The 51,747-nt window shown below is 38.9% G+C and overlaps 4 protein-coding genes across 4 annotated transcripts; all 4 read left to right on the top strand.

The window, feature by feature from the left end:
* The first annotated feature begins 6,753 nt into the window (after window positions 1–6,753).
* On the top strand, window positions 6,754–10,593 carry LOC145776200 (uncharacterized). The gene is made up of 2 exons (XM_082587603.1): window positions 6,754–8,121; window positions 10,576–10,593. Exons 1-2 carry the CDS (start codon window positions 6,754–6,756, stop codon window positions 10,591–10,593), a joined length of 1,386 nt encoding a protein of 461 aa, XP_082443729.1.
* A 286-nt stretch (window positions 10,594–10,879) lies between these two features.
* On the top strand, window positions 10,880–11,863 carry LOC145776199 (uncharacterized). The gene has a single exon (XM_082587602.1). The coding sequence runs from the start codon at window positions 10,880–10,882 to the stop codon at window positions 11,750–11,752; it is 873 nt and encodes a 290-aa protein (XP_082443728.1). The 3' UTR covers window positions 11,753–11,863.
* A 1,394-nt stretch (window positions 11,864–13,257) lies between these two features.
* LOC145775752 (uncharacterized) lies at window positions 13,258–16,667 on the top strand. Its single transcript, XM_082587113.1, has 4 exons — window positions 13,258–13,963; window positions 15,294–15,410; window positions 15,962–16,091; window positions 16,473–16,667. Exons 1-3 carry the CDS (start codon window positions 13,422–13,424, stop codon window positions 16,074–16,076), a joined length of 774 nt encoding a protein of 257 aa, XP_082443239.1. The 5' UTR covers window positions 13,258–13,421; the 3' UTR covers window positions 16,077–16,091; window positions 16,473–16,667.
* Window positions 16,668–49,051: 32,384 nt separating this feature from the next.
* Window positions 49,052–50,401, top strand: LOC145776198 (uncharacterized). Its single transcript, XM_082587601.1, has 3 exons — window positions 49,052–49,223; window positions 49,390–49,604; window positions 49,679–50,401. The coding sequence occupies exons 1-3, from the start codon at window positions 49,052–49,054 to the stop codon at window positions 50,399–50,401; spliced, it is 1,110 nt and encodes a 369-aa protein (XP_082443727.1).
* The last annotated feature ends 1,346 nt before the right edge of the window (window positions 50,402–51,747 follow it).

The following is a 51,747-nucleotide window of genomic DNA, read 5'->3' as shown; positions in this document are numbered from 1 at the left end:
AACAAAACAAACTTCATATTGTCAACATTAAAAAAACGAAATAAATAATCAGGCTACAAACAATTTTCACATTAACATAACACATCTATAGGGGCGCCGGAAGCGGGGGCAGAGAGGAGGCGGATGCCCTTTTAAGGCCATGTAGGCTAAGTTACTGCACATTTTGCAATATAACAATTTCTGCTATTCGCTTTTAACCTAAATTCTCTACGAATACGATATGCGAGATTCTAAACCAGGGATCCGCAAGTAGTGGGTTGCGACCCAAATTTGGATCGCGAGACCATCCATGGTGGGTCGCAAAAGGGTTTAAACTTAACTATAAATATAGCTTGTATGTCAAAAATAAATACAATCATATACCGTAGGCTACTCTTTGACGTACTGAACTACTGAGTTTCGTCTCTCCACCTAAAACATCGGGAAGCTGATCGTGAGCTACATGTTCGAACAATGGAAAACCTCTGTCCTTCTGCCCCGAACCAAAATATCTTAGGGTGACACTAGGCAGATCGCTCGCATACCACCACCATTTGGTGTCACTGCGCATGAAACTGACATCCCGCGCTGGGTTACTCAAGCACCTGGCAGGCTCTAGCTGTGTGGCGAGGGCTGACACTTTGCGTATAGCAGCCTTAGCCCTTGTCTACTCTTCACCAGAGTTCTGTGCACCTGTTTTGGTGCTGCAGTGCTCAGTGCTCACTGCCACAACATCGACACTGCCATAAACAATGCCCTGCGCACAGTGACCGGAGGCCTGCGTCCCACACCATTGAACAATCTCCGCATTCTAACTGGCATCCAACCCGCTAAGCTTTGTCGCGAAGAACCCAATCCGTCTCTCAGTCGACGGGCACTGGAGCCTAACCATCTTCTCCACCACAAGATCTCTGCTCCCCCAAACGAGAACCCAAGTCGATTAAAATGAAGACAACCATTTGTACCAGCTGCTCAACTTCTGATCAACGAAGCTGATGAACAAAACAGCTCTGCGGCTACTTGGGCAGACCATCTAAGAATTCTGAACGGAAGTCAAGTAGCCAGTTACCAGAATCCATTCGTTCATTTCCTACACCGACACATGCTCCATAGGCCTGACATTACAAAGACAGGCATGGGTGGGCCTCTACAGTCTTCGTGCGGGCGTCGGGCTTTTCCGCTCAACCATGCACCAATGGTAAATGGCCTCTTCCTCCTCCTGTGAATGTGGTGCCGAGGAACAGGCAGACCACATCATCAATGACTGTAGAACGGAGTGGAAGGTATGCGCGTCTTGGATGATGAAACCAAACACTGTCTGCTCTCTAGTAGCCTTCCAGTGTTGTCCTGGAACATCGTGAATTTTGGGGTGGTAAAAGGGTAGGTCCTCAGCCCCAGAGGCTTACACGACGACGACCTCAGTTAGGAGGTCCACTCGCTTATTATGGCCTATTCGGTCCACTCCTGAATTACAAAAAGTATAGGAGTGGTAGACAATTCCCCCCGCTCAATAAACCCAAAATTGTCCGGTCTCGATGTGGGCTTAATAAGGGGGACGACTGTATTGAAATCGATTTTAAATTGCAAAAGATTATGTGCAAAATTATATACTTCTGAAACGTTTGGACCGCGACGATTTCGAACGATTGTCTTTTGGGTCGTGCCAACAAGTATTTGCGGACCCCTGTTCTAAATAAGCAACAATATATTAACATGTTTATTCGGAACTATCTGGAAGGTTTCAGCTGATCATAGGCAGCTGATCCTGTGATCGTATGTACACTACACCTTCTCCAAAATGTGGACCTTTTCGAATCAAGGGGGGGGTTCCCGGGAACCCTGAGAACCCCCCCTGGCTACGGGCCTGCAATAGAATAGGTCGTAGTCTATTAAAAGCGTCTTTAGCTGGGCCTATTCTTCTTCGTATCTCTTTCTTACATCATGCGTCCGCTGTCAAGAGAGAACTAAGATAGTTAAAAGAAGACACTTGTTCAATTGTGCTGCCTCCCTGGTGAAGTGCAAAGTGGGGTTCAGGACTTTGTTTTGAGATAGTGATGCATTTTGTGTTTTGTCATTAATTTGGATTCCATGTTTTACGCTGATGTCTGAAGTTTTGTTAATTAGTGTTTGTAGACCGTCCGGGGATGTCGCTATGAGCACAGTGTCATCAGCATAGCGAATATTGTTTAATAAGATGCCGTTCACTAAAATTCCCTTATCAATGCATTCTATTTCTCTGAAAATCATTTTACTATACAAGTTAAACAGATCTGGTGACATTACACAGCCTTGTCTGACCCCACGTTGAATTCAAAATATCTAAACAGACCTTCCGGTAGGCGAACTGCAGCTTGTTGTTGGTAATATACATTTTTAATTATGCGCAGGTCCTTGTCATCAACGTTAATGTCGTTCAGCATCTCAAAAAGCTGTTCATGACGATATATGCATACACAACAGTAACACAATTACGATTTCAGAAAGGACGAGTCGCCGGAACACAAAGGTATAGGCAAAACAATAAATGTCATTAATACTATAAAAAGGGCTCAGTGCCAAGCGAAAAGCTAAGTAGAACGAATTACATCAAAATAAGTTACTAGTTCACTAAAACCTCAACAGTCTGTTTCACCTAGGATCATCAGAAAAAAGCTTATTCAAATAGAATCTGAGTATTTTATGTAGTGTGATATTATAAAGGTAAAGGTGAGTCCCATGCTGGAATCCAAGCATCGGGGGATGAGAAGATAAGGTTCTCATTATACTAAGCCTTCGGCACTAACCAGTATAGGGTGGCCAGTTCCTTTCTCTTGGCCGCCTTTCCTTCAGTAACTACGCCTACCCAATTTATTAGACATTCTGGGTAGAGGTGAGCGGTGGTTTTCAACAACCAGCATAAGCCGGTAGTCGAACCAGGATTGCATGATTGCCATCCCACCGCCTAAAGGTGATATTATAAGGATAACAGTAATAATCTGTGCCTCTGCTTTTCATTGCGCTTGGCATTTATCACTCTTTTGTGGAATTATGCCATTTATGAATAATAAATTCTATTTGAATAAGTTTCTTCTGATAATCCTAATAAGATGAAACAGGCTGTTCAAGGTTTTTAGTTAACTTTTTTGTTTATTATCTTTATCCTGCATTGCGGGAAAGCGGACTTGAGCGCTAGGCATCGGTGTACGCCTTCCGACGTACACCTGACCCACGCTGCAGCCGACGGCAATATCTGTTTCCGATTGTCTACTCAACTGATGACTTAAATTTGGTACTATCCATTACTCGAAATCGATTGAGGCAATTATCGTAAAGTTTCTTGCCCAGAGAAACAACAGCAAGTGCGGGTAGCTGGAGTCGAACATGCAGGCTCTCGACTGCGAGCCAACGCGCTAACCACTCGGCCACTGCTGCACTAGTAACTTATTTACTAGTATAGGCCACTGCCAGCACTAGTATACTGGCTATGTCAGTTTTTTATGGTGCGACAAATTGTCCTCCACGTGTGATCAATCACTCATGCCCAAACAATTTTAAGCTGCGGCAAGCTAAACAACAACCAAACACTTAGGAACTGTTACCTGGTTTTGGGTTTTTGAATCTTTATCCTCGGACTGACAAAGCCTTGATAGGTTATTCCTGGTAGCTTCGCATACTTGTAGAGGCTCTTGGCGTATGGCCGAGATTGGCACAGTGAAGTTTTCAGCTTGTTGAAGTGTTGTTGCCGGGAAATTATTGCATTCACTAGGTGCCGCTGAATGGAGAGCTCAGTCCTGAAATGCGTTGCATAAGCGCACACCCCGAGAGTCGAACCAGCGCAGCGTGATCTTGAGCCAGGCGCGTAACCACTGAGATATCGGGGCGAACTACTTGAAGTTTATAAATATATTTTCTTGCTTTACCAAATCCTTTTTTGTTTTTTATGCATCAAATGTATGTCGTTTATTTTTAGATAACAATCTTGATTATTTAACCAAAAAACAAACAAAAGTTTAATTTTTGAAAAACTTTGCAAAAAATCCTCAAATTTTTCAACAAAAATTTTTTAAGCACATTTGCCCAAATTCTCGACAAGTTTTTCTCTCGTATTTTTGCTATGTATCTGGACATCCATCGGTTAGCCACTGCCTGGTGTCATCGTCAATAGAGAGTAAACCTTTCATACCATGTGGTGGTGTGTAGCCTACAGCTAGGAATCCTCTGCTATGCGGGCAGCCGTCTGCATTTCACCACACTCACAGGCAGTACTTCCTGCCAAACCACAACGCAACATGTCTGCACCATAACATCCAACACAAGTGGCTAAACGGTTACGCCTTGATGAGGCAAGTCTAGAGAGGCCATGACTCAACTGGTTTTCAAACGGAGACCTAAATACTTGACGGATATACTTGACATGTTAAAAAAGTCATTCCTCAAATCTTACAACCTAAAACATAAACATTCACAGTTGAGCATCTCAAGCTTGTGATAAACATTCAATGCACTTATTTATATTTAACCACAATCTTGACTACTAACGTGATAGACCAAGCAGAAGTTCAGTTTTAATACAATGAGTTATAATTCTCAACACTACAGAAGATGTTCAAATTTGCAGCAAATGTGCTCGAATTTTCAACATAATATTCTCAACTTGTTCTCATTGTTTAACGTAATAGAGAGTAGAATTGATATCAATTTTTTAAATCACAGCTGTAATTCGACTTGGAATCGAACCTAGGACTTCCATATTATGTAAAATCAAAGACATTGACATCCGCTCTAGAGCTGGCTCGCGATCGTCAAGCATGACAAAGCAACGACCTACGTCAGTAAAACGTGACGTGATGACGTCACGACCAGCCGATTGTGTTTGCTTTTAGCCACCATCAGCTCGCGTTGTTTAGTCTGCTGCCTGCAATCAGTTCAATTGCCTGCAAAGCGTTTAACCTTGAGCAGAATAACTTGAGCTTAATATTTTAAAATTAAAACTTCACAGCAGGTTTTTGCAACGGATATTGTGATTAGTGACAATAAGGCTGTGCAGAGAAAGTGGAAAAAACAGAACGAGTAGATGTAGAACTGAAAATCCTGAAAGCTCTGTTTAATTGCAGCAAAGACATCTTGCCTGCCATTGCAAGTTATCATGAAGGTGAAAAAGCACTACTGTGCTTGCAACACCATTATTATTGTAAGTAATTATAAATCAAATAGGCTACTTGTACAGTATCGTTGAATACTGTGAGTGCCATGCTCAGTAGCGTGTCCAAATTTTTTTTGTTTAAAAAAAAACGTTGAGTTCTGATAATGGCCTGGCCAGCGAGGGATTGATTTACTCACCCTCGATATCAATTTACAAATTTGTAACAGCTAGGGCTATTTCGGATAGGTCGTGCATTAAAGCATGTGATATGAAAGCAAACTACGTAGAAAAACTGGGCTATTGCTTGGCCGAACAACTTTTACCTGATTTAGCACCTAAACAATGTGTTGAGAACTACAGTATTGTGTTCCTCAGCAGTCGAGTGAGTAGTCAGGTGGTGCTGATGCCAGGAAGATCGCTCCTTGCATATTCCTGCATTGCTTAAAAGTTCAAGTATAAATTCAAACAGCTAAATTTGTCACCTAATTTGAAAAGAGCCGTATTAGGCGGTAATGGTGCATTATCTACTGTAGTGTCGTGCTAAGAATGACAGTGAAGATAGCCCAGCAGTCAGCACGTGTCACATTTTCTCTGAAAATGTGTGAAATATTATAAATTTTATGTGCATGAGGATGCATAAAATGCAGCTGCGTACCGCCATGTCTGCAGTCTGTTTAGAGAAATAATATTGTTGAATATTAAGTATTTTTGAACGAGAATTTCGAAATAGCATGGATTGAATTTTGAAACCTTCATCCATGTGTTTTTTTTCTGTACGTTTTTTTGTAAGCTCAATCATCATACATTTTATCTACAATAAAGTTTTTTAAAGCGTTTAAACTTTAAACAAACTTACCGAAGGCTTAGTAAAATGAGAACCTTATCTTCTCATACCCCGATGCTTGGATCAAGTATGGGACTCGCCTGTTTACTTCGAACAGTAGGCTACATTCGATTGTACTTCGACTTCGTTTACTTCGATTGTGTCTTCAAAGTAATTGTTGGTCAAAATTATAGCACGATTCAATATTACAACGTCGTTTTACCGACATTTATTAAAACCTGCCAAGATGATCCCTTCAAATATCTTTAAATTTTGTGATAATCACCTTAACCAAGCTAACAATGTTTATTTTGTGTAGATGATTATTGTGTTGCTTTTCATTAGTTACAGGAGAGCTTGCAAACCCATTGACTAAAAGAAACATCTCGTCACACAGCACTTAATTATGTCAGAGATACCTCTGATTGATTTTTCTAAGTGCGGCCTTGATGCCGATGAAGTTTCACAAGAAGAATTGGAAAAAACAGGGAAACAGATTGTTGATGTTCTTTCTGGAATAGGGTGTGGTATTTACGTCTTGACAACATCTGCAATTTGTGTTTGGTAGTTATGCCATCTGCTGCTTGATTAAGAAGCGCGATGCCTCTGGCACCACAAGCATTCTTTCCTTTCAACTGCTTTGCCAGAGCGTCGCAGTCTTGTGTTTGAAACTATATGTTACAGTAGAAGTTTGTGTTGTATGCCTACTACGTTACCTAATGCTATCAGTTTGTCTTTAGTTCTTATTGTTTTGTATTTCTATATTTCAGTGAATAAAAGCCTCAATTGGTTATTAAATGTCTCATCACAATTTTATTCACTTGTATTAATGGATAAGTTGCTGCGACCCAACAGACTGGAACTCCTTCCAGAGGAGCCCGAAGCAAAGAAAATATGCGATCACTGGAAAAAAACTTTTGAAGCTTTTCTAACTGCGGTTGAAAGAAACGAAGGAAATCAAGAAAACATCGACAAGCTGGGGTTACTAGCAAACTCACTCTCACACAGAACCTACGCCTTCATCGCAGATGCAGGGACCTACGCCGCAGCAAGGACAGCACTCGACAATGCTTATCATAAAAAGAAAAATGTTGTGTTTGCTAGACATTTATTAATGACCAGAGTTCAAAATCCTGAAGAGACCATCGATGAATACATTCACGCATTACGTCAACTAGCAAGAGAATGCGAATTCGAAAACGTAGACGCCGAGACCTACAAAGACGAAATTACAAGAGACGCTTTTATTAATGGCATCAACTCCAATACAATTCGACAGAGATTACTTGAAGAGCAAAAATTGGATTTACCAACTGCCATTAGAAAAGCTCAAATGCTGGACCAAGCCAAAAAACACTCAAATTCTTACTTAACTAATTCACCCCAGCGTGCTTCATCCATTTCTAAGCAATCCAGCAGCGATGTGAAAACGGCAACAATGAAACCTACAGTTTCTAACCGATGCACAAAGCGCAAGTGTTTTTTTTGTGGAGGTAATCTCCATACCGGTGGCAGATACTTCTGTCCAGCGAAAGACAAGCTTTGCAATGCTTGTGGCAAGATCGGTCATTTTCAACGTGTTTGCCAAAACAACCTTCGGAAAGCAGCTGCAATACCATTTGCAGGCCAGAAGTCCCCACTTGACGATGACAACACAGCCCATGATGATGCTGAAAAATCTCACTTGTATTCTGTTCTTGGTACAGTCCCAGAATGCTTAAACAAAACCACACTACGTACACAAATTAAAGGGGTGGATTTCGATTGCTTGCTGGACACAGGTGCATCCGACAACTTCATGAGTGCCAAAGCTGCAAAATTTATTAAACTGCAACCTCAAGGCAAGCCATCTAAAGTTTCAATGGCTTCGGACCAACTCACTGCACAAGTGCTGGGGAAAGTGTGTACTGACGTCAAACTTCAAGAGAGAAAGTATGCCAACGTCGTCTTTGGAGTAGTACCAAAACTTTGTGCCGACATCATACTAGGCCAAGGTTTTCTAAACCAGCATGAAGAAGTTGTGTTCAAGCTTGATGGATCACAAAGAAAGTTAGTGATCGGAGACTCTTACTGCGGAGTATCTGCCTCAACCATGGAATCTCCTCGTTTATTTCAAAGTTTGGAACCTAACTCCAAGCCCATCGCTACTAAGTCTCGGAATTTCAATCAAGAAGATCGTAAATTCATCCGGGAGGAGGTAAGCAAACTTTTGTCCGAGAAAATTATCGAACCTTCTTATTCACCTTGGCGAGCGCAAGTGCTGGTTGCAAGAGATGGACGACATAAACCAAGAATGGTTGTTGACTATTCGCAAACTATAAATAGATTTACGTTACTTGATGCTTATCCGCTTCCTAAAATAAGTGATCAAATTGCGAAAATCGCAGAAGGATCTGTGTTTAGCACTTTAGATTTAAAATCCGCTTATTATCAAATTTCGCTTTGTCCTGCTGACCGCCCATTTACGGCTTTTGAAGCCGAAGGAAAATTATTTCAATTCACGCGTTTACCATTTGGTGTTACTAACGGTGTGTCGTTTTTTCAACGAATTGTTGACAAACTGATCGAAAAGCATAATTTGACTGACACCTATGCTTATCTTGATAATATAACTGTGTGTGGCAATGATCGAGCAGATCATGACGCGAAATTAAACGCCTTGTTTGCTGCAGCTAAAGCCGAGGGCTTAACTTTTAATGAATCGAAATGTGTTTTTGCTCGTAATGAGATTGACTTACTGGGTTATAGACTTTCACACCGTAAAATCAAACCGGACCCCGAACGCCTTAAACCCTTGCTCGAACTTACCTTGCCGAAATCTAAACCAGAATTACAACGGGTTTTGGGAATGTTTTCTTACTATGCCAAATGGGTACCTGATTTCTCTGAAAAGGTTAGACCTTTAGTACAATCCAATCTATCATCTTCTTTTCCTCTACCCTCTGACGCTATTAAAAGCTTCGAAACTTTACGTGAGGGTCTTGCATCTGCTTGCCTCACCAGTGTCAAAGAAGGAATTCCATTTGTAGTGGAGTGCGACGCTTCGGAGCATACCTTAGCTGCCACTTTAAATCAGGGAGGGCAACCTGTTGCCTTTCACTCTAGAACATTTTCTCGTTGCGAAGTAAACTATTCAACTGTAGAAAAAGAAGCTTCGGCTATCATGGATGCGGTTAGAAAGTGGAGCCATTTATTACATGGCCGCAAGTTTACACTTCTGACAGATCAAAGGGCCGTTTCCTTCATGTTTGACCCAAAACGACTAGGTAAAATTAAAAACAACAAAATCCAGCTCTGGCGTGCCGAATTGGGAAATTTCGATTACGACATCTTGCATCGACCCGGTAAAAGCAATCTAGTTCCAGATGCGTTATCCAGAGCGTGTACCCTATCTTCTAACTCGCCCGATCTTACCAAAATCCATGAAAAACTTGGGCACCCTGGCATTACACGTTTGTCCCATTTCATTCGCACTAAAAATCTGCCTTTTTCTATGGAAGATGTCAAATATGTTTGTTTGCACTGCAAAGTCTGCGCTGAATTAAAACCTCGATTTTATCGTAAACCAGCCGAATTGTTGATTAAATCGATGAGACCATGGGAAAGACTTAGCATTGACTTTAAAGGACCCCTCGATGGCAGGAATAAGTATATGTTGATTGTTGTTGATGAATATAGTCGCTATCCTTTCGCATTTGCATGTAAAGACATGACTTCGCCCACTGTTATTCGATGCCTTGGTCAACTCTTTTCTTTATTTGGTCATCCATTGTATATCCACAGCGACCGAGGCTCTTCATTCATGTCTCAAGATCTCAAGCAATATCTTTCAGACAGAGGAATTGCGAGTAGTCGGAGTACACCATACCACCCTACCGGCAACTCTCAATGTGAAAGAATTAACCAAACTGTTTGGAGAACTGTCAAACTCTTGTTAAGAACGTATGACCAGCCTGAGAGCTGCTGGGAGGCAGTTCTACCCGAAGCTCTGCACGCAGTACGATCTCTCCTATGCACTGCAACCAACACCACTCCCCACGAACGATTTCTGGGGTTTAGTCGTCGAAGTATGTTCGGTCAATCTCTTCCTAGCTGGCTTATCCAGCCAGGACCAGTCCTACTCCGACGTTTTGTCCGAAATAAAAGCGATCCGCTTGTGGAAGAGGTCGAGCTATTGGACGCAAACCCGAGTTTCGCCCATGTGCGATTTCCCAATGGTCGGGAATCTTCCGTCTCAACCAACGATCTTGCCCCAACACCTAGAAAAGGATCAAACAATGATAACATGATTTCTACTCCTTCTGAATCTCCCTCTCAAACTTCACTCACACAACAAAATCGTACATCAGAACCTCCATGTACACAACAAAACCCTTCACCAGAAACCGCAGGTACACAGCAAAATCTTACACCAGATATTGATGCAGATGCTCATACTTCTTCGGAATCTAATCATGAAATGACTAAATCTCCCTTAACCATTTCTACGCACCCGAGACGTTCTTCTAGAGTAACTAGACCACCTGAAAGATATGGTCACAATATATACGATGTTTGAGGTGCCTGTAGGTAATGCATTTATTTATCATGTATGAAATGTATCTGTTTGTTATTATATCGTTTTGTCAATTTGTTATTGTATTATTCGAAGATGGTGTTCCGAAGATGAAGGAGAGAAGAATGTGGTATTTACGTCTTGACAACATCTGCAATTTGTGTTTGGTAGTTATGCCATCTGCTGCTTGATTAAGAAGCGCGATGCCTCTGGCACCACAAGCATTCTTTCCTTTCAACTGCTTTGCCAGAGCGTCGCAGTCTTGTGTTTGAAACTATATGTTACAGTAGAAGTTTGTGTTGTATGCCTACTACGTTACCTAATGCTATCAGTTTGTCTTTAGTTCTTATTGTTTTGTATTTCTATATTTCAGTGAATAAAAGCCTCAATTGGTTATTAAATGTCTCATCACATAGGGTTTGCTTATTTGAAAAACGTTGGTGTAAAGAAAAAGTTAATTGATGAAGCCAACAAAGTTTTTGAAACTTTTTTTGAGTCACCATTAGAAAAGAAAAATAAGTATTTGCTCAATGCAAAATGCGGATACCACGGTTACATTGGCTGTGGAGATGAAAATTTGAATCCAAATCGCATTGACTACAAAGAGGCATTCAATGTCCATGGTGGAGCATGCACGGATGACGACTCTTTTCCTTGGCCGGATAATTTGTCTCCCAGATTTTCTCTTGTTCTCAAGGAGTTCATGGGCAAGTGCAAGACCATTGCTCATCGTGTGTTGCAAGCTATAGCAATTGGATTAGACTTGGAAGACAAGCAATATTTCGTAAACAGTCATTCCTTCATAAATGACAAAAGGAATGGTACCACATTGCGAGGTAATTATTACTCTCCGTTGGAAAACATTTCTCCTGGGGATGTCCGACTTGGTGAACACACTGATTATGAAACTTTCACACTTTTATTTCAAGATGATATCGGTGGTTTGGAGATCGAAAATCTTCAAGGGGAATATATTGAAGCAAAGCCGATTGATGACACGGTACTTTTGAATATAGCTGACACATTGCAGTTTTGGACCAAGTATAAGCTGAAGTCACGAAAGCACAGAGTGGTTGCTTCACAAGACTTAGCAAAACGAGCACAAACTCGACAATCTCTTGCTTATTTTGTTGCTGCAAATAATGGGACAGTAATTGACGACCTTCCTATTGTATGCGAGAGTAAAGAATATGAAGAATTTTTCGCACAAATGAAGGGTGAAATGACGACAGACAAATTCATTGACGTTCGAATGTCAAAAGCAGTGCAATGATAACCGAAATAACATCTGTTTGAATCGTTAAATCGCATTGACAAATGCGTAAAATATCCTAAATTAAATATTCCACTCCACAATTTTGTAATGCAAAAATCACCTCTTCATAAAAAGTAATTTCTAATTTAAACACAAGATTTTAAACAAATTTAATTGTGTTATACTTGTGTTAAACACAAGTATCACTACTGTGATAAGTTTCACAAATAATTCTTTGGATTGTCCTTGTTTGCGAAGAAAACATTGTATATTGTAAAGAAAATATTTTTTGAAGAAATAGAACTTATAAATGGATCGAAATGTGACATGTTACATTGTTATATTGATGAGAGTGATAATAATCATAAAAGTTGAAACTTGTTTCTTTAAGAGCCCATACAAACGAAACTAAGGTACAGTGATTGATTACAGTGGGCCTGATGTGAAAAGTTTAAATTTCAATTTGTCATGTTCGTGTGAAACCTACGTCCACAATAGCCCAAGACGAATCTACATTGTGCTGGATTAACTATATAAACAAGCTCTCGAAGGACACAATTAGTGTATGTAGACTACATTTTAAAATCCTTTTCCCAGCTTTTTAAACAAGACTACAAAAAATATGAACCAACATAACAACATAGCTGTGGTTTAATAATAAAACAAGAGTTTCTTTCGCTTAATATGTTGTCTTCTCCACTTACGGTTGCTTTATTCGAGATATGTTTACTATACAAACAAACTACTGCTTGTAGTGTACACAGCGATCCTTTGTAAAACTTTGTTCTATTCCATTTAAAACGTAGCCTCGTTAAAAGTGTGATTTCATTTCTCGAGGTCATGTCAAAGACGGGTTGCAAAAAGAAATTAAAATCATATTCTGAACGAAAGTAATAGGACGGGAAAACCATAATAATATATCGCCCAAAGCACAATTGTATATCATTTACTGTATAGTTTAGCTGGATAGGCTACAAAGCAGTAGGCTTGGATCAGACTGTAGTAGTAGTGAGATACTCGTATTAGATCTCATCAGCATCTTGTTTTAGCATTTAAAAATGTATTTTTGCCTTCGGTCATTCTATTTTAGGCAGTTATTAACAACTTATTTAATGTCAAACAATATCGTTTTGTGCCTTTAGCACAGGTCTAGTTCAAGTGGGATTGTTTTGTATCGCACAGAATACAGCAAAGTTTTTTCCTTTAATTAGCATGTCATCAAATCACACATACTAATCGTTTACGTCATATTAGGGCTAATCATTGTCGTCAGCTGCATAGCCGAGTGGTGAAAGCTCTAGTACCACACACGAAAGGGCGTCGGTTCGACACCGCTCAAGAGCATGCGGCTGTGTCTTTGGCAGAACACTTAAGACATGTCTGAAGGTGGACATGAAGATTGGTTTCCATGCTTCCCGCCCACGCAATCTAAATCTTCAACCAGCCTGGATGCAACAAAAAAACAATTGATACTGAAAAGTAGCCGAAGTCATCAGGGTGAAAAAAACTCCGCCTTTAGCAGTGCTCAGATACTTACAAACAACTTTAAAATGCTCTTTGCACACGAACCATAGTCAAACTGCTTTTGTGTGGTTCAATGTTTAGGCCAAATTTTCTGTAGGCCGTTTGACTTGCTAGATGATTAGTTCTTTGTAAAGATTTGACTCAACGTTCAGGATTTGCTGTAATGGCTGAGCATGATATTTCACTCATGACTGGCAAAGAGTTAGGAGATAAATTAAATCGCTTGGCAGACAGATGCCAAGAAGAAGATGACAAGACTCAAAAGTTTTATGTCAAGAAACGTGGTGGAAAGTTTGAAGTTTTTCGTGTCAAATTTCGTCCAAAGAAAAATCGACTTCGTCAAGGCTTTGTAAGATTTGGTGACGGCCACCGGCCAACTTGGAACGGATTAAAATCCACTTTACGAGACCTTGTTGGGCAGTATAAAATGTTTGCATCCACAGTGATGGAAAGCTACACAAAATACGACTTTTCCACTTTAAAATTTAAAGCAAGCCTTTTACTTCTGCTCGAAATAGCCCAGAGCGGCATCGATGCAGCAACTTATGAAGCAAGATTTGAAACAGAACAAGCGATACGAGCTGCACTAAAAAAGAACAGCTGTAACGCGGACACAGAAGACTTGACCACCATGTTTGCTGTCCGTCGAGGAAGCACCGCAAAAGACACAAAAAGATACAGAAGATCTTTTGAAAGAATTATGATGTAAATAAAAGTGAACATTTTCTTATACCAAGCATAGTTTTACTTACCCATTCCTAAACCATATTTAAATACAAAAGCAAAACGTAGTTGTTTTTAAACTGGGCCTAAATATTTTAGTTTTCAATAGTTTTTACCTTGTATATAGTTAAACCTTAAACTTTCCTTTACATATTATCGAATTATTAGCAATTTATTTTAAAATTGGTATAAGAGTATCAGTTAGACATTCTATCACATGTGCAAAGAGAAGCCGTGTTCATAGAAACTATCTTGTACTGTTAGTTGGAGCCTACAAGGAGACGTCTGTCAAACATTGCGATAATTACTGAGCTATTTTCATGAATTTACGTAGCTAGTTAACAAAAATACCGCATTGTAAATTTTTATAGTTCATTTTCAACCTTGTGACACTTCTTGTCGCTCAAACTACAGCAACAATAGCAAAACAAGTTTTCATCATACTGTAGACATTAGAAAAGCATCTTTTCTCATAGCCTTGCCAGTCAATGTTTGCCTTCTTCTTCTTTCGTGTGAGACAGGATTGTTCAGATTTCAGGGCAGGTAATGCAAAGCCAGGTGAGTGTGGCTTCGTCCAGTTTTGTTATGCGACTATACATTCCATTTGGCGCCTTGCAACTGGGCCATTCAAGAAGGACATGGTCAGCTGTTTGCTCCTCCGCGCTGCAGTCGGTGGGAGCCAAATCCCACTAGTTCATATTGCCCAACCCAATTCCATTCCAATATGCACAATTTTCGTGTTGCATATGTAGTCCAAAACAAGCAGGCTACAATATAGAGGTAGCCTCCGCTAGATTTTCGCTGAATGTATACAGTTTTATAGCTTGCGTCATGAATATACCTATGTGAATTATTAACTAAAACCAAATAGTTTAAACCAGGTTAACTACTTTATCATCCACATCAAGGACAGCTCTTCGTTTATACACGTCCAGTAGATGGAATAATAGATAGACAACACTGCAACAAACGGACACTTCACTTTGTCAGTAGCTGTGACCAGGCTTGCTTCATTGGTTCATACCCAGACAGCAGAACTCATTTTTACATTGATTTAGCGTCTGCATACGTTGAAGTAATGTAAAAATAACGGATTTTGTTGTTTGGGTAGCCTCTGCAAATGGGCAATATGAAACTTCATGATTAAACTTCTAAAGAGGCTATATCAGTCCGAAAATATAGATGTCCATAATCCACCAAAGAAGCGAGAACATGGGCTTATGAGCAGTTTTTAGAAATACCTTTTACTGGAGAAAAAACATTTCAATCCGCTGTTTCAATATAAACAAAGGGAATAAAACTTATTTTGCAGACGTGCTACATCTCGTCGTATGAGAGCGATGTTGAGACAAGGATACTTCACACAGAACACAAAAAAGCGCTTGCGGAAAAACGTATCTTTGTTTCGGCAAACAGAAGATGCAATAATGTAGGCTTATGTGCACAAACTTTTACAATGTTTTGTACTTTTTTGTTTTGTTTGGTAATTAGGCTATGTGAGAACGTGATGCGTAAAACTTAATTTACCCAATGAAAATGAGTAGCAATATGTCAATAAATTGTAAATTACCAAGTCATCTGGGAGCATACACTCTCAAAGGATGCTCGGAAGGGTATTAATGTGACACCTGTCGAGAGAGATTTTGTCTTTATCAAAGTAGTCTACTTAATAGCCTAATATCCTTGAATTTTCAAAACTATCATCTCGAAGACCTTTCAAGTACATTTATCCTAGAGTTTAAAATCTAAATTACAGCAGTCCCCAGACATCAAAAGGAAAAGTAACAGTTGCCATAATGTAGCTGGATTCGAGAAAAATGTTGAAATGAGAAAACATTCCAGACAGAATTGATTTATTAAACACACAGGGATTTGGCACAGTAGCTTCATGTTGTTCTTTGGATAATCCTTCTTTCAAAGAATTGCCATTAGCCTACCTTGTATTGTCACACCAAGTAACTTATTTTTGCATCATTGCAGATACGACGCCACACAAACATTGTTGAAAATCTTGAAAGATGATGAATACTTTGACCTCAGAAATAAAGAAGCTTATAAGATTATTGTATCAGTCTTCGATTCACGAACTGCATGAACCCAGCATCTTCAGGTGTGATTTATTCAGTTTAGCCTTAACCTTCTTCTATTTTGGACTTCAATTTGATGTGATGCTACGTGCTAGATTTTTGGTTTTCATTGTAGGCTACTTGTAGCCTACCGTAAACTTACTGTTCTCACAACAGACGAATTAAAAGTTTTTTACATTCTCTCATAAACTCTGAAGGAGGTACTGTTACTTTCAATGAAACTTTTTTCTTTTCCTTTTATTTTTTTGTCACACCGGTAACAATAATTTACTACGGAGCTCATTGAATCAAAAATTAACAAACCAATTGATCTGCACTGTGATTCCATGCGTTCTACTGAAGCTTCTTCAATATTTGTTTCTGTGTAAGCTACGCATGCTGACTATACTTCTGTTTATTTGCAGATTCAAGACGAGAAGACGCGCATCAATGGGGAATGATGTTTAAGTTATAAAATGTATACCTCACTGTCAATTAAGTACAATAAAATTTTCGTATCCATATCTACTTTCTTACTGACCCCTAAAGTCTTTGTTCGTTTTTATCATCATGTAGAAATTTATTTTTTCTTCAGGATTAAAAACAAATAAAAACTTCACTCTTACGGTATCGACAAGTGGTTTTCCGTCAGTTAGTAGGTTCCATAAGCTAATTATGCAGGTTTTCCATCAGTTAGTGGGTGCAAAACTGCCAAATGTAATCTTCAAAAAGGGCTTTCTCAGTTCATGGAAAGAGATGATCAAAATCAATTAGCAAAGGTTCTGGTAGTGGTAGCAATTAGAAAACTGGTCACAAAAAAGCTGCTGTCGTAAAAAAACAAAATTGACAGAAAAAAATTAGGCTAATAATTACTTAAGCCATGCTTAAGCTTTTCAAATGTAATTAGTATTACATTTGAAAAGCTTTAAACTGACTTTTCATTACTTATCAAACGTGGATCTTCCCGCTTATGATTCTAGGGTATTTTCCGGTAGCCTATCAACAAAATATCATATCGAAATTTGTGAGGTCTACTTGTGAGCTGACACCGAAACAAAACTGAGACAAACTAAGTGTTGAAAAGAATTTTTGTTTCGAAATATAGTTATTTCGCAACTGATAGCAATGTTATATGTAAGTGCAAGACCATTTATGACGTAGGTCGCCAACGTATAGGCTACGATGCAAGAGAAATGCCATCTCCAAAAGGCAACATATAATATTTTGAATATTCGACCATATTCATCAGTGGTTTAAGTATTACCGCAGTCGCAAGTAGTCTATATGCGATATTTTCTGGTATGTTACCTGGTAAATCAATGACCGAAAATGTTGCTAGGTATGTTACCTGGTAAGCATTGATTTTCGGCTCGTTTTCTTTCCTTTGCTTATCTCACGGGCATTCAGGGCAACATTTTCGGTCGAAAACTATATAAATTACAAGTTTGCTTCTGCATGAACAACTGAATCTTGCACTGGTGTTGGAATTTCTTCTGATCGTGCAAAAAACTGTTCAACGTGTTTATAGGCGTAGCCAGGGGGGGTGAAAGGGACCATGCCTCCTCCAAATTTTTAAAGTTTGGATTCCGAAATTGAGCCTTTTGTTGAAAATATAATAAAATTTGTAGAAAATTATATTGTTTTCCAAGACATCTGGAAATTAGCACCCCCCCCCCCCCCCCAGAACTTGTTTTAGGCACACAAAAAAACACCAATAAATTTTGTAAAAACAAATAAACGAAGTATTTTTAAGTCACATTCCGGCTTTGCGTGAAGAGCCAGATTACTTCTCTACAGAGCGTTCTCGACTATGGCCTCAACGACCTGAACGCTTTGCTGAACATATTATACAAGGAAGCATGTGAAGTAGGCCTACTCAGAGTAGAAGAACTGACAATGCCCAGAATAGTGGAGGTACAAGTTTACCGTGCTAACGTCTGTGCTGAATCGGTTTCTCAGTATTTCCAACGTTCGGTATATGCAGTGATGTACGCGCATACAAAAAATATTGACGCCGTCAGCGTAAACGCAAACGTTCGAAAAACCTTATGCCGTATGCGTCAACGTAACTTGTAAAAAAAGTTGGCGGCGTCAGCGCATACACTAGCGTAAACTAATTTTGTTTGCTAGGTGCCAAACATTCACACGGTATAAACCACTCAAAACAAACAAGTTTTATTTTGAATTTTCACGAAGAAACACAAGCATCTGAAAGTGTTCATCTGACATTTTGCTGTGTTTTGGTTCCAATATGTCTTTGCTCATTGAAAACATTCTTTCAACTGCAGCGCTGGAAGGTATTGGCGTGTTGTAGCGAAAAAAATACATTAAAAAGTATGCGTTGACGCTATGCGCTAAAAAACCGCGAAAACTTTACAGCGTAGCCTCAAGCGCAAACTATCCAAAAACAGGTGGCCGCAAGCGTTAGCGTAAACAAAAAGTCTACGCCGCAAGTTTGCGGAGTAGAATTTGCGGCGTATACGTACACCTCTGGGTATATGTCTCTTGCATCGACGGATTGAGTAACTCTCTTTGGGAACGATTCAGTCACAACCCTTAATTTTTTGCGTTGCTATCCATCCTTCCACCAAATAAACCAACCAAGATAGATGAGATTGAGCATTTTTATTCTTTGGATAACCTTGACAGCGAAGTAATTCTCTGGAGGTCTTCTCTGACTTCTCAAGTCAACCAGGAAGGTTTACAAAAACTTCTTCTGACTGCTAAATATTATCCAAGCGTGCACAGTGCAATCCAAGTCATCCTGGCCTTACCAGCAACAACAGTTGAGGCTGAAAGGTTTTTTTCAGGGATGAAGAGGATTAAGACCTGGCTACTCTCAACAACGACTTCCGATCGCCTCTCAGATTTGTGTGTGCTTCATTGCCATCAAGAAAGGATCAGTGAGGAGAAGATCAATCGAGTTGTTACGAATATGGCTGGTGGGAGGCGACGAATAGGCTAGACTTTCGCGATGTTGTCATTTTCTGATCATGCAATAAATTGACTTTGCTGATTACTTTTTGAATCTCTCAGAAAGTCGATTTTATATTAACAAGGCCAGGGAATCATTTTAAACCATCTTTCTTTTGCTGTATATTTGGATGGTTTTTATGAAAAATGTTGATGGGTTTCATCAGTCGATTTTTTTTCTGCGCTTTCAAGGTAATATGTAGGCTACTAGTGTTTGTGCTGGCCGTTCTGAAATGTGGTAGCGGTACCTAATTTGGTTTGCATTTTTTTCGATAATTCTTTTTATATGGACTGTGCATTTGAATTGAACAACCAATTAATTTGCAAAAGCAAGCAGCTTACTTTGCCTACTAATCAACCCTTATAAGTTTTTGTGTCTATAGGATTCTACATGGTGGCGGTGTCTTAAAACAAACACTTTGTATTTCTCTTGAACTCATCAAACATTTCCCCCCTCCCGAATTTTTTTTTCTGGCTACGTCACTGAACGTGTCATTGTCAGCTTCATTAACACAATGAAAACCGCAGCAACCAAAACAGCCTATCCCACAATCACATGATGATTATGTTGGTAGCTACTTGGCCAGAGTAGATAACATCAATGCAGCAATGTGACTTTGAGCGTAGCCATGCATTTATTATTATTGGTTTCCTTTTATACTTGGTGATGTGGGTCATTTTTATGTGATCGTTTTTTTCAACAAACAATTTTTAATAAAAAACATGCCTTTAAAAAACGTGTTTTTGTACGAAAATAAATAACGCTGGCAAAATAGAAGAAGAAACATTGAAAAATTTAAAAAAAAATGTTCAGTCTGTAAAAAAGTTAAATTCTGAAGCAAATTTTGTACTTTGCTTTTCTTGTACTATGCGCACCGACAATGTTTGGGACAGTGGCTGAGGCTGGCGCAAAGCCACTTTCAATGCTTTGTTTCTCTAAATGAGCACCCCCATGGGTTGTCGGCTGATCAAGACACCAACTTCTGTCATCCACTCATCTTTTCTCAACTAAGCTGACAAACAAAACATAAAGTATTATGTGTGCAACTGAAAAGACCACATGTAGAAAGCGGAATGGTAAATACAACCATGTTACGTTCTTTTAAATTTTATTGTTAACACCAATACTATATAGTACCTCCGTAGGCTACTGCAATAAGATTATGCTTACGTCGATTTCCAAACCAAACATCCATAATACAACGCAGAACTCATGCCGTTGAAAGTAGAGCAAGGCGGGGAAAAACGGATATTAGCACTTTTTAAAAAAAAAACTACAGATAAAAATAACACTTTTTTCTCTATCTTCTAATATTACTTGAATAAATATTCCACACAAAAATTTTTGAAACCTTCTTGCGACACTCGGTGGCAAAGAAGTCAAAATAGCTTTTTCAGTACTTTGTTATAAAAACTTGTCTGCAAAAATGTAATGATATTTAGGTGTTTTGTGAAAATCTCTTTAGTTTTGAACATTGGTGGAAAAGGGATCACTATCCTCTAAAAAATGAGCATTCTACTCATTTTAGCTTTGCTTATAGGCTATATAGATATATTGGGACAAAACGGACTTATCGATATCACTTGCAACACAACCTAAAAGAAACAGTAGTTTTTTTAGCATGAAAATTGTTAACGAGACTTTTTTGTTTATGGATATGCATTTTAAAAAGTTCACAAAAATCGCTTGATTTTGACAAATAATTAACAAAATAAACTTCGAAGCAAAGCGGTCATAGCCTATACTATAGGGCTTAGGCCTATGTCCGTTTTTACCCACAACCAGGGTAAAACGGATACCAGAATAAAAATGATTTTTCGTAGATAAAAATAAAAAATTAAAACACTTTAAGTATCCTACTCTGGGCAATTGTTCTTGACATGTTATTTCAAAAAACGCAATAGGTCCATGGTTATTTGTTTGCTCAAGTGGAGCACTTTGAAGTTAGCATGTCCGCTTTCTCTACCTTCCCCTACGTATGATTCTCAACGCATGCAAAGACACATGCAAAATCCAAATCCTTCGCAAAACTACAACTCAAATTTGTGCTTTGTTGAGGTTTCAAATCATTTCCACAAACAGGTTGTGTACGGTACCAGAAAATAGTGAAATGTCAATCAATTGAAAATTCCGACCAAGAAGCGACCAACTAAGAGAATGTTTTGGTTCAATACCTTACAGCTGTAGCATGATCACAGCAATAAAACTTTAAAAATAGCTATTCAGCTGTTCACAATGCATACAACTGCATCATCAATTGTTGGTCTATTCAATGCAACAAAAAAATAAAAGTATCTGTAAATCCCATCAGAGCAAGAGCGGACGGACGTCTTGGGAATACCATGGACAAATGTCACAAATCACAGTCCAGCCAAAAGCAGGTATAGGCCATTGGCTTTGGCGACGTGTGCCGCATGTTTCTGAATGTCACGATTTCTTTCTATCTCTTACCAGGATTTACGTCGATTTCTTTCTATCTCTTACCAGGAAAAAGACTTGGAAAGATTCAATGACGTAGTTTGATGGGTCAACCGAAAAGCAGTCAATTAAATTCACGGATAGTTCTACTGGTGAAATGATATATAAAAACGCTTGAAGGACTCCAACGAATGGTTCACCACTTCCAACAATTAATCAAAGTAATAGTAAACAGCAATAGATTCCAATGCTTGCGACTATTGATCGAGTTTAACGTGATCCACTCACAGCTTCTCATACGATTCTAATTTCAATCAGAAATTATATTAGCATCAACTTTGCTTTACAGTACTCGTATTTAATACTTCCACTCTCGATCAACAATAATCTTTGCGTCTATTAACAACTGCTACTACTACAATAATGAACTCTCATCACCAACTCTTCATAATACAACTCCCATAATCAACTCATAATAATCTTAGAATCTCAGAATAAACATTACACAAACTACACCACTATTTATAGTTGGCTGTTCAGTCCAATAACTTCGAGAAGGTTACATCATAAAGAACCATCGTTCGGTCACGTAGCATTTAAATGTAAACAACCGAAGTCTATAGAAGGTCACGTAGGGAAAATAATTCCAGAAAACACGTTACATAATACAGATTTCGTCATCAGAGGTTACTTCAGGTCATAACCGACAATAACACAACGCACCAGAATTCCATAATAAAAACAACACGCTTGTTGAAGATACAAAGCAAGCCATCGCGAGGCATTTGCACCTTGATTGTGACACTGATTCTGTGCTAATGGCAATAGGCTATGTAATTGTATTAGGTATTTCACAAATGAAGGCTCATGAAATGCAACTACAACATTTATAAAAAAAAAACAAGCAATGATGACGAATAGGCTATACTGCTTTTGTAGGATTTATTATTAATAGCCTACGCTAATTTTTGACGAATGTGAAATTGTACGATCTTGTTCATGAAAGACGAAATAAGCCGGTAGCCTTATATATGCAAAGTTTCAATGGTGAAATGAACCCTAGAACGGCAATCGAAAGGGCGTCAGTTCGACACCGCTCAAGAGCATGCGGCTGTGTCTCAGGCAGGACACTTAAAGGCATCCCTGAAGGTGGACACGAAGATTGGCTTCCTTGCCTACTCGTCCACTTAATCTAAATCTTCAACCACCGGGTGTAAGCCTGGATACGACAAATCAAAACGGTAAAATCTGGAATATTGGTAAGCAATTGGCAGATTAGGTCACTTTTAAACAATTTAGGCTAGTTTTTTACATTACTTGTACTCAATCATTTGATAAATCCAACCAACCACACGGCATTTAACATAATATATTAAACTGAACATAAACTATAACGAACTACGAACGTTTTCGGCCATACACATACTGGTTGAAGAAAGTCACCTCTTTACCAAAATTGAAGAAATCATAAAGATATTTGCACACAAATTGAACTTTGATTTACGTCGAAATGGAACACGAAATTGAATGCTTCAATATCCATCTCACTTCTCGTGTTAAAATGTTGGGTATGATCAGTGTTGCCACATGATTTCTCATTATGGATGCTCAACCCCACTTACAAGAAAGAAACAAGGTTATTCTAAAACAAGGTTAAATAAACCAATATAAATTATAATCTTTTAACAAAAACTATAACAACTAGTTAGTTATTTGTAGAAAGTTCTAAGAAAAATCCTAAAACGTAAACATGAAAAAAAAACTAGTGTATAAATAACCAGATTTGGCCGCACCACAACTTTGCAGCTGTTTATGAACAGAAACGAGTGAAAAATGCGCTGGCCCTCATGCCTGAATAAAGCGATTGAATTCGAAAAAGAAGGTACGATAGGTCTACTCTACAGTATATTAGATCATGTAGTCAATGATACAATGATTGGTTTAATCCTAGGAGTTAGATGAGTTGTGCCCCATGTTGCTGAATGCTGTAGTTTTCAAGTGGTTTTCAGTTTAAAGCAGGGTTACTCAACTTACATAATAAAGGTCCAGTGTGACAAATTGAATACTTTTAGCGGTCCGGTGAATAAAATATTTCATGCGCAATCACGAAAGTTAAATTATTATCAATGATAGTAACGAACCATTTTTTTAGGTAAAATGTAACTTCTCTAGAATTTTTAACAAAGTGTTGGGGGGCCTGGGGGCCCGCTCCCAGCTACTAAGATAATCACAGAGGAAAATGCTTTCTCCCAGTAGAAATTTGTTTAAAGAGGCCCAGAAACGTGACAATGAGATTCTTCCGAAAACCCAAGGTCCACTATCAACACTCACAAGGTCCGCATTCGGACCGCGGTCCGCCAGTTGAGTAGCCCTGGTTTAAAGCAAAATATTGAAAAATGTTTTAATTCATTTGGAGATGTCCAATGAGGAAGTTAATTGTGGTTGAATTTGAAGATGTGTTTTCCGGTTTCAATCATACAAAGTCGGTCAATTACATAAGAAGCGTGATTCATGCTCAGAGCTCAGCAATTATCATTTTTACAAATTTGTCACAGATTTGAGTTCATTATACAAAGTGGCTGTAGCCTACAGCGATACTTTCATTACTTGGGCAGTGCGTCAGATTTCTTTCAAATCAGACATACTCAAGGAAAACCAATGCGTTGGTATTTCAAGTAGGGCAACCTTGCAGATTACTTCACAATTTCTTTGTAGGTTTTGTCGCCAGGAATGCACGTAGGTTTTCCACGACAAGTCTTTGCTCGGCACATAGGCTATTTTCAATAGGTTGATGGTGCACAGACAGTTTGTTTGAGGTGTGTGTGTTTTTCTTCACGTCTCATGGTAATTTATTTTCTGCCAACCAATTTGCCAACCCTAGCATTCCTCAAAGCTTGCAGGTGCAGTGTTTGCGTCAAAGCTGTCATCACAATAAAATAAATAGGAATAATTAAAGGGATAGCCTACTAAAGGAAAAACCTGACTTGGCGTTTTTCCACGTTCTTTGTGTTTAACATGCCACCATAAAACGATTTTCAATCAAATTGTGCCCCATTGCGGTCTGATGAGCATTCCGCGCGTGCTTTTGTCAGAGCTTTCAAAACGGGAATGGGCGTGAGCAGCGAAGCGTGCGACTGTACAGTCTACGTCACTATAGACTAGCAATCAGCTGATCGTGCAATAGTTGTTACTGCGGGCGATTTAACTGTAGGCTATGTATGTATGTACGTCAAAACATCAGATTTCAGCATCAAAACATCAGACAGTTTGCTCAAAACATCAGATCTGATGTTGAAACATCAGATGTGGCAACATGGCTTTTGTTATTGCTGTCTATAGTGACGTATTCTCGAGCAGTTTTCCACTTTTTGGTCATTTTGAAAAAATAAAAAATAAATAAAACATTGGACTTTAGGCCTTGCCAGTGCCATTGAAAACAAATTTTATTCGGTAATATTTTTTGAAATGTATTCTTGAATGTTCAGTTTACGCATTTTAATGCTTAATTCCCGTTTGAAAATTTCATTCAGTAGGCCTTTAAAAAACAACACTGATTTGCAGTGTAATAAACGTATCGAAAATAATTTCACATATATCGAATAGAGTAACACCGAAACATATTTCACGTTCAGTCTACTGTACATTGATTGAAATATTTCTATTACGGTACTTCAAATTGGTTTTGTAAGTTATGCTTCAACGCTCATGAGCACCATCGCCAAGAATAGAAAATCTAGTTAGAACAAGTAGAGGCGCGTCTCAAAACGTCTTGCGCATTTCCACTCTAGCACTGCGCAATTCAGTGGCGGAATACTGTGCTCCTGTCCTGTGTGGAAACGATGTGCACAGTGCACACACTGAAAAAGTTGACGTTCAATTAGGAGTCACTGCGCGCAATCACCGGAGCTCTCAAGTTGACCCCAATACGACAAGCCGAATTTCCCCACAAGCTCTGAAAAGGAGAAACCACAGCCAAACTAAATCAAAGACTTCAAGAAGTTGACAATACTTGGAGTAACTCACCATTACAAAACATAATCCAACAAAAACCATACACCCATGCCCATCGACTAAAATCACTTCATTACGAGAGTCAATTGCGTTACGCCAGGAACGCAGAACTTACGTGCTTCTGTTGTTGTTCATGATGCAAGATTAGCATGCCACCGCACTCTCAATTTCAGTCATTTTCAGTCATAGCCTACATAACAAAACAACGTTGAACAGACAAATTCTAGAGAGAGAGAGAGTGATTGAAATTGACAACCACTTGGTTCTGCATCGGAAGTAGTGCAGACAAGAACTTTCAGAACGCAGATTGCCAAGCTTATAGCCTACAAGTTAAGCATCGAAGAAGAATTGCCATGCGGCTGAGGTGCAGCACCTCATTTCCAAAGTATTCGAGATGCCTTTCCTGCAAGAAACTGTGACTGCAGAATGCAATCTCTGTTCTGTAACAAAAACGACTATATAGTTGCATTGTACTCGTGAGCCAGCCGCTGGACGATGTCAAGCTTGCTTGTCGTGAGCCCTTCGACGTTCAGCTGGAGGATTCGGAAAGACCCCTGCCAAATCATCCTCTCTCCGGTCTTTGTCCCAACTGGGACGACCGTATGCCCCGAAAAAACTTGTTTTCGCTGTGAAACATCGTGAGTGTAGTATTTTTCTCTGACCTTTTGATAAGCTTCGTTTCGCCTTTTCATTTGTAATTGAGCTCGGCCACTCACAGGCAAGGCCTATGAGAGGGGGATACGGAGGGTACGGCGTACCCTTGAAGGTTCAGGACTGTGATTGTTGGGGGGCCCGAAATTGTAATTTTATACTTTACGCACAAAAATGTTTGGTTAAAACCATCCTAAATGACTAAATTCAAGCATAAAAGTTGTTATTCTTTAGTCCTGGGGAGGGCCCGTAATGTAGAAAAATGGCCCAGAAAGGTAATTGAATGCTTTACGCGCAAATTAGGGGCCCAAAGTGGTGATTTAATGCTTTACGTGCAAAAATGTTTCGTTAAAAGCACCCTAAATTAAATCATAAAAGTTGGTTATTCTCCTGCCCATGGGGAGGAGGCATAGTGTAGCAAAAGCAGATTTGAGAAAAACCCGGGCTTTAAAAAAAAAAAAACTATTTGAAAAAGGTAGTTTCACGCTTATTTCACTTCAAAATAAATTTCGGAGCAGAAGCCGGAGTGAATACTTTCGGAGCAGGAGCGCAGCCAGAGCAAAGAAAAAGTGACTTCGTTCACTTCTGCTAGGCATTTGATGAATGCAAAAGTTAATGAAGAAAGGTTATTGGTCAGATGATTAATTTGATTATGTTTTAACAAGATGTTATGTTTGAGCCTTGGTAGAGAGCTTGACTTGTTCCAGATACATAGACCTAGCCTATAACACTCAGTAACGTCAATGGATTTAACACACAAAAAAAGAAAAAAACTACTAAACCCAACGTTTTCAACATCGCATATAGTGTCCTCATCAGGAATAATTATAGACCACATCTAAGAGAAATAAATAAATGAATTTGATAATTTTATATTAAAGCTGTACAAGCGACACCTCTCAACAGCATCATCAATAACTGACACACGAATTCAATGCAGGATACACAAACTGGCGAGGGACAGAGCACATGATATGCACAACACAAAGCACTAAATAATAGTTTTATTGCAGCCTGATGCTATTATTGCGCACAGATGTCCAACTATGCAGTAAAATGTTGTATGGTGTTCAATACGCCTAAGCAAACATCACGCGTTTTTCCCAAGACAAAAGGGCCCGGAGTGAGAGGGGGGCCCGGAATGACTCTTCGTACCCCTAGTGAAAATTTCTCTCAGAAGCCCTGCTCACAGGAGGGACCACGTGAAGGTGCTCATCATCCCATCCCAATATACAGTTCATAAAGCTAATATTTCTATATAGCCTACTGTAACTCTTTTTTTTATTTGTTCTTTTATTTGATATTATTCTTCTGAAATTTAAAATATATTTATGCTACACATTGTCTCTGCCTTTCCAGGTATCATACAGATATAGCCTACACGTTTGGTCACAGCGGTAAACCATAATCTCTTCTTGGGAAAATTTTAACATAAAGTTCCCTAATCCGTTCGTCTGTATATAATGACCGAAGAAACACACACTTGAACTTCTTTTCAAACAGTGTATTCCTGTAAAATTAGCCCGAGGCTACCGAAATGACTGGTGCAACGCCGTACACCTAAAAACTGTCACTACACAACAGATTACTTGGATAAAAGACGGAACCTTTGTCCAGCTAGCAAGCACTAAGCCAACAGTTAAAAGTGCGGCCAACTTTCAAACAATCATTTTACGAATGACCAGAATAGATAGCAATATCTCAAATTCACGTATGCAGTACTGTGACGCAATAAATGAAAGACAATTATGAAGTCATTCCAACAGGTGTTTAAAGCTGATGTAATATTTCCTGTTTAAACAGGCCCAAACAGGCCCAAACAGGTCTGACACAAGTCTATGAACAATGGTGCAATTTTGGCACATTTTCTAGCAAGTTCCATGACGTAATATTCAGTAGACTTGAACGGTTTTATATGACGTTTGATTTGTACAGAGATTGGCCGTAACATAGCGGCCCCTAGTTATGACAGTCTAACATGGCATAACTAAAAAAGAATTGAAGGACAATCGTGAGCCAATGAATAAAACACACGATACACAAATTTTTTGAATCACTCACGTTTAAGTTAATACGCAAATACAAAGGGCATGCAAAGAATGAACAGCAATACGGAATAATACACGACGATACATGAAATTGGTACCATAGGTACACGCTAAATGACGCTATATACAATAGTTGCGATAATAACCGACTGTTCCGGGCTCAGACAAGTATCGGCCACCGCAGACAAAACCAGGCTCAAACCCTAACACTTAGGTGTTCTTTACGGGGGCGAGGCACGAAATATCCCTCAACACGTAGTCTACTTTCACTTTCCCCGTACTCTCATCATAGTTGCAGACGGCAACTTTGGCTCTACGAACCACAGGCTTCCCTTTCCTAATTTGTGGAACTACCTCATGCACCCTCCCAAGTTGATACTTCCCACGTTTACCAATGTCTTGGAGAGAACCTACCACTACAAGTTGACCAGGCTCCAAATTCTCGGCCATTTTTAGCCATTTTTTTCGGCCCTGAAGACCTGGCAAGTAAAAATCGATCCATTTATTCCAAAACTGCTGAGAAAGTGACAAATTGAACCGATAATCCCTTCTTAATTGGTCACGATCATGTGGTTGCCCAACAGCACAGTATGGGTCTAAGTATGGGGTCAAAAGTGAGGCAGGGGTGATGACAGTAAAATCCCTAGGGTCGTCACTCAAAGGTACCAAAGGGCGTTCGTTCACGATCCGAACGGCACTGCCTGTGTACGTAAGCAGTTCAATAAAATTGGGCTTACGAATTGAAGAGTCCAAAATGTGAAAAAAGTATTTGGTCACATCAGCCATGAAACCAAATCTTTCAAGCCGAAATCTAGCCAAGACATCTGCCAGAGGGTTTAACAAGTCAGACAAATCAGGACAAGAAGACATTACATCATTAACACAAGTTCCTCGAAATTCAGATTGTTTTAAAGCCTTCTTCTTTAAATCAGCAGCTCTATCTGACGCCAACACAAAATTGTTAGGTAAATCAATATCTTCCTTCAACGGAACAGGTATCTCAAATCGACCATCTTTCAACTCAATATTCGGTTCGACAAGTTCTCTAGCCAAAATATCATTGCGAGACAATTCACAGGTTTCATTTTGCAAAGTCAAATCCTGAATGACTTTATTCAGGTCTGCTATTTCCATATCGCGAGACTCAATTTTACGCTGAAAGCCAGAGATGACATCCGACTCTGAAGACGTCTGCACTCTGCACACTTTAGCAACGCTTTCAACTAAGGGTGACTTACCACCACAAGCCAACCAACCGAGAGGAGTGAGCAAAGCATGCGGTTCACTACGATTGTCACCAACACGCTCTTCTTTTGCACACATCAAATAAGCGTTGTCGTTTCCAATCAGTACATCTACAGTACAACAATCATTCAAATGAAACATATTCACGTCATGAAAATGACGGAAACCACTTAAATCTTGTTTATGGGGTAAAGTTTTAACATCGTCAGCCCAAGCTGGGTTAACCACCGAGGTTATATCACAAAACAGTTCATCAGTCTCTAACGACTGGATGTTGAGTTTAACAAGGTCAGCACAAGTAGGTTTCTGACCAGCCAGAGTATCCATTTTAAACGACGCTTTATCATACGGTTTAAGACCAAGTTCGCACACCAAGTCACTCGAAACAAAGGTCAACTGCGAACCAGGATCATGCTGACAATACACCAACTTCGATTTGCCAGTCATTGGATTCAAAACACGAGCAGCAGTAACGCGGTTAAAGGCTGCTTTAACATTTCCAATCTTAACATTACGCACAGGAACTCTGGCACCAGCCTCATCTTTACCGACCAAATCCAGAGAATCACGTGACGTCACATAAAAATCATGCAGAAGAAAATAGTGTTTCCTATCGTTGGTAGGTCCACACTTACGACAGTTATTTGCATGATTACAGTCTCTAACCATATGCTGGCGCAAACAATTCAAGCATTTGCCAGCTTTCACAATGACATCTCTCCGATCTTTAGGTGTCAAGCGCAAAAATTCTTTACAATTAGACAAAAAATGATATTCAACTTGACCACGTGACGAACAACAAAAACACGCCGGTATGTCACTATGTCTGGCCACACCGCCGCGCGGTGCGCCAACAGCAGTCGAGTACTGCGAACTCCCTGAAATCACATTATCATGGGGTTTTACCGACGTCTGCCTAACCGGACATGAAGGCAATTTTCCTTTGCCAAACTTTTTAAAATGCTGCGACTCACCAGAATCGCCCATTAGCATAATGCTAAAATCAGTCGACTTGCGCGTTTCCTCTCGTACTACAAAATCAAAGAAACTCTGAAAAGTAGGTTCCTCAGTGCTACCATACTGATCACCTAAAAAGTCAAGATAACGCTGCTTAGCGTCAAACGGGAGTCGTTTAGCCAAATCCAAAACAAAACGTCCTTCTAATTTATCACGCTGACCATAAGCTTTCGCGTAAAGCAAACACTGCGACAATTCATCTTTAAACTCTTTCAAATCACTGGAAGAGATAGAAGTCAATTTGCTACCATAGCGATACTTTCTAATTTCTGGTTCTGCGAAAAGACCTCCACGAACTCCAAAACGTTGGGACAAGCGAGATAACGACATTTCTATCCTGTCTTCCTCTGACAAGCCAGGAGTGTCGGAAACCAAATTAGCAATCGTTTGTGCAGCTGTTCTAACACAAGCTGCTTGCAACAAAGTCAAACGAGTTCCCTTAACACTTTGCTCCTCAAAGGGAGGCCAGATTTGGCCCCCCCCTCATATTTCCTTTAATTATTTGAAGCACAGTAACGCCATGCACTTGGTTTTTCTTGACTTTTCCTAAAATTGCCAGGCGGATCTGATGATGTTAAATTTGATGCTAAAAGTTGTGTAGTTTTCTTGTAAATTCAAGATTTTGGTGAATTTTTGCTATTTTTAGCTAACTTCCAGCAAAGCGTGAAATGGATTACATTGCGATGACAAGCCATAAGCTCATAATTGCTTCGTGCATCGATATGCGCGAGCAGAGAGAAGCATCCTCTTGCTTTCTTTTGTTTGGTTTGATCTCAATAATACAAAGCGCGTTATTTCTTATGCTACAAAGAAAAGCCAGTGATCGCAAAGCTGTTAATTAGAAACAATAATAGCAAGCTTTTTTGCGTTATCAGCTCTACAAAGAAGAATAGCAATCCACGATCAAAATAGTAGGCTATGGAGGCCACAAACTATTCAAAACAGTTGTTTCAAGCAGATAATATTCATTGACGAATAAAAAACGTTACAATAAGAAATCTTCTCTTGGATAAAGACACGAAAACCTGGTTTCGAAATAAACGTTCTATGGAAATGCTCTCATTGACAAAACTTGCAATTGAGGAAATGTATCACTGCAAATGATTTTGGGAGAAGCCGGAGAAATAGCGTTTTATGAGATAGGCTCTATTTACACGTAGCAGCTAACTCGATGGCGTCCCTTCACTGCTTTATGTCGCCTACTTGTTGTTATGTCCTGTATTATTGTTTCACAGTGCACTGTGTTTTGTTCCAAAGAGCGCAAAATAAAGATGATAATGCCTCGTCTACATTACAAAATATTTTGTAATGTAGGCCTACAAACAAAATGTACAAAGTACACAATGTACATTACAAAATAATTTGTACTGTAGACGAGGCATAAATTTAGGCGTCACATAAGACAAACAAAAAATCAGCTTTCTTCATCATTGATTCAACATCTGAATACGTTGCACCAATGTATAAGAGGCCGGCTATTGTGAAGACCCGCCATTTATAAACGATCCAATTATACCAAAAGTCGGACAAACTAGTGGATCAAAGAATGAATAAATAATGTTGAGAAAACTAAATCTAAGTGACAAACAATACCGATGTCTTCATTTATCTTGGAAAAATGCTGCCTAAACTTATCAACAAAAAATACAGTAAATAACGGCAAGGATCCCGAAAGCAGAATTTGCTCGACTTTGGCATGAATTTAGTCAGACATCTACAGTAATAATTCCACACATACAATAACGGGCTCTCAACTGCTGTAAGATACATAATAATCAACCTGGTTCTGAGCGATTTGTGTAACAGTTTAGGGGAAGACACTACTTGAAATGATGCACCACACAAAAGATTTTCAATGAAGACTGAGTCTAAAAACCGATGTGGATAGTGCTACACAATAACTTCAAGTTTAGGACAGAAGAGGCACAAAATATCACGATAAAAATAAAGACGTTGTGGGAAATTTTCGAGAATCATAACACGATGCAAATACCATAAACGCTTAGTTTGCATGCTGCTCTAAGCTGGCCGGCAACCACAAAGGTAGACAATAGCCTACAGGCAGTTTATAATTCGATAACAGCGCAATAAACATTATAAATACGTAAACCGACAATTTTCTTTTACAAACGTTTTACGTCTAATAGTAAATTTTCCCCCAACAATTTTTTGTGAAGCACTTGCAAACCACGGTTTTGTAAAATAATTCATCATTATTATTTTTTACTTCTCGGATATTGTAAAACGTCATCAGCAAAATCACAAAAAAAAATTCATTACTTCAATGTAGTAGGCCTAAGAATTTTTTATAGAATTGTAGCCACGTTGTTTCAACAAAGAAGCCATTTTTTAGCAATGTAAAGTTATAGAAAGTAATTTGCAATCATGCAAATGGTTGGAAAGAATCTAGGAAGTCTTCTCACAATCTGGCACAAAATGATTATATATGTTTATTGTATCTCAGTAAAATGTTTTACGACAAACTTTGAAGCTTCGTTATAATCATTTTTATCTTTGAAGTCAAACGTTATTTTTTTTTGGCCAGAAACATAATCACTGCCTTGCTGACGTTGTCGCTTTCACGCGTATTTTTAGTGCTTCAAACAATAAGGACCCAGTCAGCAATCCAGTCCTTTTACATTGATTCATAATTTGTAAACGTTAAATTTATGTAGAATTGCTGACTGTGGGTTATTTCACATTTCCTTTGTTTACGCATGTTCCTCAATTCGCTGTTGCATTATTTCGACGCTGGCTGACTAAAAATGTATTTTCAAATTAATTGACACAATCTTCAATAAAAAGTGAGCTTCGAACTTAGCTTTGTTGATGTAAATGCTGTATTTTTTGTGGATGTAATTTATGAGTCATGTTTATAAACACCCGTAAGCGAAATGACTTATGATGTGGCCTGCATGATATTTGTGATGCGACTTGACACAAATCCACAATTTCAAAAGCACCTAATTTGAACTTAGAAAATTCAGATTATTTCAACAACTTGTTCAATTGTCTTCTCTCTACTAAAAATATTCATACTACAAACTCAATTGTAGACCTAAAATACACAAACGAAGATGTAAACAGCTATTCAAGCAGGCTAAGGTGTTACTTATGAGAAATTTGGTTCCATAAAACTAGAAGCTAGCCATGAGTTTCGGAATGCATTAGTTTAGGATAAAAATGTAAGACAACAAACGCAGTTTTGTTTTTTTCAAATTCGTGTAACAATATTACTCTGATTGTAACTATTTTAGAATCAGTGATTAGCTTACAATAAGATTTGCTCGCAAGTCGTAAATTCTAATCAATGCAATGATTCGGCACACCGCACACACACTTCGTGCGTTCGATCGAGCTCTTTGTTATTTAGAAGTTTGCATGAAATCGGATTAGCACGGTTAATTAAAGGCGGCAAGTTAAATCAAAATTGTCGTTTTTGGGTACCTTTGCAAAAATTGAAATATCAAGTTTAACATATAAAATTTTAAAATAATGAGTTTTCAAACTTATAGACAAATGATTTGCTTTCACACCAGTGCAACTTCTGTTGAAATAGCATCAGCGGATAACACGTAACAGCTGATTGAATTTGATCCAAAAACGGCCCCCCCTTGAGCAGTTAACTTCCAAAAAAACGTTGAAAAGCAAAGGGTTAAAGGGCGAAGCTGCCATCAAGGCCATAACACGATTTTTAAAGAAGACAAATGGCATATTATTACCATCGTAACCAATCAAGGCCGCCTTATCGAAGAACGTCCTACTATTTTGGTATTCAAAAAAGCAATCCTGCTGTTGAGAACTCGATTTAGCGGGAGAAGACAAGCTATATCCCTTAAGGGGCTGAGTGGGCTCAGTCACATGCACAGCCTGATCACGATCCTCAAACACGTTAAAATCAGGAGACACGATACGCCTCTCACAACCACCTAAATTACGTGTAGCTGGGCGATCAGCAACTAGCGGCGCAGAAAACTTTGAAGGGGGCAAAGCATTACTGCTAATGGCGGCCCCGTGACCTGTACGCTCTGGGGGAGGAGTTCGGTTGTAATTTGCAGACCTTGGCTCTACAGCCTTCGGAAGACCCTTAGCCGCGGCCCTGAGACCTCCTGAAACAGCTGGAAAACATGTGGATTGTACAGGTCCACTTACAGATTGAACAGGCGTCTGGAAAAGGTTAGGTAAATTAAACTGCGATTGATGTTCACTTCTGGAATGCCTAGAAGAGCCCTTCCTAGAGCTACGCCGGGAGCCCAACTCAGAACGATATTCAGCTAAAGCTACCTCCTTACGTTGTTCAGCCCTCAACTGTGCGTCTTTGAGTGCGAACTCAGCAGCTCTCGCTTCGGCTCTCGCGGCGGCCTCAGCAGCTCTCGCTTCGGCCTCAACTCGTATGGTCTCAGCTCTCGCTATGGCCTCAGCAGCTCTTGCTTCGGCCTCGGCTTGGATCTGGAGCTCCTCTCGTCTTAGCTGTAGGTTAATTTGTGCAACTATCCGTGACGAGCTCTCAGACATCCTAGTGCTTACATTTGAGGCGCTATCCTCAGGATGTATGTCAGCATCCAACCTATCTGACAACTCACTTTCTTTTTGTTCGAAGTTATTTTTTAACGAGTTAAATTCGGGATCTACCCTATCACGAAGTTCTGCCAAGATTGCAGAGTTAACAATTTTACTCAAAAGAGCATGGAAATGCCTTAATTCCTCTTCTAAAGTAGATAAGTTAGATCTAAAAATTAACAGTTCCTGCTTATCACTCAAAGAACCTAGGGCCACAGAAAGTTTCCCAATTTGAGTCAAAATATCCCGTCTAAGATGCCGGGCCTCTCGAACTGACTTAGCCTCATCGTTAATGGGTCCCTCCCCAGAATGGCCTGCCCGACCGCAAAGAACATCATCAGGCTTAAACTCAGTCGAGTCGACGGCGGTCGAGTCCCTGTCACCACCGAGTGTAGACATATTAAATGTTAGGGCTAAATTTAACAATTAAAAAATTAAGTTACACAAACACACAAATTACAGTAGTTATAAAAAACTTAACTGCAAAGACCGTAAAAATACAAAAAAGAATTTAAATGCACGATACCGTAGCTGTACGAGTATGTGAAGTCCAAACGTCCACAAAACTTGCTTGGATTCTTCCACTTGAATCTTCAAGCACAGATGGATTGCCTTTAATCTTCTTTCTTGCCAATAAATGTCAAAGTTATTTTTCTTCTGTACCAAACTGAGAAGAAATGTCTTTACTTTTTAGCTTAAAGTTCTTCAGTTGCCTACCGAGAAGAAATGTCTTTAATTTTCTTTGCTTCTTTAGACTACCAACCAATAAGATCTTCTTTTATTATTTCTTTGCTTCTAAGTGCTTCTGTGCCAAACACTAGACAGAGAATCGTCTTTTATTTTTTATGCTTCTAAGTGCTTCTGTGCCAAACACTAGACAGAGAATCGTCTTTTATTTTTTATGGTCACAGCGGTAAACCATAATCTCTTCGTGGGAAAATTGTAACGTAAGATTCCCAAATCCGTTCGTCTGCATGCAATGACTTAAAAATAAACACACTTTCGAAACGTCTATTCAAAAGTGTATTCCAGTAAAATTAGCCCGAGGCTATCGAAATGACTGGTGCAACGCCGTACACCTAAAAACTGTCACTACAATACAAATTACTTGGATAAAAGACGGAACCTTTGTCCAGCTAGCAAGCACTAAGCCAACAGTTAAAAGTGCGGCCAACTTTCAAACAATCATTTTACGAATGACCAGAATAGATAGCAATATCTCAAATTCACGTATGCAGTACTGTGACGCAATAAATGAAAGACAATTATGAAGTCATTCCAACAGGTGTTTAAAGCTGATGTAATATTTCCTGTTTAAACAGGCCCAAACAGGCCCAAACAGGTCTGACACAAGTCTATGAACAATGGTGCAATTTCGGCACATTTTCTAGCAAGTTCCATGACGTAATATTCAGTAGACTTGAACGGTTTTATATGACGTTTGATTTGTACAGAGATTGGCCGTAACAACGTTATTGCCTTTCCAGGTATCATACAGATATAGCCTACACGTTATTGCCTTTCCAGGTATCATACAGATATAGCCTACACGTTATCACTATAAAGGAAAACAAAAATCTCAACATTGTTGTTATCGGTCATGTAGGTTCTGAAAAACCTACAACTGAACATAATTTAATTCAAAGACGTAATGACATGGACGACAAGGCTACAAAGGTATGTGTGCTTAGATTTGTAAGTAGACAGGAGCTTACCATTGTACAGAACTAAATTTTTTACCATGTAGTTTGTGTTTTGTATGGTTGAGAACATATTTTAGTTATAGCCCAGCAATGTATTGTTTTAGTTGTTCAACTTATGGTGCAAAGGTTATCCACCGCAGAGAAATTCTTCTCCAGAAAACAATCGTGTGATTTGGGGCCCGAAGATTTTATTGGTATCGGCCACGAATTTTTTTCTTAACGGCCCTAGCTATAAGAATGGTGACTCATTCAAAGACACAACAATGAACAACTTGACAACGACAGTAACAGAGAATGTGATAACTGAGTGATGATAAAAAGCAACGCTGATTATAATGAGAGATGTATTTAAAGCTCCAACATATGCCAAGGAAGGGATGCAAAAAGCTGGCAAGCATTGGTCTAGCAATTATGACATTATACTGAAGTACTGATTCATTCAAAATTGTAAATTACAGCAAGTAAAACCTGTAGTTTAAGACCGCAATTACATAGGTTTTGTAGAAGAAAGATATTACAAATGAGGTCAGGCATACTTCTAATTTAACTAACTGGTTTAATAGCTGTAAATACTAAAACTGCATATTAGAATTACGCGTATATTGCGTGTTATTAATTTCAATTTTTTATGTTTAGAATGTCCTTTGATATCACTTCTGTGGGTGTTTGTCAAGCTGCCACACCAATTTTAGTCGAAGAAAGAACATACAGTATATTCCTGTGATTGCAACTTGACTAACTTTGCAGATTGTTGAATGATGGAAAATAAAAGCAAAAAAGTTTACTGGTTCTGTTTGCTTATAGAATAAAGCGCAATAAAAGGAATTAGTATAAAAGCTTCAATAACAGTTTTGTCGAGCGGTTTTTCAATCATTCTTCAGTCATGAGCCCCACTAAGTCTGCCAACACCACCTGGAATTTTTTCTTCAAAACATTTAACTAACTTAAACTTATCCTCTCTTGTCGCTTTAAAGATAGAGACAACTTGTGTGCAGTGGCGTAGCTAGGGAATGTGCCGCCCGGGGCGGATTCCGATTTTGCTGCCCCTTCAAGAAAAAGCATGTGAAAATGAAATTTTTTTAATTGACTTAAAGTGGAATTATTGTATGTTTTGAACCAGTAGCGTAGCCAGCAATTTTGAAAGGGGGGGTTTTAAGGGCCAGCGGGCGAAGCCCGACGGCATCCTCGCCAAAGACAACACCTAGCGGCGGGGGGTCTGGGGGGCCTCTCCCAGAAAATTTTGAAAAATTACTTTGGATTTGGTGCATTCTAAGAGCATTTTCAACAAAAATGTGGGTATAAATCCCCTAGTATAAATATTCCTGTAAAATGGTGCTGTCCGGTGGCATAGCAAAAGGATAAGATCATGTTTTCTTTGGAATTTTTCGGTAACTTAATAAAGCTAAGTCTCTATGTTTTCTTGTTGCTAATTCCTGGCTGAGATATTTGAATGTTTGGTATTGGCAAGACTCGCTCTTTTAATGGAGTTTCGTTTAAAATTAGGCAAACTTTGTTTTAGAGACATAGAGACTGAAAGCATCATTCTCAATATCGTGACGTCACATGCGTGCCAAAGGTTGGATTGTAACCCCCAAACCCCTCCTCCCCCTTGGCTACGCCACTGTTTTGAACGTTGCCATTCTGTTTGCTTTTATTTTCCGTGTACTTTTGCATTATCAACAAAAAAACCAAAACGTCCTGTCTGAAAGTGCCGCCCCCCAGACGTGCCGCCCGGGGCGGTCCGCCCCCCCCCCCCCCCCAGCTACGCCACTGCTTGTGTGACAAACTTTTATTGGATAAAGTTGCTCAAACTTAAAGCGCCAAACAGTTTTCACTCTTTTATTATTTAAAGCAGGGGTAGGCAACCTTTTTAACACAAGGGTCAGTTAGGAAAATATAATGCTTACAGGAGGGCCGCAGATCAAATAAACACTAATTCATATTTTCAGCTTTTACTAGGAAATCACAAGTTCAAGCGGATATGAAATATCATAGCAGATACACATGTGGATGTTCAAATAGAAGTTAGTGAGAGGGTTGATGCTGGATATTTTGAACTAAATTGTCGACGTTTGGTTCCATGCTAGATGTGCATGTAAACTATCAACCAGGAGACAGTCAGTCAGATTACTTCTCAGCTTGTTTTTCACGTGTTTCATTTTCGAAAGCGATTGCTCACAGGAATACGTACTTCCAAACATGCATAAATATCTCAGTCAGTCAATCTGCGTGGCAAAAGTCTGTTACACCTTGACCATTCCAAAAGGAAAAAAGTCGACTTTGGTCACGTGAAGTGGCTTATTGCAGACTGCAGTAAACCAACCAGACTGAGAATTGTTTAGGATAATATAGGTTAAGAATAAAAAATAGTACATAAAATGTGTAAATAGATACTATCCCTTTTTATATAGTTTTTGATTTTGTTTGAAACGGTTTGTCTGACCTCAGATCACTGAGCTTTTTGTTAGCAACAGCCAGACACAGCAGTATAGCCTACCAATTACGCCAGATGGGTAACTAATGCGCTTATTGTTGATATATAATCCAATCAAAATTTGCGACAACTACTTCGCATTTCGAATAATAGCTTTGAATGTTAACCAGACAATAATTTGATGAAAAATAGTAGCCTAGTTCAAAAATGTTCTTCCGATTATTCTCCTTTGACATTATTCCATCTTTGAGAGCTTGACAGGCAATTTCGCGTACTTGTTGAGGCTTTGAATCACTGATGCATGCCCGGTTACCGAGACACGCTGAGTAAAGTTTCTGATTGCTGGTGTTGTTGGCTGTTAATCATTCCATTCACTAGGTGTCGCTGATTAGAGAGCTGTCTTTGAAATGCGTAGTTAAGCACACCCCCAAGAGCCGAACCAGCGCCGTTCGATCTTGAGGTTTCTTTGTCAAGTGATCCATTGGAGAACAATTCCATTGGATGCAAATCAAGACAACCATTTGCGCCTACCTCTATCAGAGATGGATGGTCTGAAAGCTCTTGATGAAGATATAACTGTATAGCAGCTCAAATTATGCGCTGCTGGCATCCAATATGGGTCAACTATATACAACCAAAGTACCGTTGTCCTAAAATAACCCTCGGCCTTGAGGTTGCAAACTTACGATCCTACTCAAACTACAGTCTACAGCAACGATTGATGATAGCGACAGTCATTAACATTGTACAATTTTTAGGCCAGTGTTTAAGTAGTTAAAAACAAAAGTTTGCAATACCAATTACCTTTAACTAGGTTGCTTACGAGTAAAATTTGATTTTTTTGCACCCTCATCGATCAAGAACTGCATTTTTTCAAGTACCCCAAAAAGTGATCTTGAAAGTGATCTTGATCTTCAATATCACGATCTTGATCTTCAAGATCACATTGTTGGGTGATCTTGATCTTCAAGATCACTTATTCTTGGTGATCTTGATCTTGATCTTCAAGATCACCCAAACGGGTGATCTTGCCCACCTCTGGTTGCAATATTGGAGTAAGCTCTACCTTTTTGAAGATGTAGGCTACTGCACTATACAGCAAGATAAATGTAACTTTAATGGATCCAGGATTGAAGCTGTAAAATAGAAATCACAGGTGTGATGTTGGTGTATTTGAGTTTGTTCCTGGGTTTCAATGATAAACTGAGACATGAAATAAGTGTGTTTAATGTTTATTAGTCAGCAGTCAAGTTTAATTGCACCTAGCAGTACGTGCAAAAAAAATGTGACATGTTTTGAGGTGGAGCATATTTCATCGCACATTTTTTCGGGCACAATTTATCATATTTGGGCAGAATTTCTTTCGCACCCCTAAAACTACACTTCTCCTACATTTACACCTATGGCCGGGGAATTATTCCACCCATTAGGTGCCGGTGCCGCTGAATGGAGAGCAGTGCATAGAATGCGTTGCTCAAGCGCACACCCCGAGACTCGAACGAGCGCCGCTTGTTCTTGAAACTTCTTCGTTCAGGAAGTCACGCGCTAACTAACTGAACTATCGGATTGTCAATGATCTTTTAGAAAGTCCAGTTACCAACAGATTTCAAATTGGATTACCATACGTCCTTTCACGAACATTATTCTCCTTTTTAATGATAATGATTGATTGATTCCTTATCTTTGGACTGTGAAAGATTCATTGAGTTCTGAATCCTGGCAGTTTCGCATATTTGTAGTGGCTTTTGAGACTTTGACGCTGGCATAGCCTAATTCAAAGTGCAAGCTTACCAATTTGGAAAGTTATTCAAGGAACATGTAGGACGAGTCCAAATTACATAAAGTTATCGCGTCGCATATTGCGATTTCGGATATCAAATCATCTTTAGCAGAACTTTACAACAGGTAGGCTACAGTAAAATTTTCAGTAGGCTACTATAGTTCAGTTCAAAGGATTGCCTACAATAAGTCTAGTTAGTACCAGCTTGCTGGACGAGCACTTGTTCTCTTACGTTATATTGCCTACCTCATTATTTTTGCATAGGAAATTTATTTAAAAAAAAATTATTTTTAAGATGTTTTTGTTCACTATTGGAATAGTTTTCTTCATGAAATATTTGTCCAAAAATGCTACAGTCAAGATGAAAAGGTACCCATCATTTTTTTTCAATTATGATAGTCGACACAATTTTCCAGCATACGATAAAAATTGATTTATCGTAATTTTTGTTGCTGAATCTGCATTTTAGTATAAATGTTTTCCATCAGATTAGGTTTTATATCTTTGTAACAAAAATTGGTATTTTCTCATGATTTGAAAGAAAATAGCCTATAGCAAAACATTTTAGGCGTCGTCATTAAAAAAGTAGGACACACTTTTGGTTTTCAAGAAAGAAGAGGGAGCGAGGTAATTCTCACACGGCACTGGCCACGCGTAATGGAAGTTTAGCTATCACATTGATGCATGCACTTACTAGATGGGAGGTTAGAAACCGCAGACCACATGATCAACGAATGTGCCATTTTCAACCCACTTAAAGGAGTGGTGGGATGGTCGTTCGCTTTCCAATCATGCAATCCTGATTCGACTCCCGGCTTAAACTGGTTGTTGAAGAATACCGCTCACCTCTACCCAGGATGTAATAAAATGGGTGGGCGTAGTTGCTGAAGGAAAGGCGGCCGAGAGAAAGGAACTCGGCACCCTACTCTCATTTGTGCTGAAAGCTTAGTATAGGCTACTGAGAACCTTCTTCTCATCCCCCGATGCTTGGATCAAGTCCTTTAAAGGAGTGGAAGGCCAACGTGTCTTGGATGATGAAACCAAACACTGGCTGCCATCTTTACTCCTTAGTCTGGGAACAGCGTAGTCTGGGAACATCGTAAAACTGGAGTGGTAAAAGAATAGACCCCCGGTACCCCATAGGCTCATACGACGAAGTAAAATAACTTTTAAAAGTGTGTATGCGGACTGGATTCCTTAAACTTACATTACAAACAATAAACGATTTGTGAAGCGTCTGTTGGAAAAAATCATAATCAGTGGTAAACTAAAAAAATGCATCTTGCTTGCGGCTAATGAAATGTATACATTAACTGCAAGAAGATACAAAACAATTGCTCTACAAAATATTTTGTTTCTGGGAAAAAATAAACCGTGTTTCCTGCAAGAACTCCATTGCTGCAAGCTGTGCAATCTGTTGTACGTGTTCAGATGAAAAGGAAGAACAAAGTTTTATGGCACGCTTTGGTTTGCAACACACCATGCTTTATCATCAAGTTTTGCTGCTGTAGCAGCTTACAAGAAAAAAACGTAATTGCTTGAAGTAGGCTAAGCCATTTTGCACAAATAATCACGATCATTCAGTTTTTAAGTGAAACAAGCAACAATACACAACCCGTCACTCTTCAGAACAACGAAATCTTTTTCATGTAGATTGAGCTTTCACCGAAGCAAGGTTGGCTTATGAACATGCAAGCCACAAAGCTTCTAACATTATTGAACAACCAAACCTTGAAGTTTTCAGAAGTAAAACCTCTCTAAAATAACTTGTAGAGTAGGCCTATCTAGTGATGGGCAACCAGATTATGGAGCGGTTAAATCTATGTTTTCATTCAAAAGAAAACACTCTACAAGTAATTTAATTCGAAACGAAACTAAATCAAGATAAAAAATTGTGTCAAAATGATTGATTGTGAAACTCTTTAATCTAAGACTGAGGTTTCTTCTTTGAAAGCTTAATCCTGGCAGTTTCACATACTTGTGTTCAGAGTTTTGAGGGACTTGATATGTATTTTTTTTGAACACTCAACCCGCTTTGCAAGTTCAATCGTATCCGTTTGGTTTTCACTCATTTCAAATTTTGACTTGTCACACAAATCCTAACCTTTCACGATTATGATTTGTCTAATTCGACTTGGCCATGAAGTGGTTCGATTCCGCATGATTGGCTGTAGGCCTACCATCAAATGCATTTGGATTTACATCCTAAAAACTAACTTCCCAACAATTAAAGGGCCTACATCAATGTGATGGCTAAGCTATCATTACGCGTGACCATTGCCGTGCAAGCACCTTCTTACCTCCTCCCCGAAAACAACCACTGTGTCCAGATGATTTAATGATAGCGCCATAAACGTTTTGCGGTCGTGTTTCTCAGACCATTGATTTGTTCAAAAGTGGGATGAAGAAGCAGTGGCGACTCTGGCACTTGGACTGCTCTTGTTTTAGCCCGAGTAGTAAAATAATGTAATTGACAAGCAATAACCACATTTCACTCCAGCAGTTTACCACAATACAAGGAGCCTGCTTGACGCATTATTTTACCTATTATCACGAGTAGGCTTAAAAAAAGCAAAGTAGCCTATCTTGCTGGTGCTATGCAGACATAAGTAAATGTAACCAATACGTTAAATACAAAAACATACAAAACAACTGCTCTGCAAAATGTTGGTTCCGGGGAAAAATCGACCACGTTTCCTGTAAGAGCTCGATTGCTGCAAGCTCTACAATTTGTTGTACCGGTACGCGTTCAGATGAAAAAGAACAACAAAACTGTATGGCGCGCTTTGTTTTGCAACGCATCATATGTTTTATAATCAATCTTTACTGAAGCAGCTTACATTAAAAAATTAACGGTATGAAGTAAGACACCGTTGACAAATAATTATGATGATTTATTTTTAAGTGAAACAGAAACAAAACACAACCCATCACTGATCAGAATGAACCATTCTTTATGTGGATTAAACCTTCAAGAAAGTGAGTGTGAACGTGCAACGTATTACCACAATGCCTCTATAACATTACTGAAGAAGTAAACCTTGGCGTTTTAAGAAAAGTAAAAGCTTTGTAGAATGAGCGTGTAGAGCAGCGGTTCCCAAACTTTTTCAGCTTGTGGCACACTAGAAAAATTATAAAATGCTTGCGGCACACTTAGGCTAGGTACAAGAGAAGAAAAGTTGCTTTAAAAAAAATTATTTTCACGTGTTAATGGGATGGATCGATGGATGTGCTTGTGACTGAAACGAGGTTGCATTGTTGACAAATATACTCGCGTTTCATCGTCAATTCAAAGCAGTCTCTCTCGTTTACAGCTTTTAATTTCAGTCCAAACAGAAAAGCCATGTTCAAATAGCCATGAAGATGCAAATGGCAATATAATTTTGATTGCTTTTGCACCGATCATGGAATAGGATTTGAAAGCAGACAGCCAAAACTCATCCAAGTTTTTTTGTGGAAACAGCGTTTGAAAAAACGGGTTGTTTCGTAAATCATTGAGCTGTTCTTCTTCTGCAGAAAGATTGTTTGATTCATTGCTTCCACATGGTGGGAAGTAATGTTGCAGTGCAAGCTGAAGTCCAGACAATGTGCTCATAATTTGCGGGATGATTTCTTGTTAATGAGTTGATTTATTAAGAGCAGGAAACGAATCAAAGACTTTTATCGAGACCTTTATTTTTCCCCTGCATTGAAGGACAACCATCAGTACAAACGCTCACGCAGTTAGGCTACTCCATTTCAACTCAGAAAGCAAAATATTTTCATCTACCAATTTGAATATGTCTTCTCCTTTGGCTGTGCCCTTCATTTCTTTGCAAAACAAACATTCATTTACCTTTTTGTTTCATAGTTAATGAAGCGAATAAAAGCCAGCAGATGAGATTTCCCAGTTCTGTCATTAGATTCGTTCTCCCTGTCTGTATCAACAAAGTAGTCACGAACTTGATTCTTTTAGTTTAAATCTGAGGATAGCTCTTCTACTGTATGCTTCGTGAAATTGTGTTATTTGACAACGAAACTCCAACTTTTTTCGGGGCAGCTCTACCAAGCATTTCTTCAACAACAATGGCTAATGCTGATCCAATTACTCATTCTGTGTGTGATTTTTTACGTTTTGCCAACAAGCGTGCCACTTTGTAACTTGCAAATTGCAATCAGTCCTTTTTCCTGCAGCTTGAGGTAGATTATTTTAATAGTTATACAGTTCTTTTCTAAAATTCCAAAAAGAGTCGCGGCACACTTGAGAATCTCTGGCGGCACACAGTTTGGGAATCACTGGTGTAGAGACTGACGACGAATCTGACTTGACGACTGAACTGACGACAAATCTTCTTTGGAGGTTTAATTCTGGCAGCTTCATATACTTTTAGAAGCTTTCAAATACTGGCCCAAGCCAGTCAGTGAGGTTGGTGGAATGGAGCTTCCATTAATTTTGTTGGTGTAAGCCTTTACAAGTATGTGAAACTACCAGGAAGAACCTATCAAAGGCTTTGTCAGTCCGAGGATAAAAATTCAAAACCATCCAACCTTGTTGTCTGTGAATTGTTCCATCTACTAGGTGCCTCTTATGTGAAGAGCAGTTTTTGAGATGCATTGTTCCACCCTACATTCTACACTTCCATACCTGAACTAACGCCATGTAATCTTGCTTTCTCCTCTTTTATGGTCTTTCGCTGCCGTCCTTGTTGTGCGAATTATTTGTGTTTGTTATATTTGTATAATTTTTGTTTGTTTTTTGCCAACAAAACAAAATAAACTGAACTGGTTCACAAATCCAACGCCCAACCGAGTTATTTGGCGGACGATTAAAGGAAATGCAAATAGAACAGATGCAAAATGCTTCCGAAATGTTTTTGATCTAAACGCTCGGAATCCTGATTAACCAGTCACGTACAGCAAAACAAAATATTTAGAAGATATCACTTTCAGATAATACTGCATTTGTTTGGTCTTAAAGCTTTGATGCATCTGCTTCAAGATTCAATGCAGAATACAGACTTGTCTTCGTTACCACGCAGGCGCACCGATGGCAATGCTCCTCCCTTCCATCGGTTAAAAGAAAAAAATTTGCATGCATAAAAGCGGAAGTTTTATGCATGGGTTTACGTCGTAAAACAAAAAAGAAATATAACTTAAATTCATACATTCAAGTCGATGGCTTTGTATTTTTAAGCAATCAAGTTGGAACAACTGTTTGTTTCAAGTAAGTACAAGATCTTTGTTGCGGTCAGAATTTAATCTTTGTTTTTTTAGTTCTGACGTAGATTAGTAAAGCTTAGTGTGGCCTTGCGTTTTGCTTGCCATTGTTTTCTGAAAATATCGGCTAATTGTTTTCCTTGTGGTACGTTTATGCAGGTACAGCTAAAAGTTTTAAATTTACATTTATTTAGTTTCTTTTTTGGCAAGATTCAACGTTGTAAAACAGAGACAATGTAATAAAAACGCTTCTGTTAAGCGTACCGTAGCCTTTGTACAAGATTTTACACTCATGAAACTATAATTTCATTTATATACTGTATGTCATTGGACAACATATAGACTAGCTTCGTATTTTCTTTAATCCAAAGATCGAACCGGATTAAACGTAGGCTACTCACTCTCATAAATTTTAACAAATAAAACTTGCTTCTTTTTACAACATATCTCAATTGAATGTAAATTCAAAAATTATTTGGACCAACTAGCCTTCTTTTCCCCAAAAAAGGCTGAAGGTCTTAAGACAGCTTGTTTTTACTTAAATTTGTCTCTGGATTTTGTAGATCCTGGAAGAGCTTCCATGCACGTGGTAAATACTAGCTTGCAACAATTTTCGGCTCAAAAAAAGTCATGTGCTTGAAAACGGCAAAGTCAGTTTTTGTTTGTATTTTAGGTTACAAGAAAATAGTTCAACTCATCAAAGTATTCTGAAAAAGAAGACATCCCAATATTCGTCATTGGCCATGTGAATAAGAAAATGGACCAAACCAATCACAACGTAGCCTATTCTTCGAAAGAAGACAGAGATGAATAGAAGCCTGAGTTTAATTTGGAGTATTTAAGAGCCGGAGTCGGACTTCGGCCAGAGTCATAGTGGAGCAGGAATCTGAAATTCTTGACAAAAACAGAAGCCGGATTGGAGCCGGAGTTTGATTTCTTTGCCAGTTCATAGGCTACTTTTAACATGGAAATATTTGCGTTGTACTTGGAGCAGTTGATATTTTTGTGTAGTTCTATGGTTTATTTTCAAAGCAGTAATTATTTCATCATGACAGACTGACAGAGGATAGGAAAGGCATAAGTGTTGTAGGCCTACGTAGAAGGCTAAACAACAAATCTGGATTATGGTTTATGTCATGCATTTGGAGTCGGATTAGAGTTTGGAGTCTGTTGTTGAGCTGCTGAGGAAGAATCTGCAAAAGTAGGCTACTTGAGTTTACGAACTATTCACTTTCCGTATTTTGGGCTTTTCAAGCTCACATTTCACTTTCAGCAACAATGTAACTATGTTGGCAACATTGCACCATGGGGGTAGGGTAGCCACGGGGGGAAGGGCTTGAGAGAGCAATTTCCCTCTAAAATTTTATCTTTCCCCTCAAATGGAGTTTTAATGCTATTAGAACGTTTCAATGACATTGTATGACATGTTGAATGACGTTTCATTAATTTTTGGCTGCATTTAGTAGCTATATTTTTAAAATGCTTTATTTGAAATATTAAAATGTTTGCCCCCCTCAGCCAAAGTTCCTTTGCCGCGCTAAAATTTTCTTTTTACCTACGTCACTGCATCGCAGTGCAGAACTACGGTTTGTGAATGTTTTGCTTTCAACCATTGCGACTTATGTAAACAGACCTTGCCGATGCTTGAAACTTTTAAAGTGGCTGCAGATAGATGCAATTTTGGCTTTGACCTCAAAACTAAATAGGCTATAGCCCACATTACATAGAAGCCCAGTAGCGTAGCCAGGAATTTTGAAAGGAGGGGTTTTGACAACCCAGCGGCGGGGGTGTGGGGGGCCTCCCACAGAAAATGTAAAAAATTACTTTGAATTTGGTGCATTCTGAGAGCATTTTCAACAAAAATGTGGGTATGAATATTCCTGCAAAATGGTGCTGTCCGGTGGCATAGCAAAAGGATAAGATCATGTTTTCTTCGGCATTTTTCGGAAATAAAGCTAGTCTCTATGTTTTCTTGTTGCTAATTCCTGGCTGAGATGTTGGAATGTTTGGTATTGGCAAAACTCGCTCTTTTAATGCAGTTTTGTTTAAAATTAGGCAATTTTTTTTTAGACTGAAAGCATCATTCTCAAGCATAAAGAGACTGAAAGCATCATTCTCAATATCGTGACTTCACACGCGTTCCAAAGGGGGGGGGGGGGGTTGTAACCCCCAACCCCCCCCCCCCCCCCCCCTTGGCTACGCCACTGCAGCAGCCTACATCTCTTTGAATTGATCATTTTAAAAATCCAAATTGCCAAAATGTTATCAATAAATCTCAAATCACAAAAAAACTCCGAGTTTTATTTCAAAAAACAACAAATCTTATCTTGTTAACAGTGCTACCTAATGATCTATGAATTTCCAGCACCTATACCAAATGCTAGTCCAATGTTTGTATAAATGACTGCATATACTGTATTATAGAACAAGAAAATGAAATATCTTCTGACAGGTGTCAACCCCACAACAATGCTTGCTATGAACGATTCGGTTAGGGGAGACCGAGGATAGTTCGGACGCGGGGTTACCTCGGATAAGGCATTTGACGTCACAGTAGAGTATTGTTAAATCACGTTTACCGAAGCTTTGTGGCTCCATTACAAATCAGGATAAAGTTTGCAAGTATGTCTGGTTTATTTAGAAAGTTGAGGTCGAAAAAGTAACTTTATCAGTGATATTAAGATTTAAAAATTGTACGTGTAAGATCATAATTCTGTTGCAGTTAACCAAAACAAACTTTTTATTGATTGAGGTTGTAGTTAAAAAGCAATACTCTGATAAGCAAGTGATGATTTTGACCAGCAGTTAATCAGGCAGCCATATTTTTTTCATTTATGTGTACTGTGTAGTCACGTGGTCGGGGATACTTCGGCCACAATGGCCGAAGTATCCCCATGGAAAAAATCAAACTTAAACATAATCTTATTTTCATATCTTTTGAATAATGTATTGGATTTTAAAGACATAATGGTGCGGACATACAAAAGAAAAGCAAATATTGAATATGCCTCCTCTGAGAGAATGAAGCTAGCCGTTTTGGCAGTGGTTGAAAAGGGATACTCCTACAGACAGTGTGCCGACCAGTATGGAGTAAATAAGTCAACTCTTTCAGATTACGTGCAACGCCATAGAAGAAATGGTGGCTTAGCATCATATTTTCCTAATTTTAGGCAGAAACAAGTCTTTACAGTGGAGATGGAAACAGCTTTGGCAGACTATCTTCTGAATTGTTCTAAAATGTTTCATAAAAGCCACTCGCCGATTCGCGTACGAATACGCCATTGAAACCGCGGTAAAACTCCCAGAGTCATGGAAATTAAACCAGACTGCTGGAGAAGACTGGCTTTCCGGATTTATGAAACGAAACCGAAATTTAAGCCTCCGAAAACCAGAAGCCACCTCTTTAGCCCGGATGACGAGCTTTAACAGAACGAACGTGACGCTATTTCAAAATAACCTTCGTGAACTGTACGAGAGATATCAGCACTTTAAGTCATCGGAAATTTACAATCTAGATGAGGTAATTGTTGATTGTTTTATGTAAAATGTAGTTGCCTACAATAATATCCGATTAAACGAACCCCATTTGTTTAGACTGGAATTACCACCGTAACAAAGCTTCCCAAAGTTGTTGGTCAACGTGGAGCAAGCCAAGTTGGCCAAGTAACGTCTAGAGAAAGAGGAGAGCTCGTGACCCAAGTTGGCATCATCGGTGCCAGCGGAGTAGCACTGCCGCCAGTTGTTTGGGTATTTCCAAGAGTAAGGCAAAACCCAGTACGGATACTTTGCGGACTTTCAAGTGGATCTATGGCTTTGGTTCATAAATCAGGCTGGATGACATCCGAAAATTTTATTCATGTCCTGGAGTTTTTTGTCAAATTTACCAGGTGCTCCGAAGAAAACAAGGTATTGCTCATCATGGACAACCATGAGTCGCATTTAAGCTTCAAAGGAGTTGACTATGCTAAAAATAATGGGATTGTCCTACTAACACTGCCACCCCACACATCCAACAAACTTCAACCATTGGACAAAACAATATTTGGCCCGTTTAAATCCTTTGTCAGTCAAGGGATTGATGACTGGATGATTGCCCACCCAGGTCAAGTCATTTCAATATATGATCTTCCAAAAATAGCCTTGCAATCATGGGATCGAGCCGCGACACCAGTGAATATTAAATCTGGCTATCTATCCACCGGAATTTGTCCTTTTGATCAGAACATATTTTCGGACGACGACTTCTTGTGTTCTTTTGTCTCCGACCGTCTGAACCTGAATCTGACAATCGACCTTCAGAAGCAGCCGACAATTTGATGCTTGATGAACCTATTGCAGTTCAAGTAGAGGCTTTCACCGAGCCCAGTCAAGAAGAACAGGAGTTTGATATAAACCCAAGTAATGAAGATCTCACACGACTGTCGAGTAGTGAAGATCTCCCACGACCGTCGAGTAGTGAAGATCTCCCACAACCGTCGAGTAGTGAGGATCTCCCACGACCGTCCAATACCTCTTGTTCAATTCAAGTTACGCCAGAATGCATAAGACCATATCCTAAATCTGGGGAACGAAAGCAAACTTCAAGAAAGGGAAGAAAAAGAGGTCGATCTTTTATTGCTACCAACACTCCTGAAAAAAATAAATTGGAAGAGCAGGAAAAACAAAAACAACCCAAAAAATTATCGACCCAAACAACAAAAAAAAAAAAGAGGCAGCCAAAACGAAAACTTTTGATCGAGAGTTCTTCTAGTGATGAATCATAGCATCTTTTCACATATAAACTAGGTGGGCAGTTGCCCACCTAGTCCCTTTGCTTGCCCCCCTAGCCCTTTCTTTGTCCCCCTAGTTTGAAACTAGGTGGGCAACTTTTAAGACTTAATTTTTGTGCTAAATCCAAGTTTTATCCAAGTTAAAGAATGAACAGCTAAATGGAAAGCTTCAGCATACATTTAGAACTTATCAGCCTACCTTTGACCTTACGGATACTTATAATATCCTTATTGTTCCAATCAAGCAGATTAATTAGCAATTCGTGTTGTGAGTACCTCAAATTTTGTGTGAGATTCTAAATGTCTGAATTACTGAAGTTTGTTTCCTGATTTTCATCAAAATAAAATACCAGCTGTTTAGAATCATCTACTTCTGCAAAAATTCAACTCATTATAATATCTTTGCAGTTGTGTTTCATAGATTATCGTAGTTGTTTCTTTTTACTAGTACAAAAGACCTCTGCAACTAAATGTTGCTAGATTAAATTTTATTACATTATTATTTATAAAATATTGTGGGCGGGGATGAATATAGGAATCAATTATGTGTCTCAAAAGTGTAGTCTAGGTATAATATTTTTATTTATTTGTATCAGACAAGGTTGTCCATGTTATAACCAAAACACAAAAAGACAAGACGTAAGGAGTCACTTGGATGACATGTGCAACATATTATTGTAGTGCTTAAAATATGTGGTTTTATAGAAAGCGTCTGAGGACATTAATGCTATGATAAAAGAATTGAGAGATTTGTAACAACGTTGCACAAAGGCATAAACTGTTTTCCCCAATAGAGCATCAAAAGTTATAACATTTGCATTAACTTGACATTCACGTGCACTACAGTATAGTAAAGCGAGGCATACTGTGTAGAATTCGAAATGAGTCATTATA

Source organism: Aplidium turbinatum, chromosome 8 (genome assembly GCF_918807975.1).
Source record: "Aplidium turbinatum chromosome 8, kaAplTurb1.1, whole genome shotgun sequence".
Lineage (NCBI taxonomy): Eukaryota > Metazoa > Chordata > Ascidiacea > Aplousobranchia > Polyclinidae > Aplidium > Aplidium turbinatum.
This window is presented reverse-complemented; position numbering and strand designations above follow the sequence as displayed.

Coding starts and splice junctions, on each gene's coding strand:
- LOC145776198 (XM_082587601.1), top strand. CDS start 49,052: ATGGTGCGGACATACAAAAGAAAAGCAAATATTGAATATGCCTCCTCT. Junction 49,224..49,389: donor GCAACGCCATAGAAGAAATG/GTGGCTTAGCAT, acceptor TAAAACTCCCAG/AGTCATGGAAATTAAACCAG. Junction 49,605..49,678: donor AAATTTACAATCTAGATGAG/GTAATTGTTGAT, acceptor CCATTTGTTTAG/ACTGGAATTACCACCGTAAC.
- LOC145775752 (XM_082587113.1), top strand. CDS start 13,422: ATGGCTGAGCATGATATTTCACTCATGACTGGCAAAGAGTTAGGAGAT. Junction 13,964..15,293: donor TCTTTTGAAAGAATTATGAT/GTAAATAAAAGT, acceptor CTTATTTTGCAG/ACGTGCTACATCTCGTCGTA. Junction 15,411..15,961: donor CAAACAGAAGATGCAATAAT/GTAGGCTTATGT, acceptor GCATCATTGCAG/ATACGACGCCACACAAACAT.
- LOC145776199 (XM_082587602.1), top strand. CDS start 10,880: ATGTCTCATCACATAGGGTTTGCTTATTTGAAAAACGTTGGTGTAAAG.
- LOC145776200 (XM_082587603.1), top strand. CDS start 6,754: ATGGATAAGTTGCTGCGACCCAACAGACTGGAACTCCTTCCAGAGGAG.